At 48.0% G+C, this 54,225-nt stretch overlaps 2 protein-coding genes across 3 annotated transcripts; both read right to left on the bottom strand.

Moving 5' to 3' along the window:
• Positions 1–18,702: 18,702 nt before the first annotated feature.
• Positions 18,703–41,791, bottom strand: ACTR5 (actin related protein 5). Of its 2 annotated transcripts, XM_059893048.1 has the most exons (11): positions 41,048–41,791; positions 38,670–38,899; positions 35,487–35,656; positions 32,390–32,607; positions 31,517–31,699; positions 26,188–26,304; positions 25,329–25,468; positions 24,164–24,296; positions 20,114–21,777; positions 19,815–19,862; positions 18,703–18,983 (listed from the first exon to the last, which is right to left on the bottom strand). In XM_059893048.1, exons 1-9 carry the CDS (start codon positions 41,444–41,446, stop codon positions 21,520–21,522), a joined length of 1,848 nt encoding a protein of 615 aa, XP_059749031.1. In that variant the 5' UTR covers positions 41,447–41,791; the 3' UTR covers positions 18,703–18,983; positions 19,815–19,862; positions 20,114–21,519. The 2 variants fall into 2 exon arrangements, with proteins under 2 accessions (XP_059749031.1, XP_015329690.1); XM_015474204.3 differs by lacking the exon at positions 19,815–19,862.
• Positions 41,792–46,812: 5,021 nt separating this feature from the next.
• SLC32A1 (solute carrier family 32 member 1) lies at positions 46,813–53,672 on the bottom strand. The gene is made up of 2 exons (XM_015474293.3): positions 51,088–53,672; positions 46,813–48,740 (listed from the first exon to the last, which is right to left on the bottom strand). Exons 1-2 carry the CDS (start codon positions 51,478–51,480, stop codon positions 47,553–47,555), a joined length of 1,581 nt encoding a protein of 526 aa, XP_015329779.1. The 5' UTR covers positions 51,481–53,672; the 3' UTR covers positions 46,813–47,552.
• Between the last annotated feature and the right edge of the window lie 553 nt (positions 53,673–54,225).

The raw sequence follows: 54,225 nt of genomic DNA, 5'->3' as shown, positions 1-54,225 counted from the left end.
AGGGAGCTAAGATCCTATAGGCCTTGTGGCCAAAAAAATCAAAACTTAAAACAGAAACAATATTGTAACAAATTCAATAAAGATGTTAAAAATGGTCCACATCAAAAAAAAAAAAAAATCTTTAAAGCAGACATGATAAAAATACCTACTTCCTAGCGTCATTGTGTGGACGTGGTCGAGGGTAGGCTCCTGGCACAATGCCTGGTAGGTTGTAAACACTCAGCAAAAGCTAACTTGGATTATTATTAACCACACCCTCTCTCCAATCCTTCAACGAAGCTTTTCCCTCTTGTTTTTCCCCCCACCTTTTTTAAACATAGAAATCTCATGACTTCCTTTAATATGACTTGAAATTTCAAAATACAGGATTACAAGAAATCTGTCATCTGAAACCAAGGGAGCCAAATGTGCTTTAGAATTCAGAACTTTGGGGTTTTACAAATGTCATGTGGAGCTTCCCTGGTGGCTCAGTTGTAAAGAACTAGCCTGCCAATGCAGGAGATGTGGGTTCAATCCCTCGGTTGGGAAGATCCCCTGGAGAAGGAAATGGCAACCCACTCCAGTATTCTTGCCTGGGAAAACCCATGGACAGAAGAGCCTGGTAGGCTAGAGTCCGTGGGATCGAAAAAGAGGACACAACAACTAAGCAACAACAAAGTGTAATGCGATGCATAAACTTTATGTCAGTGATTCACATACTTGAACGTGAGTCAGAATCAACAGGAGGATTTGGGTAAAGCACAGAAGTCTGGGGCCCATCCCAGAGGTTTTGCTTCAATAGGTCCAGGGTGGGGCCTGAGAATTCCCATGTTTTACAGGCTCCCAAGGCTACAGGCTGCTGCTGCTGGCCTGGGGACCACACTTGGAGAACTAATGCAGTCTATTATATAGCATCCTTACGGCAGCACCCCATAAATTAATATTTCTGCTATGAAATGTTAATAAAAGACATAACTAACTTATGTCAGTTCAGATTAGGTTAAGCTCCCCAGTGAGCTTTATTAATCTGATGAGAAACCTTTCGGTTTTCAGAGAATTCTGGATTTTGGAAGAGAAATGTAAGAGATTGTGGAGTTTGAAATCTCACGATCAAAGGTGAAAGCATACAAAAACACAGTAAGGTTAGATTACACTTTTTTTTTTAAACTACATTTGACCTATCAGGGACTTGACCATCAGGGACTGTGAAATGTTTGTGGGATGTATAAATGAATGAATGAAAACGTCTCTCTTTAAAAGGGAAAACAGTGCGTTTTTTCTATTGTCCACCAGGTGGCAGCAATAGCTTCTATCAAAGTTAGGGGCCGGGGGTGCATGGGATGGAGAATGGTGCTCTTTGCTTTTAGATGAGAAAGCGGGTCTGGTGGTCGCTGTTCTGGAAGAGTCTTTGGGAACTGCTGTTGCTGTGTAATAAACTAACTCCAAATTTAGTGGAGTAACAACAATTTTATCATGCTCATGAATTCTGTGCCAAACTCCAAAGTAGGATAGGGCATGGCAGGGACAGCCCACCTTCCATGGGTCTGGGGAATCAGCTGAAAAGACTCAACAGCTGGGGGCTAGAATCATCTGGAGGAGTCTTCACTTATGTGTCTGATGATTGGTGCTGGCTGTCAGCTAGGACCTCACTCAGCTAGATGGTCAGCAGGAGTTACCACACAGGATCTCTTGATGTGGCCCCTCCGTGTGTGCCAGCTTGGGCTTCCTCACAGTATGGCAGCTGGGTTCCAGCGTGAATGTCTGCACCCAGCTTCAAGGGGAGAGGACAGAGCCCTCCAGCGGATGGGAGGAAAGTCAGGGTCCCTGTGTTAGTTTGCTAAGGCTGCTGTAACAAAACACCAGCAGACTGAGTTGCTTAAATGATACAATTGATTTCTCACAGTTCAGGAAGCTAGAAGTCCAGAAGGTGGCAGCAGGTTTGTTTTCCCCTGAGGCTTCTCTCCCCTTGACGTGCTGCCCTCTTGCCGGGTCCTCACGTGGTCTTTGCCGTGTGCCCATGCACCCTGTATCTCTGTGTGTCCAAATTTCCTCTTCTTGGGCCTTCCCTGGTGTTCCAGTGGCTGAGACTCCGTGCAGGGGGCCCAGGTTCGATCCCCAATTGGTAAACTGGATTCCACATGTCGCAACAAAGGTCAAGGATCCCACATGCCACAACTAAGACCCGCCGCCAAATAAATTTTTTTTTTTAATTTTTTTCTTCTTCTTATAAACACAGCCGTCAGGTGGGTTAGGGGCTCTAATCCTTAATGGCTTCATTTTAACTTAATCACCTCTTTAATGACCCAGTCTCCAATACAGTCATGTGCTGAGGTACTGGGGTTGGGACTTGGAACATGTGGATTTGGGAGACACGATTCAACCCTTAACAGCCACATTGTCGAAAGAGCATGTGGGGTGGGAGGTGTTCTTCCGCCCTCCCTGGCACCCCCTCCTCCGGTTGCCCCACATGCTTCAATGGCACCCGAGTTTATTTAGCACAGCCTACTCATCCTACTCCTATGCCTTCCAATACGCCATGTTCTCTGCCTCAGACGCCCTCACCTGCCCTTCTCTAGTGGGCTGCTCTTATTCATCCGTCCAGAGCATCCTTGCCGCTGTCTGCAGTTGACCACCATTACCTTTACCACCAGCCTTACCACATTAGCCACAACCAATGCCATGTATGGACTGCTCCTCTGTGCCAGCCTCAGCTCCACTGATTTTTTTTGGGGGGGGGCGGGGGGAGAAAATGTTTTTTTATGCAGACATTTTTAAAGTCTTTATTGAATTTGTTACAATATTTCTTCTGTTTTATGGTTTGTTTGTTTTTTTGGCCATGAGGCATGTGTGATCTTAGCTCCTCGGCCAGGGATCAAACCCTCACGCCCTGCATGCCCTGCGAAGGCGAAGTCTTAACCACTGACTCGCCAGGAAGTCCCTACTGATTTTATTTAATTCTTACAACTATCCATGAGGTTGGTTTTACAAATGAAGAAATTAACAGTCAGAGTGGAGAAGTTCATTAGCCCAGAGCCACAGAACGAGCAAGTGGCAGAGTCAAGACCTGAACCCAGGTCTTGCCTGCTCCAGAGCCCGTGTCTGTCATCTCTTATTGGGCATTTGACACCTCCTCTGTGCTGCTCCCATTCCTGGTTCATCCCTCTTATAAAAGCATCATTCCCCTGCAACAGTTCACACCACACCAGCTCTGGTCCCATCTGCTGGTCTCACCTGCATGGGCTGCTCATATGCCTAGGCTGCTCCAGAGAAGCTCCCACCTGAGCTTAAGAGCAGGCTGAAGGCATGTTACATTGTACATTACATGGTAACACCATGACATTGAAGGTCCCCGATGAAGCACACACTTCCTGATATCCATGCCTTTGTGCAGCCCTCCCACATTGACTCGGGGTTGTCTGTGTGACTCGCTGTGGTTAGCAGGACCTCGGCAAATGTGATGCAAACAGGCGCTTGAGCCTGGCTCTCTTGGAACACTGCCATCTTGTGGACAAAATCCAGATAGATTTGGGGATAAGCAGCAGACCAAGCCCTGGAGAAGGCAGTGGCACCCCACTCCAGTACTCTTGCCTGGAAAATCCCATGGACGGAGGAGCCTGGAGGGCTGCAGTCCATGGGGTCGCTAAGAGTCGGACACAACTGAGCGACTTCACTTTCACTTTTCTCTTTCATGCATTGGAGAAGGAAATGGCAACCCACTCCAGTGTTCTTGGCCTAGAGAATCCCAGAGACGGGGGAGCCTGGTGGGCTGCCATCTATGGGGTCGCATAGAATCGGACACGACTGAAACGACTTAGCAGCAGCAGCAGCAGCAGCAGACCAAGCCCAGCCAGTGGCCAGGCCACCTCTCCTCCTGGTCTAGGAATTCTAGCTGAGAAGGATATGTCCCTTGGTCTTAAGACAGAGGGGATGTTTTGTTTTGTCTTGTTTTTATTTTACTTTTTATTTTTGGTTGTCTTGGGTCTTCATTGCTGTGCACGTGGGCTTTCTCTAATTGCAGAGTGGGAGCTACTCTATTTGCAGTGTGCAGGCTTCTCATTGAGGTGGCTTCTCTTGCTGCTGAGCATGGGCTCTAGAGCGTGGGCTCAGCAGTCGTGGCGCACAGGCTTAGTTGCCCTGAGGCATGTGGGATCTTCCCGGACCAGGGATCGAACCCGTATCCCCTGCATTGGCAAGTGGTTTCTTAACCACTGGACCACCAGGAATGTCCTGTCTTGCTTTTACAAGCCTGTATTTTTAATCTCATATTTGATTTGGCTTCTTCACTGGCCTCTCAGTCTCACAGATCGCCTTACTTTGCTCAAATTCACACAGCTTGTGAGTGGAGGATCCAGAATTCCAGCCCAGATCTGTCTCTCTGGAAAGCTATAATAATAATAATAACAATAGGGATTTCCCTGGTGGTCCAATAGTTAAGATTTTGCCTTCCAATGTAAGGGGTGCTGGTTCAATCCCTGGTTGGGGAGCGAAGATCCCACATGCCACGAGGCCAAAACACCAAAATGTAAAACAGCAGCAATATTGGAACAAATTCAATCAAGACTTTAAAAAATGGTCTACATAAAAAAAATATTTAAAAAATAATATTATTAAATACTGTTATGTATTAATTATCAAATAATTATTTATTTTCTTGCCCTTATCCTGTACTATATATCTAAGACATTATAGATTTTAACTTTATTCTTATGCATTTTATAGTTTTATCATCATATTCTTTTTTATGTTTTTCATTATCACAAATTATTCTTTAATTTCCTGGTTTTCCTCTTATGTTAGAATGGCCACGATGTTGCCTCTCTGCGGTCCAGTTTTCTGCTCTATTATATCAGTAGAGTATTTTGTATGGTTTTTTTCTCTAGTTCTTTCGTGCTAGACCTAATCTTATGGTTGGCCTGTGTATATCTGTAGCAGGTATAAGCCAGGATCCTTGAGGCCCACCCTTAAAACACTGCTGTTGTCATGAAAACATGGTCCAGCCCACCCCACCCCCAACTGTTACAACTTGACTGTTTTTTCAAACACCATGAAGGGAAATACAACATTCCCAGAAACACTACTTATAAACCCTCTTTTCTTTCCAGTCCACTTACTTCACATGCCCAGAGCCTTTGTCCTGTGCCCAGCTCTTGTCTCTGTCTCCTCTGACCCTCTCACTTTCTCTTTTTCTTCCTCGGTCTTCCACTTTCTTCCAGCCTCTGCAGATCTCTTGCTCTCCCCATCTCCTGGATTCTGCATCACAAAACTTGCTTAATCACTTGTCGACCATATGACACTGCGCAGGTCTGTGATTTTATCATTGAAAAGTCCAACAGATCCTCCATTCAGGTCATTTAGAACCAATCGGAGAATTCCTCAAGGCTGTTCGATACAATACCAATAAACAAGCACCAACGATAAAAATCAACTATGTTCCTATACACCAGCAACAACCAATTAGAAAATGTCCTTCTTCAAAAGATGCCATTTACAATAGCAATAAAACTTCAAGGTGTCTAGGAATAAGCCTGCATGATATCTTTATGGGGAAAATTTGAACACTGCAATATGAGATATTAAAGAAGATACAAACGTTCCATGATTTAATGAAAGGAAAAACACACACCCAAAATAAAGAACATATACAAAATCCATGTGCAGAAGAGATACATCCCATGATCAAATTAGACAAAAGATGTGAATGGCGAATATTCAAAAGAAATATAAATGACCATAAATCAAAGGAATATTCACTAAAACCACAATATGATATAATTTATTGATTATTAGAAAAAAATTTTAAAGTTGTAAATATGCAGGATGGTCAAAGTGTGAAAACAAAGGGTGGATACCTTTAGGGAGAGTATAAACTGACTTTGTTTTCAGACTGATCTGACAACACTTGTCAACATTTAAAACCTCCTTTGGTGCAGCAATCTCACTTGCAGTATTGTATCCCTCCCGAATATACATATGCAAGGATGTTTATTGCAGCACTCTTTGTAATAGAATAACCTTGGAAACATACTTACTCAAATGCCATTCAAAATGGAATCATTAAATAAATTATGGTATGAAACATAATGCGCAAATGTTTAAATATTTAAAGGAATCAGTTGCTTCACAAAGCATGGAAATACATGAATACAACTTTCAAAGTCTATTAGGTGACATCAAGACATGAATAAAGGGAAAAGGCACATTCCCATTTTTGGTTAGAAGAATCAATAAAGAAAAGATAGCATCTTTCATCTTTCAATCTGTAATTTTAATGGGATGCAAATACATATTCTAACAGGATTGTTTTGGAACTTAACAAACTGACTCAAAGATTATGCAGGAAAATCAAGAAAAGCCCTGAAGAGAGAGAGAGAAATTGGAAGAGATAAACTCTGTTACATCTCAAAGTAGATTATAAAGTGACAGTAATAGTTCATTATGAATTCAAGAATAGACAGAAAGATGAATGGAGCAGATGAGTGAGTCTGGAAATAGACACAAAAAATAAGGTTATTTAACAAATAATAAAGGTGGCATTTAAATCAGTGGAGAAAAGATGGATTACTCAATATTATTAGTACACCAGGCTAGCCATCTGAAAAGAAATTCCACTGGAGCCCTACCACAAGCCTTCGCGAAGATGAATTCCAAAAGGATAGATAAATAAATCATGGTACATGCACACAACAAAATATTACACAGCAATGAGAATAAAAGGACTGTGGCTACAGGAAACATGGATGCATATTAGAGGCAATGTTTAGAGATGCATAATCAGGTGGTCAAAATATACAGGAGCATGGGAAGAAATACTATAGAAATTGGTATAGTGGTTTCCTACAAGGGGAAAGGAGGTTTTGACCAAGAAAGATCATACTGGAGGCTTCTGATTGGGAAGAAGGGTAGCAATGTTTCGTTTGTCAATCATTACGACTGCACAAGTGTTCATTTTACACGTTGTTAGGTTGTTCATTTATATTCTATGCCATTATGTAGGGTTTTTGTTTTTCCATAAAAAGCTTTGCAATAATTAAATACACGGGAAGAAAATGTCAGGCTTGGTTTTGTTGTTGTTGTTTTTAATTTTCTCAGCATGAGTAAGACTTTTCTAAAGATGACATGAAACCCAAAAGCAATTTTAAAAGATTGCTTGATTTAAGCCCATAACAAATTCTGCATGGAAAAACACCTCCACCCAGTCAAATGATAAACACCCATTACTGGAAAATGTTTGCAATTATATCACATTTCTTAGTATAAAAGAGCAAAGGATTGAAGGGTGGTTTTTCAGCATCTTATGAATGCATAATTCATTAAACATAATATAAAACTAAAGAAAGGAAAAAAAGAGTACAGCAGCTGTTTTTATATTGATGGGGGCTGATCTCCAAGGTATATTGTTATATTGTGCATAGTATACGCTACTATTTGTATAAAAAGCGTGTGTGCATATGATGTGGCTATCCTGATTGCATTCACTTGATGTTCTTTACCATGTTTGTGGCAGATATGCACACATATACCTCTTTTTTTTTTTTTTGCAAACACACTTTTAAAAGATGAAAAAGAAGCAACTCCACATATAGTAATATTAAATGATGTCTAAGACATACCACTACATGAGCAACAAAACAAGACTAGACAAGAGTAGCGCTACTTCTCTTTCTTTTAATGGAAAACTTCAAACAGGTACAAAAAGTAGAGAGAGAAGTACAGTGCACCCTTATGTACCTCTCCGGAGAAGGCAATGGCACCCCACTCCGGTACTCTTGCCTGGAAAATCCCATGGATGAAGGAGCCTGGTGGGCTGCAGTCCATGGGGTCGCTGAGAGTCAGACACGACTGAGACTTCACTTTCACTTTTCACTTTCATGCATTGGAGAAGGAAATGGCAACCCACTCCAGTGTTCTTGCCTGGAGAATCCCAGGGACAGGGGAGCCTGGTGGGCTGCCGTCTATGGGGTCGCACAGAGTCAGACACAAGTGCCGCGACTTAGCAGATGTACCTCTCTCCCAGATTCATGATAAAAACACATGGCAACTTTTGTTTCTTCTCTACCTCCCTCCCACTCCCCTCCACACCACGTGATTATTTTGGAGCAAATCCCAGACATACCATTTCGTCTGCAGATACCTTGGGATGTACCTCTCTATAAGCCCTTTCTCTTTGCCTCTATCTCTCTCTCTCCATACCACAATCATATCCAAAAATTAAAAGCTATTAATAATCATACAGTCAAACATCCAGACACTGTTCAACCTTCCCAGACTTTTTCAGGAGTTGATATTCTCTACCAGTTGATTTATTCGCATCAGGGTCCACGTGTCTACATTTTGTATGTGTGTTATGGTTCAAATATCTTAATTTACAGGTCACCTTCTTTTTATACCCTTTGCAATTTATGTAAGGGGGAAAAGGTTATTTAACTTATAGATTCTCCCACCAGTCCCTTTTTACCTCTCTTTGCAAGTTATTTGATGGAAGAACAAAAAAAAGGGGGGGCGGGGCGGGGGGCGTTGTTTGTCCTGAAGAGTTGTCGGGGTTCCAGATTTTGCTGATGGCAACCTTATAGTGTTATCCTGTTTGTGCTGGATTTCAGCCACTTGCCCCACTCAGGTCTTCCTTCCACTCTTCACCACCCTACTCTTTGCCCCAGGAGGCTGTATCAGCCAGGCTCTTTCGCCCTCTGGCTTCAGTTGGGCTTGGCTAATAGCGAGCTCTGGTGGGACGGGGAGGGGGCGAGAACAATGAGCTCAGGGTGTTTATTTCCCCAACTCCCTCTGCATGAAGACCATGTTGAGTTCGCTATGCTTCTTCTCTAAAGGTGACTGTTCCTCGAAAGAGAGCTACTCTACACAACTGCCCCCCTTCCAGTTTCTGGTAATTTCTCCCTCTTACTGGCAAAGGCCTCTTGGATCCTCATCCTAGGATCCTTCACATTCTACCGTCACCTCTATTTAAAAAAAAACCCTCTTCTCATTTTTCTAACCTGAGTGCCTCATCGCGTCCTGTTGGGACCCGGTTTCTCTGTACCCGCCCCCCCCTCCCCCCCCACCCCAGTTATTTCCAACAAACTGGCAGTTAAATCTGAAGCTTGATCAGATTCAAGCTAAACATTTTTCTAAGAATACTTCATGGATGTTGTTAAACACATTACATTGTATCATCTCAGAAGGCATGGTAATGTCCACCCATTACAAAGATCTCCATCAACTTTTCACCAAATGGTTTTCGGCTGCCATTGCATCACTGTCTCTTGCCATTATCAGGAGTAAGAAAATGATGCTATTCTATCGTCCTTTCTTCATGCACTAGCTGGAAATCCTCTACAAAGGAAAATCCCCTTACCATCTACTTGGTAACCGTGGGTCTAATTATACAAGAAAGGCAGGACCATGCCTGCTTATTTCCCTTCTTTGTTTTTATTGATTTTCAGATGATGAACTGGATCTTTCAAACATAATCAATGATGAATTCATAGATTTCAATATTTAATGTTTTAACTCTTCATCTTTGTTCTTTCCCCATTTTTCAGCCAGTGGGTGGGAGTCACTGAGTTCTTCTGATGTGACCCCAGGAGTCTTTGATCATTTCTTTGGTTTCTGATACAATAAGATATTCCAGGCTCATCTATTTCCTGCCCCTGAACTGGAATCATCCATTCCTCCAAAGAACCCTGGTTCCTTTTAATGAGAAATGGTATTTGAGACTGGGGCTTCCCTAGTGGCTCAGATGGTAAAGCATCTGCCTGTAATGTGGGAGACCTGGGTTTGATCCCTGGGTCGGGAAGATCCCCTGGAGAAGGAAATGGCAACCCACTCCACGGCTCTTCCCTGGAAAATTCCATGGATGGAGGAGTTGGTAGGCTACAGTCCACAGGATCGCAAAGAGTCAGACGCGACTGAACAACTTCACTGGTATTTGAGAAGCCACACAAGGGATGTTCCTTGGTACTCTGTTGTTTGTTATTTCTAGACCGTACTCCAGGTAAGAAATTAATACTTTTAGAAAATTCATCATGTTCTCTTACTGAAATTTATGGTTCAAATTTAAGATTACAGGACTTTCATTTTAATTTTATATTTTGTCTTGTATGCTGAAAATCTTAGTTCCTAATGACATTAACATAATCATTTACATATATATTGATACATAAACATTTATATCTTCATAATAACTATACCAATGCTATTACCAACAACATAATTACTGGAAACAGTAAGATTCCTTTGCTGTTCTTTTTTGTCCTTAGAATATATCCCACTAAAGATGTATATTCAACTATTGGACTTTTTCTCACCACTGTGAAAAAAAAGTCACTTTAAGTCACCTAATTAAAGATTTAAAATAGGACCTCTCTCTGTGAGTAAGCTAACAGCTTGATATAATTAGCTTCATTTATTTCACTTGCTTTTGATTTTTAAAGATTGTGCTTTTATTTCTATTGAAATTGGTTTGTTTCGTAACATACACAATTCCAGAGCCACACATACAAAGCATGTACTGTTAATTTAAAATGTAGGTGAAAGAAGAAGGAAATTGCAAGGCTCCTCTGGCCAGTATGGACAACTTAAAAACAGTTGTACCTTCATTTTTAAAAACAGAGCTGTTAAATAAAATGTTATTACTAGAGCAACATATAACTAAGCAATGATGCCAAATTTTTTTTAAGGTTTTAAGAATTTTATGGACATAGTTTGTAAAAGATTTTTTTAAAAACAGCACATGATTACATTTCTCTAAAAAAAAAAAAAAAAAAAACCCGAGTGACTTAAAATAATCCGTTGTTGTCCATTGTTACATTTGAAAAATTAAAAAAAAAAAAAAAATTCCCTCCGCATGTGGAATCTAACTCCTTGACCAGGGATCGAACTTCTGCCCCCTGCGTTGGAAGCGGAGAATATTAACCACTGGACTGCCAGGGAAATCCCTCCCTTGTTACATTTAACATTTACAACAAAAATCGGAACAGGATGAGAGTTCACATTTTATCAGAACAGGAACTTTGGACCAGTTTTCTACTGCTCTCAGGGGACTGTCTGTTTTTCCAAACAGGCAGAAGAAGAGGGACCATCTTTCTCACCTGAGATACTCTTCACTAGGAATTGTCAATGAGGAGGATCTCCAATCTCAAGGCCAAGCTCCGGAATACCATTACATAGCAGGAAGCAGAAAGAGCAAACTCCAACTCAGAATATGTGAAAGAAAAAGGCCATGAGAAGTTTTAAGTGTCTGCCTCCAAAATTCACAAAGAGCCAAAATCAAGTTATTTCATGTTCTCAGGATACACCTCTGCTCTTACCTTCTTCATCCAACCAGATTTCTCTGGAAGCTCTTTTAAATTTGGTCCTTCTCCAAAGTCAGCTCCAAATTCAGAAAATAACTTTTGGGAAATGTTGCATCTGTGTCATCTTTGAGGGCTTCCCAGGTGGCACTAGTGGTTAAAAAAAAAAAAAAAATCCGCCTGCCAATGAAGGAGACAAAAGGGAAGTGGGTTCAATCCCTGGGTCCGGAAGATTCCCTGGAGAAGGAAATGGCAACCCACTCCAGTATTCTTGCCTGGAGAATCCCATGGACAGAGGAGCACGGAGGGCTACAGTCCATAAGGTTACAAAGAGTGGGGCTGGACTGAAGCGACTTAGCACAGCACAGTACTGCATAGCACAGCACAGAACAGCATGCTGCTAAGTCGCTTCAGTCATGTCCGACTCTGTGCAACCCCATAGACGGCAGCCCACCAGGCTCCGCCATCCCTGGGATTCTCCAGGCAAGAATATTGGAGTGGGTTGCCATTTCCTTCTCCAATGCATGAAAGAGAAAAGTGAAAGTGAAGTCGCTCAGTCGTGTCCGACTCTTAGCGACCCCATGGACTGCAGCCTACCAGGCTCCTCCGTCCATGGGATTTGCCAGGCAAGAGTACTGGAGTGGGTCGCCATTGCCTTCTCCGACAGAACAGCATAGCACAGCACAGATCTTTGATGCTCCCCAGAAAGCCGCTAGGTGGCGCCAAAGAATCTTTTCCCATAACCAATGGCTTGACTCACACAGAGGTGATGCTAGGATAACCTGGGTGTAACTGCTAGGTCCCCAGATAGCTCAGTGTATCTTAATAATCTTGTGAGAGGTTTCTATTGTTAGATCCAGAATGTGGGGAAAAGCTGCCAAGAAAAGCGGAAGATCATCCTTCGCCCTGGCGGTGGCGGGGGTGGGGGGTGGGGGGCTCTGTAAATATCTCAATTTTATTCAGATTCTTATTTGTATACTTTAGCATCTGGGTGTACCTTCTCACAATGGCTAAAGGAATGTCTAGAACAAAGGCAGACTGGATCATTATCAACAAAGGGCTTAGTTCACACTCGTGGAATGCTCTTTACTATGAATAGTGACCAAGGCATGGATATAGCTGGATTATAAAGCCTTACAGATTTAAAACAACTATGATAAAATCCAATCCAAATTACTGCAGAACTGTCCCAAATTGAGGAATGATCCGGCAGGCAAAGGGGAACTTCACCCCCTTCCACCACTAAAACTAGAGTTTCCAGAAGTTCGTCCAGGCCAGGAAATACCCATCAACCCAATTCCCAGGAAATCCCTAGATGGTTGTCCAGATGGAAAGGTCTGGCAGGACAAGATAGAGCCCACCCTCAGTCAGATGTTGATCAAAACCTTAAGCAGGCTGGAGAGTGCCCAGCAGCTGAATTCACCTCTCAATTCTTGTCCAGGTTGAGGACTGGCTGTGAGGAGAATCCAACTGCATTTCCTCTGGGACAGCTAGGTACCAGCCAGAGGGGACCCCTCCACCCCCATCTCTTTCTGCATTCCTGAGAAGAATGTGCAGACTGAGCTCTGTGGCCAAGGGAATGTCCTCCTCCTGTCCCTACTTCCCTGTCCCAGAAAGTTGACTTGGAGGTAAATATAAAAGACCATCTTTTTAGATTTCTCCAAGACTGCTGACTAAATAAAACAGTGTTAACAATATCATGTGGGGTATAGAGCATAAGTATTAGTAAAACACATGATACCAATGGCAAATCCCAAAGTGGCAAAAGGAGTTATACACAGTGACATTCCTACATTGTTGATACACGGGGACATTCCTACATTGCATGTGAAGTGTTACAGATTAATTCATGACCAGCTGTAACAAATTGAGGATATACAATGTAATCCTGAGTGTGCTGTGTGTGCTCAGTCCTATCAGACTCTGCAATCCCATGGACTGCAGTCCACCAGGCTCCTCTGTCCATGGAATTTTCTAGGCAAGAATACTGGAGTGGGTTGCCATTTCCTACTCTAGGCGATCTTCCTGACCCAGGGATTGAACCTGGGTCTCCTGCATTGCAGGTGGATTCTTTACAGACTGAGCCACTAGGGAAGCCAGTAGTTCTTAGAGCAACTACCAGAAAAAATATATATAGAGAGAGAGGCACAGTTAGACGTGAAATGGAATACTGAAAAGTTACACATTGCTAAATGATGTACCTTAACCCATGGAAGTTGAGTAGGTGTGACGTGTGTTATTTCTGGGTGGAAGCATTTGGAAGCCAGGACTTGACTCTTAACGTTCTCTTTTCTTCTTCGTGTTGAGTTGGCACGATCCTAAGATGAAGTGCTGTGATTATGTGCAACAGTGATTCCCTCCAACCTGCACATACATGCTGATATCCACTGGACACACACATAAGCAAGAAACCTGGTGTTAAGCCTCTAGACTTTTGATATTTGATGGATACCCTTGCATTCCTGGAATAAAATCCCTTTGGTCACTATGGATTACTTTTTCAATGTGCTGATAGATTCTGTTTGTAACTAATTTACTTATGTTTTCTTCACTGGTATCTTTAAGTGAGATTGGGTTATGGTTTTCTTTGTGTGTGTGTGTGTGGACGTGTGGAGGGGGTAATCTATCAGATTTTTATATTATACTTAGTACATAAACAATGGCACCCCACTCCAGTCCTCTTGCCTGGTAAATCCCATGGACAGAGGAGCTTGGTGGGCTGCAGTCCATGGGGTCGCTAAGAGTCAGACACGACTGAGCGACTTCACTTTCACTTTTCACTTTCATGCATTGGAGAAGGCAATGGCAACCCACTCCAGTGTTCTTGGCTGGAGAATCCCAGGGACGGGGGAGCCTGGTGGGCTGCCGTCTATGGGGTCGCACAGAGTCGGACACGACTGAAGTGACTTAGCAGCAGCAGCAGCACATAAACATAATTTAGATGATTTCTTCCATTCCTGCATTCTGAAAAAGTTTAAGGAACATTGGAACTATCTAGTCTTTAAAGGTTAATAGAATTCTATGAACATACCTGGACCTGGAGTTTTCTTTGAAGGGGCAGCTCTTGGGGGTAACTTTCTTTAGTTCATCTATGGAAATAGGTTGGATGGACTCTACATATCTCTATGAGGACCAATTACAGTTTTCTAAAAAAAAAAAAAAAAAAAATGACTATTTCACCAAGATTTTCAAATGTATTTGCTGACAGTTGTGCAAAGTAGTTATACTTTTTTCTTATTTTGGTTATTTATTATTTTGTGTATTTGTGTTTTCTCTATTCTTTCTGGTAGTTTTAAAACCTTGTTGGTCTTTCCCTGGTAAGTTTTCTAGTTCTTCAGCTGTGTTTGTTTTTAATAACAGCTGGTTTTTTTCCCCTTTTTCTTTTTGGCCTGGCCACACCAGGCAGCTTGTGGGATCTTAGTTCTCCAGCCAGGGATTGAACCCAGGACTCTCAGGCAGTGAAAGTGCAGTGTCCCAGCCACTGGACCACCAGGGAATTCCCTGCTTTCTAATCATCCAGTTTCTTTTATCACCTTGTTTGTTCTATACAGTGCTGTTAGTTTGATTCCATCTCATTCTTCTTTATTGTGTAAGCAATCTTATCTATTTTTCCTAGAGGTCAGATGATTTTTTTTTAACTAGACCCTAGAGTTTGACATAATAGTTTTACTGGGCCTTTTTCTTAGAGTTTGGTCAGTTTTCCCAACTATGCATAAGTGTGTCTTTCTAGTATTTATATTCGGGGCCTTTTCCTTTCAGATGGAGGAAAGTTTTACTGAATTATCATTTTAAGTATCAATTTTGTTCCCTTGTTTTCCTTCAACTCCTCTTCAATATAAAATTCAATATAGTTTAATTTTCTTCAACTACATTCAATTTGATTCAATTTCTGTTGCCTCTTATCTATAATTTCTCCTATTTTCTTTCATTTGTTTTTTCCTTTATTTATTCTCAGTTGGATATCTTCACCCGTGTGCATCTTGAATTTAGGTTTCTGAGGTAATTTTTCCTTTTTATTCAATTTCTTCACTGAATCCTGTCAGTTCCCAGTTCACATCTACCTCTACTCAAAGTTTTTCAGTTGCTTTGTGGTATTCTACACCTATATCAGTTAAAAAAAAAAAATATATATATATATATATATATATATATATATTTGACTGTGCCTGGTCTTTATTGTAGCATGTGGGATCTAGTTCCCTGACCAGGGATTGAACCTGGGCCCCCTACACTGGGAGTGCAGTCTTAGCCACTGGATCACCAGACAAGTCCCTGGCTTGTCTATTTTTAATTCATGTTGGAATGTCGCATTCCAGTTTTCTTTTTGCCTGTAGTGACTTTGTGGGGGAGGGGGCAGTATATATTTTATCTGATCAAAAGTTTGAATCGTTTGGTTTTGGTCTTTTTGTTTTAACCATATCCCCATAAGGATGCTGCAGTTTTATTTATGTTCATATTTGAGGATTTTGAGTTCACCTAAACCATATTAGCAGGAGGGTATGGATAAGGGTGGGGCAAGGAGAGGGCTTTGGTGGATTACCACATTTCGAAAAGGCTCCCCCTCCCGGTGCTATAGGGAGAGACAGACTCTTCACTCCTGAGCACCTCTTGGCGACTGAACTTCCCAGGTGGTGCTCAGTGGTAAAGAACCCACCTGCCAGTGCAGGAGACATAAGAGACGCGGGTTTGATCCTTGGGTCGGGAAGATCACCTGAAGGAAGGCATGACAACTCCCTCCGGTATTCTTGCCTGGAGAATCTCGTGGACAGAGGAGCCTGGCGCTGCAGTCCACGAGGTAGCAGAGTCGGACACGACTGGAGTGACTGAGCACAGTGACTGAACAAGACCTCTTGGTGGTCAGGCTTCCTCTGATCCAGCCTTGCTTTAGTAAATATCAAGTTGTAGCCCCTTCTGTGCTTCCCTTCACACCACCTCTGGCTCCCAAGGTGCCTCTCTCACCCTCAGAAGGGGTGCCTTTCTAAGACTGTCAGCTCTGGTCAGGGAGGCACCAGGACATGTGAATCCCACGGGGCTCCCTGAGCCGGAGCAGATGAGTAAGGGGCAGAGAGAAGCATGCCTGGGCCTCAGTGGGTGCTCTGAAACAGAAGTTGGAGAAGAGAGGAGAGCACTTCATGCAAGAAAGGAAAACACAGCATCAATCTCTGCCACTTCCCAGGGCTCAGCTGTCTTAGTCCACGTGTGATGCCCATCCTGACCTTGGCTGTTTCCCAAGGTGAAGCTCCTGGCCACCAAGCAGAGGAGTAACAAGAGGACAGAGGTTTGCTGGGCAAGAGGAAATCCTGGGGCTACCCTGGCTGGAGGAGGCTGACTGAGGGGAAGCAGTAGAAAGAATGAAGTAGGGAGGGGATGGCTGAAGTCCCTGAAATCCCCAAGTTACCAGAATGCAGTTTTCGTACTGGGTTTTATTCAGTAGCCTCTGCATATGCCTGCTTCCACTATAGGAAGGACCCACAAGGGTTTTGAGGACCAGAGAGGCCAACAGAGAAGCTAGAGAAAGAAAATGAAGAAAGGATGTGGCTTCCAGCTCAGGATTCTCCCTTCCTCCTGAGCATACCCATTCTGGGGACCATCAGTCCCCTTCCCAGCATTTCAGGGAGCCCGGTCCTTGGGAGGTGTCCTAGGGAGCCCAGGTGTAACTGCCCAGCCTACAATTCTCCTTTGCTCTGCCAAGGGACTGGACTTAGCCCAGAACCTAGAAGTAGCAGACCCACCCTATTCCTGGATCTCATCATCACACCTCCCAAATACTGACTCTAAAGGACCAGGCACTATTTATCTGCCACTTTATGATTCTGTCAATCTGTGCTTTATACATTTTGAGGCTATTTTATGAGGGGCATACAGGTTAGATTCAGGCTCATTGTAACTTTTTCTGAATTGTTTATTACTAAGTTTTTTCCCTAATAATACTTTTTGCCTAGCAGCTAAGTGGTTTAGTGTTTGTTTGCTTCCTTCTGTCCTTTTAACATCTTTGTATCATGTTTTCAAAGCATCTTTTGCAAATAGCTTACAGCTATACGTTTTTTAAAACCAATCTTCTCTTGTTTTTCTACACTTCCTATCTACACTTCCATTAACACACTTGAATTCATTTATACCACTTTGTTTTGTACTTTTAAAAAAGGTGTTTATCTGGATGCACTGGGTCTTAGTTGCTGTGGATGGCATGGGCTTCTCTAGTACAGGCTTAAGCTGCCCCACAGGATTTGGGATCTTAGTTCCCCAACCAGGGATCGAACTTCAGTCCCCTGCACTGGATGGCAGTGGCCCAGCAGGGAAGTCCTAATTTTATTCTTTTTATTAACTAGGCTACCTCTTCTTCCCCACACCACCCACCTCCAAACGTTTCTTCTATTAGACTTGGCTTTCCCTAATGTCTCGATTTATATGCTCTGTTCATAAGCTCTCTGTTTCCCTTGCTGCATTAGTATTATCTATTAAGGGAGTTTATCCCAGGTTCCTTGCTCCTTGAGAACCCAGGCTACATCTCTACTTAGGCATTTTAAAGCATGTAGTCCCTACCCGTCCTGAGGGCTGATTTCTCTATCTGAACAACTAGGCTTGCCTCAGTGCCAACTCGGCTTACCAGTCTGGCTTTGATTTTCATGTTCGTTTCCGATTTCCAAGCTTTTCCATAATATCTATAATTCTAAGGTTAGCATGACAACTTTTTAAAAATTCTGCTTTATCCCACTTTTTGCATAACTTTGTCGGAGGTGCAAGGGGGTCTTTCTGGGTCAGCTTATACAGACAAGTTTCCTGAAATCCTTAGGTGATTTATTCATTAGCTCATTAATCCTACAGGATACAAAGGCTTCCCCGGTAGCTCAGCTGGTAAAGAATCCGCCTGCAATACAGGAGACCCTGGTTGGATTCCTGGGTCGGGAACATACCCTAGGGAAGGGATAGGCTACCCACTCTAGTATTCATGCCTGGAAAATCAATCTCCATGGACAGAGGAGCCTGGTGGGCTACAGTCCATGGGGTCACAATGAGTTAGACACGACTGAGTGACTAAGCACAGCACAGGATAAAAAGAATTACTCTCATTTCCTGGGCTTCCATGGTGGCTCAGCTGGTAAAGAATCCACCTGCAATGTGGTAGACTTGGGTGCAACTGCTGGGTTGGGAAGAACCCCTGGAGAAGGGCACGGCTACCCACTCCAGTATTCTGGCCTGGAGAATTCCATGGATTATACAGTCCATGGGGCCACAAAGAGTTGGACATGACTGAGTGATTTTCACTCATTTCCTAGATGAGGGGATAACTATCTGTCACACTGTTCTCCTTGTTTCATATTATTTCAAAAATTTTTCCTCCTTAAATCCCCGACGAACACGAAGGTAATGGTTTTTATTTTTAACCTACACTTTTAGTTAGAACAAGGCTAGCTTCTGTAACAGACAGAAAAGCTCTCAGTGGCTTAAACAGTAAGTTTATTTCTTACACACTGAAGGATTTGCAGGGTCTCTGCTCCAACCAGTTGTTTAAGGACTCAGCTTCTTCCACTTCTGGTTCCACGCTCCTCCTGGGCCTTGGACAGCTCCCTGTTCAGCCAGATGACGGGGAAAGAGAGCTTCTCGTGGGAGGTTTATGGAAGCAGCCCTGGATGTTGTACATCTCTTCCGTCCGTGTCCCACTGGCCAGAAATCAAATGGCTACAGGTAGAACTGTGAGGGAGGCTGGGAAACGTGGTGCAGCTGTGTGCCCAGGAGGAAAGGAAAACGAATTTAGTAAACCGCCAGTCTCCCTGCCTATATTTTTTAATTCTCTGTTCTACCATTTTCTAAATATCTGGAAATGATTTAATCACAAGGATCTGTAACGATAAATTTCATCTCATCCATTTAATTCCTTAGGTAGGCATAAAATAATCTTTGCGTATTGTATGAGTTCAGCATCTTCATTTCTTGGTCAGGTGTTCTCTGCTCATACTTAAAACATTTATTTTACTCTTAACTTCTATTTCCTTACCTTTTCACCTTCTTTGTTGCTTTGGTAAAACTGTTTATTGCCAAAGATGTCCATGGAAGGAAGAGGGGGCAAAAAGGGGGGACACCCCTATCAGGGAGAGAGGCCCTGATCACCCTGGGTGGCCACTCAACCTTTGGAGCTGCCCTGACTCAAACCCAGAGCCAGGCTGACCTTGGGCGGACTCTCCCGACCCCGGGCTCTCTTCCCGCGCCACAACGCAGACAGAAGCCCGAGGCTGGGCTACGGGAATCTATTTCTTCAAGGCTGCTCTCAGATCATTCAGCTGGAGTCATACCCACTTTATCTCCAGGAACAGTCCTGGTATGATCAGAGGAAAGACTTAAGATGTCTCAGTAGTGGGCTCCCTGGCTTAGGGGAAGAATAGACTCCTGATTTGTTCCTCCCAATGCAGCAGACAAGCTATCCTCAAAATGTCTTTGTTCACATATTTGGTCAGTCATCCAACCAGCTGGTCACTCATTAGAAACCCTGTGAGCCCTCGACACCCTCCAGGCCCAGCCCTGGGATGTGCATATTTCAAGCTGAATGAAACCCACCTCCTGCTCTTGCAAACACTTTCTGAGTTACAGTCTCTCAGAGGCCACCTGGGGGCAGAGAAAAAGCTCAAGGTATTGTGCTGAGCGCCCTGATGGTGGTCTGTGCGCCCTGATGGTGGTCTGTGCGAGGGGCTGAGAGGTGTGAGAAGAGGTCACGGCAAGCTCAGCATGAAGTTAAAGCAGGAGAGCGCAAGGCCCAGCCTCAGCACAGCCCCAACCCTCCTCAGTTCTGGGCTACAAGCACCCCGAACAGAGCTGGCTTCACACTTGTTCTTGGACTACGATATGTCCCAGCTTACCTGCCCAGTCAGGGTCCTTCCTCAGCAAGGCTGGATGTCCAGGGCAATCTTTGCACTTCACCATTGCTCTTCAGGCTGTTTAAAATGCTGACTGTGGAGAAAGACCCCAGCAGCTCACCCAACCCCTCTTCCTGGAAACGCCATTATGAAAACCTCTCCAGGGAGGCCAGTCCTGCCTCCTTCACATCTGTCCTTCCTTGTCAGCTCACGCTCACCCTCTCATCCACCCTCAGGCCCAGCTGTGGACGGCCAGTGGCTCCCTGCAAGGCCGTGGGGCATCCTGAGTTGGCCTGAGTCTCCTGCCTCCTCCTCCACCACCGCTGCCCCTTCCTGGTCTTCAGTGTCAAAACCCTGGAGAGCTGGAGCTGCAGGTGACCAAGCCTGGTGAACTGCACGGGCGGACTGGTTCTGAGGAGGCCTCCTCAGAAGGGTGGCCCAGACGCTCCACAGGATTTAAACATATGGATTCTGGGGCAAGGAAACTCAGGGGCCTCCTGGGCTTAAATACTGGTTGTGTCTGAGAGTTAAAATTCTCCCCAAGCATCTCTGGAGAAGAGAGGGGTTATCCATCCACTTAAGAAGAAGCTGCAAAGGCCCAGGAAAGATGAGGTTGTGACAAAACTGAAAAGGTAACACAACAAACCTCTTCCAGTCTGTTTCTTTCTTCAGGAAGGCCTGCAAAGTTAAGCAGCCAGCAAGTTCACAGGGACAGAAACTTCTAAAACTGTACGAAGGCCTCATACAGTAGAAAAGTTTCCAGCAAAGGAAGTATGAACGATGCTTGGCCACTAGCCCCACACCTGCCCATTCAGAAGCCGGCACTGGGCAGGTCCTCAGGAAGCTGACTTTGGACAATCTCGTGTCCCTCTTGGGCCCCTTTTCCTTATTTCTCAGCAGAAATAACAGGAGGAGGAAAATATTTCCAGTCCTGGAGAGTTCGTGAGTGATGGTTCCCTTAAGTGTCATCTTCTTAGGTGGAGAGGAAAGAGCGCCACCTGCTGGGCCTTCACACGGTTTTGGAATCAATTTAGAAAACTAGCTACGCGGACAATATAAAATTAAAAGGATTAAAAAAAAATAAAAACAAGAACGAAAAAGGCTTTAAAGTGTAGTAAGAAGGAAGCCTGTGTACACAGTCTATACAGCTCTGCCACCATCATGCTCATTCACTGCTGCAGAAGCGAAGCCTGTGGCTCACCCACGGCAGGTCCCCGAAAGTCCGCTCGTCCCTTCACTGCAGACGCCCCAAAGAGCACAGTTCCGAAGGGTAACTCCTAGTGGCCCTTAACTGTTCTCCCCTGGAGAAACCCATCTCGAAGCCAAATGTTCCCAGCAGACTCGGGCCGCACACAGCTGGCAGAGTCACTGTCCCGATGTGGCCCCAGGTCCCTGGAGGGGCCCCTCTGCTATGCCTGCTCGCTGGCCCCGCCTCCGCCGGCCCCCGAGCCCTTGCCGGATGCCTGGGCCTCTGCAGAGCGCGCAGCCTGCCTGGGCAGGTGGATGGGGACGTACACGTTGGAGGCACAGTGCTCCCTGAGGTAGCCTCCCCCCTTCTCCTCATAGTCCTTCCTGGTGATCCAGACGTCCTCGTTGTCCAGGTGGTCCAAAGCCCAGTCGCGAGCTCCGTACCAGGCGTCCAGCACGGGATTTGAGGCCAGCTGAACCTGGAAGACGAGCAGAGCAGTCACCGGAAGGGCATCCCCCATCGGTTTCTAAGGACTGAATGTTTAGCAAGGCTGGCTACAGAGATGCACACACAGGAGGGCCCCCTTTGATTCCAAAATGCGGCAGGACTATCTCTGCACCCCTCTAAGGGAGCTGAGCTGAAATGCCCCAGACATTCCAAGGAAGGACACGAACATGCAGAGTGCACCAGGACCAACCTCACCGAGTAAGAAGTCATCAGTTACTTTATCCACACCACCCTGGGCAGGGGGCAAGGGACCAGCTGCCCCACCTCCTGCCCCCGTCCTGTCGGCCACAGGTGTCAGGTGGAGACCTGGAAGACCTGGACCTGAGCCCCTCTGCCAGTGAGGGAAGCAGAGGCTGATGCGAGGCGGCTCTGGCCATGGTGGCAAATGAGCCTTGGAGGACGTGAGAGCACAGAGGCTGCCCTGGGCTCGGATTCCGCTGCTTATTCCAAGAGCAAGACTGCGGTCAGCAGTCCCGGGAGTGCCCCGGTGAGGTTTAAGCTGATCACAGAGCAGACCGCTGTCCAACTCAGATCGGGCTCCTTTTTCCTGGAGTCACCCAGCTAACCCTCCCTTCTTCCCTCCATCTCCCATAGAAGTCCCAGGCTGGAATGGAGGTTTGGGAACTTTCTGAAATAAAGGGCAGGAGGAATCAGCACAGATGGAGGAGGAGGAGGCAAGGGACCTGCAAGAAAGGACCATCAACAAAATCAGGGTCACGAGAGCCCCGGCCGCTCCGGTATAGAAGTGTCAGTGAAGGAACGAGGGAGGCGCTCGCTCCACTCCTCACACCGGGCAAGTGCCCACTGTGAGGAATATCAAGCAGGATCATATGTGGAATCTCAGTGGGTCCTTCTAGTGACTCATGGAATCTAGTGTGTTCTCAGGGGCCCTCAACACAACAGTTGATGTCTGTCCATCACATGCAGGCCCTGGGCTGAGCACCTGGCTCACCCTGAACACTGAAAGCTGGTAACGGGTGCCAAGATGACCCCCTTCTCACTGCTGAGAAAACTGGGGTGTGGCAAAACTCAGTGATGGTGGTGCTGGAGTCAGAACTCAGGCCCAGAGACCACCCCTTGAATGTATAACACATCACAGAGCACGGGGCAGGCCAAGCCAAGCCCCTCAGCAGGACACACAGGCTCCATACCCCATGCGCCCTGCCGGCCTCTCCAGCCCCGACCCTTCACAGCCACTCTCAGCTGCACACCCCTCAGCAAGATTTTGGCCCCCAAGCCTTTGCTCCTGCTCATCCTCTTGTCCTCAGTCTGGAACATTCTCTCCATCCCACCCCGCTCCACACACTCTACATGACAAACACCTCCTCGCCCTCAGAAGACTCACTTCCAAGAAGCTGTCTCTGAACTCCAAGACCCCTAGGTGCCCAGGACATCTCAGCATGCTGAGATGACTGGGCCACGAGGGGAACTCAAACCACTTCTCTTGGTGATCGGGAATCTGGTAAAGAAATTGTGGGGTACCCCCACCAGACAGTTGCTTTTAAAAGTATTTCTGATGAATAATGACATGGGAAAATGTTCCTGGCAGGTTAAGAAGTTCAAGTTACAAAAGCCATGTGTAGAAAATATGTGGAAGAAAGAAAAAACCTCCTCAGCCAGTCCCCTCTGCCTGTGGCCCAGGGCCTGGGTGAAGAGAAGGCCTTAATCTCAATGTACACTCTTTTTAAAGAAAATAATTTTGGGTAATAATGAATCCCACATGCCACAGAGCAAGTGGGGCTATGCGCCACAAGTACGGAAGCCTGTGAGTCTAAAGCCCGTGCTCTGCAACAAGAGAAGCCACTCTGAGGAGAAGTCCGTGCACCACAACTCGGAAGTAGCTCCCACTCGCCGTAACTAGAGAAAGCCTGTGTGCAGCAACGCAGACCCAGTGCTGCCAAAAGCAAATAAATAATTTTGGTGATAATTTTTAAAAAGTTAATTAATTTAGCTGCCCTGGATCTTAGTTCCAGCACGTGGGATCCTTGGTTGTGGCATGTGGGATCTAGCTCCCTGACCGGGGATCAAACTCGGGCCCCCTGAACTAGCAGCGTGGCGTCTTAGCCACCGGGCCAAGTCCCTCAAGGTACACTCTTGTGTACTCTCTGAATGTTTACTGCCTGCAGGTCTTCCTTTGTCAATGAAAACAAAACAAAGAAGTACATAAATTATGATTTCCATCTTGCTTTAAAAATCTGAAGAATAGAAGGAAAGCCATGAATGTGTTAACAGTGGCTGTTTCTGGATGATGGAATGACTATTTTTCTCACTTACACTGTACTACTTTTGCAACCTAGAAAACAAAAACAAACAATAAGGCTATTTTCGAAACAGCTGGTTCCATGGACAATCAGTACCTGAAAAGAAGACTGAAAGGGTCTCATCTCCAGCAGCTCCTTCTCGATTCTGACCTTCATCCCAGGATACATCATGTTCCCGCCAGTGAGAAAAACGTTCTGAACCAGCAGCTCTTGAACATCCTTTGGGTACCTGGGGATGAAACGATTCTGCTGCTATAGCCTCTCCTACTTGAATATTAGAAGAGAATGTGGATGTGGAAATGTGAGCTCTCAGTACAAATCAGAAAACATCCACACAAAAAGTTAAAAAACAAACAAAAAAAACACTTTCCATTTTTCATTTGCCTTTACAGAATGAATGTCAAACAGCTAGCTAAAACCTTATTGAATGGTCAATCCATTTCCTTAACATTATGCCTTTCTAATACATGTTTTTAAAAAATTGACTTTACTAAGGATTGCTTTAAATCCATTTAGATGAAGTCTGACAAATTTATAAACCCCAGCAACCAACACCAGAACCAAGATACAGAACATTTCCATCACCCCCCAAAGTCCTGCCTCTCCTTTAGAGGACCTCCCTCTCCACCTGTGCTTTTTATTACTAGTTTTATCTTACACGTTTGATCACTCTTCTACCCACTGAGAGACAAAACTCTAAGTTATTCAGACAAAGTAGCTGCAGTCACTTTTCTTCCTTGCTAGTTGTTAAGTTGCCGTTCTGTTTGAACCAACAGCAACTAGAGGACCACAAGACCGTGTTCCCTACTTGTTCCCCGTGAATCAGGAAAACTCACACTGCAGAATCATATCTGTATAAACGGCTGGGGAAAGGCATGCTGTTATAGAAATGCAAACTCTTAAAAAATAAAATGCAAGGTGGGAAAAACACTAAGTTCTGCTTGTTTTTAGGGTGATTTAGAACCAGCAGTCTGCAGTGATGTGAAGACTTTTAGAAAAGCCAGTGCACATATATTAACATATTGCCCAAATTTTTCAAAGACATTCTTAAAGCTCAAGTATATACACGTTGAGCATCTACCTACACACTGAGAAAAGAACAGACAGCCCTAACTCTGTGCCAGGCCTGGTGAGAGAAAAAGAACACCCTCTGAGCGCAGCAAGTCAATGAAAGAGATGCCCGGCCATCAGCTCCATTGTTCAACGCAAAATTCAAGGGAATGGTTCAAGAAAACAGAAGGGAAAGAAGGTCCAGGCTCACCTGTCCAGGATGTACTGCAGGGTCTCTGCTATGCCGGCCTGCTCCTCTCCGATGAGAGATGGCTGGAAGATAATTTCTGGAGCTCGAATTCTTTCTGTCCCAACAAACAGCTGATGGTACGCTGCCAAGTTAAACACGGGCTTTAAAAACCCAAGGTTTAGAAGATATTTTTAGGCCATAAGAACAAACATCCCAATTGCCAGCTTCCTCAAATTGCATTTCTCATTCCATCATAGCTTTGTTCGTGCCAGAATAACCTCTCCCCACACTCTCTTGATGTGATGATTCAATTTTTCTACCTTCTTTAACCTCTGGATTATAAACTGCTATGCATCTCCACTATGAAATGATCCTTGAGATGTAGCAAAGAGACTTGGTGAAGAGCAGTAGCAGCAAGGCTGGCACTGGAAGACCAAGTCTCCGCCAGCAACTGGCCCAGCACCCAGTCCCTGCACGGCCAAGAAAGCCTTCTCCCGGGTGTCTCAGCCTCACGTCCGTCTATCTGGTTGCCACGGTGATGGCAGAAACATGAACCCAGATGAGGATGACTCACTTCAATTTAAATAAAAGCATTAAAAGCTACTCTTTGGGTCTCAAAGTCCCTGGTTACTGGGACTCTCCCAATGAGCAGACCGTTTCTCACAGTTCCACAGTTAGTGCTGGAACCCCAATCAATCACCACAGGGGAAAAAGTCCCTGACTCTGCAAGTTTTGAGTGCTGGTACTCGCCCTTCTAGAAAAATACAACTGAGATTTGCAGCTGGAGGGGGAAATATTCCTAAAGAAGCAGACTAGACCTGACTGGTCATTCACGCCAAGCTTCAAAGCATAAGCAAGGTCAAGACTACAGGAGGCCAACCTGGACTGTGGCCACTGGCTTCTCCACTTCCGGCGTCTCCTCCGAAAACAGGGGCTCGAAATCGTTGATGTTTTCCACATCTTCCAGAGATGGCTCGAGCTGCTCCAGGTCAGGAGTCTGAGAAGAGAAGAAACATAAGACAGAACCTGTGACTCAGCGAGCCTTAGCTCTGTGAGCTCATGGTCACCAAAAAGAACTGGGATCTCACCCAGTGTCCTGAACGTATGTCCACACATAAAAACGATGAAAAGTTTCTAAACTATTAAAAAAAAAACCCAAACACACATGAACACAAGGTTAAAAGACTAAAAAGCCAGAGATGGGCTTTGTTCTTACCCCCTAACTTCCCCACTGAGACCAGTCTCATCAACTCCCACCTTCTTTGAAGCCTTTGGAGGGGGCAGCTCAAGTCTGCCACTCCAGAGAGGACTGTCCCAGAGAGACTCCAGAGATGAGGGGCTCAGAATCCAGCTGGTCACCTCCCTAAGCTCGGTCCACGCTGCCTCTCACCCCAGCCGCAGTGACTGGAGAGAATCTGGACTCTAACTGCTCGGATCTGACTCTCAGCCGCGCTGCTTCTAGCTGTTGACCTTGGGCAGATTTCTTCCCTCGCCTCACTCTCAGTCTCCTTATTCATAAAACGGGAATGAAGACAGTGCTTGCGGAATGGTGAAAACTAATCAGGACGATCCTTGTGCGGCAGGGGTCTGGCACAGGCCCCTGTTCTGTCATCAGTCCCGTCGCTCCTGAACGGCGCCAGTTCTCTGGCTCCGACCTTGGAGGTGTGTCCTCCTCCATCCCTGCAGCCTCTGACAAGCTTCAGGTCACACTGGCTCCTCCTGAATGAAGCCATCCCATTTTCATCCTGTCTTCCCACCTCCAGCCTCGCCTCTCCCTAAATCCATCATCCTAACTGCCACCAGTTATTTTCCTAAAATAAAATCTCGTCAGATTATGCCTTGCTCAGCACACTCTGAAGGCTCTGTCTGAAGGATACTATCCAGGCTGACAGATGAAGACTGTTTCAGGTGGCCTCAGCTTCCCTTCCGGCTTGGTCTCCCACATTCTCCATGCAGGATGGGCCCTGCTCCCTGCATGTATATTTCTTTCCATATAAAATGTCCTTCTCTCCTCATCGGATATCTACTGAAATCAAATAATCTTTCAGGGCCCAGCTCAAACATCCCAATCCTTTCTCATAACTCCATCTGAGGACTTCCCTGGTGGTCCAGTGGTTAAGCATCTGCCTTGCAACTCAGGGGATGCGGCTTCCATCCTTGGTCAGAGAACTAAGATCCCATTCGCTGCAGGGCAACAAAGCCCCTGCAACCACAACTAGAGATCCTGTATGCTAGCAACTAAAACCCAATACAGCCAAAGAAATAAATAAAATATTTTTAAAAACAAACAAAAAAACAAACCTCCATCTACATTCCCACAGACATCTATTAATAGCATCACATTTGATAAAGGTTATCACAGTCTGGGCTTCCCTGGTGGCTCAGACGGTAAAGAATCTGCCTACAATTTGGGAGACCTGGGTTTGATCCCTGGGTCGGGAAGATGCCCTAGAGGCAGGCATGGCACCCCACTCCAGTATTCCTGACGGGAGAACCCCCATGCACAGCATATTACAGTCCTGAGTATGTTTCCAGAACCCTAGGTTCTGAGGTATTTGATCCCTGGGTCGGGAAGATGCCCTAGAGGCAGGCATGGCACCCCACTCCAGTATTCCTGACGGGAGAACCCCCATGCACAGCATATTACAGTCCTGAGTATGTTTCCAGAGCCCTAGGTTCTGAGGTATTTGATCCCTGGGTCGGGAAGATGCCCTAGAGGCAGGCATGGCACCCCACTCCAGTATTCCTGACGGGAGAACCCCATGCACAGCATATTACAGTCCTGAGTATGTTCTAGAGCCCTAGGTTCTGAGTACTGAGGAGGGAAAGGGTTGTCTCTTAGTCACCTCTGTGCCCTGGTCCCTGGCAAGCATGCCTAGCACTGAGCGGTAAGTCCCGGGATACGCCCTTAGATTTCTCTAGAATAAAGAGGACTGTAAAATGTCTGGATTTTAAAGGCTTTTTCAGTATAACTACTCACTTTCATATCTAATTATATTCAAAAGCAGTCACCTTAAAAACAAGATTTCTTAGCTTCACCAAAATTGTAAAACACACACACACACACACACATTTTCCTTATCCTGATTCATGATTCATAGAGAAGAACAAAGCTGGTAATTTCAATGCAGCAACAGGCATCCCAGAGAGAACTGATTTCTCCACCAGTTGGCTGGCTTCTCTCCCTCTTAGGGTTTGCAGGGTCCCCAGGTGTACTGGGTGACAACTGGGAACATATACATGGACTGCTCTTTGGGAACCAAGCAGAACAACAGTTTTCCAAGGCCCGTCAGAGAAGATGCAGTGTGGTTCCCCATCAGAGAAGATGCAGTGTGGTTCCCCGTCAGAGAAGATGCAGAGTGGTTCCCCATCAGAGAAGATGCAGTGTGGTTCCCCATCAGAGAAGATGCAGTGTGGTTACCCAGAACAGCCTTGAGCAGCAGAAAAACAAACAGACCAGTTCAATCTTGATTCCTCAGGTAAGAGATCTTTCTATCTTTGGCCCACTGTGCTTTCCAACAAAGGAGGGTGCTAGTGAGCTGCACTCCCAACCATCTGCAGCGATGGAAAGTGAGCATCTTTTAAGTACTCCGTGAAGAATGCTAGCAGGACTTCCTTGGTGGTTCAGTGGTGAAGAATCCACCTCCCAATGCAGGGGACACAGTTTGACCCCTGGTCCCAAAAGACTCTACATGCCACGGGGCTGTGTGCCACAACCAGAGAGTCTGCGTGATGCAGTGAAGACCCTAAGTGCTGCAACTAAGACCCAGGGCCGCCAAATAAATAAATAAATAAACATTAAAAACAAGAATGCTAACAAAACCTACTCCTTTACAACATCCTCACTGAATACCTGCAGTGAGGGATGCAATGGATTGGTCTGTAAGAAAAAATGGATTTTTAGAATACACTGGAAGTTTAAAAATTCAGCTGTATGAATCCAATGCAACTTTCACCATTTAGATGGCATTTCAATATGAACTGTGGTCCACATATATTTGCTCTCTCCCTTCTAAAGGAACTGTACAGTTGGAAAATACAATAAATCTTTTTTGAAAGGTAGAACTGGTTGGCCAGTGTTGTGGCCAAACTTAGCCCATGAATGTTACTGTATTTGATCTAATTTTTAACAATCTCTCTGACTGACCGTTAAGGCTTTGGGACAGACTGATTCATCAGATCTGTTGTACTATGTAGGGAAACCTTTTAAAGTCCAACAATTCAAAATCTCCCCAAGCCCAGAGAGATTTGAATATGTACCCTCAGGTTACAGGACCAAGTAGGGACTTAGTAAGTACCTGCTGAATGAATGAACAGTGTGACTGAATCAGGGCATATAACAGACACAGGAAAATGAACAAAGAAAAGGAAAAGCCAGCTCCCCAACTGCTTGGGAATCACATCTTCACAGTTATTTGATCTCTTTCCTTTTTAAATCTGAAATCCTCCATGTGCATGTAGCTTAGTGGTTCACCTCTGATATAAAGATGCTGACACCCTGTGGACACGTTGATAAGCATGATAAAACTAAGTTCAGATAAACAAACAACAAAGGCAATGTGAACAGATTCGATGGTTGGATGGCACCATCAACTCAACGGACACGAGTGTGAGCAAACGCCGGGAGAGAGTAAAGGACAGGGAGTGCTGCCGTCCATGGGGCTGCAAAGGGTGGGTCACAACTGAGCAACTGAACAACAACAGTGTGGATCCAGATCCCAGTAACCAACTCAAATCTGAAACACACATCTGGAGAGTGGGAGGAGCAAGCCAGAAAAGGCACGCTGGTCCTCCTAGAGCCAATCCAGGATGCTGAGCAAGACAAAGATGGAGGTCAAGGCCCCTTCAACCCCGGATCTCAGGGGTCCAGTATGCTGTGTCTAGGAAGTCTGACTCAGGACCTGCTCTGTCAAGCATGCATGCTCACGGCCAGTCACCGTCCTCATGTGATCTACAGCCTGTCAGAGAGGTGGGTGGAGAGGCTGAGAGCGGAAACCGTGAGAGCCGGCCTCCAGCGGAGACAGTCCCTGCAAAAGCAGGCTGCCTGCTGAGCCAAGGACAGCTCTGAGGCCCCCGATGAGCAGCGCACTACACACACCCAGCGGCAAACCGCAATTTTCCACCGGACTGTTTCTTTCGAAAAGTAAAGGCTTTAGAATTTAAAGTAGACTTAAAAACAAAGGTCAATAGCTGAACTGGCTAACCCTGCTCTGGTAGTGTCACAGGCAGTGAACAAGTACCTTTATTTTAGAACTCTAGAGATGACAGATCCAGCAACAATGCATCCACCTACTATCACTTTTTTCCAGATCTAGAGAAGGAGAGCCAACCAGAGACCTGGGACCGAGGTGTGACCTGCAGGCAGCCCCTTCCACACGAGGCCCAGTGCTAGGGTTTGATTTACCCAGGGCCCTGTCTCAGCTCCACCCACCCGCCCACCCTTTCAGCCACATGAATACTTATTCACAGTCCACAGGCAGGGAAACAAAAAGGAGAGACTGAGAAGATTAAAGAATTAGTTTTAGTAACTAACAAAAGGCTGGTTTTAAATCAACCAGCAAATATCTTTTCAAGGTTTTTAAAATAACATTTCTTAAAAGTTAACATGTGCATGATAGGAAACCGAAAAACACAAGAAGCAAAAAACAGTGTCATTCACAATCACAAGCCATTTACCCTCTGATGTGTCCTTCTGGGTCTCATTTGTATATTTCCTACTGAGCATGTCTATTAGCACCTATAAAAAAACTCCCAGACTATGTGTGAAGTGTGATCCCTGTCCTTAGGGAACACGAGATGGAAAGGTGGCGAATCAAAGAGTAGTCACAATATATTTAATACGAGATCAGAAGAAAGTTGAGGCATTTATGATGATCCAAGAACCATCAGTGGGGCAGGCTCACGCTCAAGATGGGCCACTCAATTAGCCTGTGTTATGTTCTTCCTTTTCTACTTGCACACTTTCCCCTCCCAGGGGGCCAGGGCGCTACCAGGTAAAACCCCTCGGGTCAGCACTCCAGTTGGTATAAGGTCAGTCCCATCCCTGCCCCCATCCGTGCCCCCAGAGACATCAAACACCACTCTGTTCTGCTTGCTGCTCAAGTCTGGTCACAACCCCTTTGTCATCAGCCTTTCCTGGACACTCCTCTGTCCTCAGAAAGGGCAATCCTACACAACCCCTCGAGACCTCCCTTCTGAGGCCCCAGTACCTCTGGCTTGCTGTCCACCACGTCCACCTCGAGACTGACTTCTGCTTGAAGGATCTTCTGCTTCGCCTGCTCCACTGCAGCACTGAGCTTCTGGATGTAGGACTGCAGCTCCTCCGGGGAGTCCATGTTCAGCTCTATCAGGGCCTTGTGAAACTGATCCATCTGGCCGTCCTCCAGGAGCTCCTGCAAGCAGAGCAGTCATAATCTGCCCTCAGAAATGCAAATCTGGGTGACCACGCCCAGGATGGAGAGAAGGAGCTCAGAAGCTGGATGGACAGGAAGAACGGCGGGAGAGGGCTCCCTGCGCCTGCCCCTCCACACAGCCTGCCCCCTGAAGCTTCACACCACAGCCCTCCTCTCTAACTATCTCTGGGCTCCCACACATCACCATCTCAGTACCACCTGAGCAGGCAACACTCATCTATGTGGACAGATGTAAGACTGTGAGCTTCTGGGCGGGCCAAAGGCAGGACAGGGGCTAACAGGAGACGGAGGGAGCCTCCTGGGCTGCTGGGTGCTCTATTTCTTGATCTGGATGTGGCTACGCGGTGCATTTCAGTGGTGAAAGCTCACTGAGCTGGACCCTTAAGATTTGTGTGCTCTGCATCACGTGTGCCACACTTAAGCCAAGAAGTTAAAAATCAAACAAAGGGGACTATAAGGATAAAATACATCAACAAAGCCAAGTCCGAAGCTCTTGCAGCAATTCCTGCTGCTACAATGTCCTCCACACACGTCATCTCTACATGGATGATCCCGCTAGACTCCTCCTGGACTTCAGGGTGGGGGGGACTGAGATGGCTGATGCGTTGCACAGCTGGGGCAGAAGCTACAGGAAGAACACTCGGGGACCCACCCAGGGGTCCGCATCACCTGCACATAGAGCAGTCGGTCCAGCCGCTCCTGATCCAACTGCAGCTTCTCCTCCCGCCGCCGGGCGTTGAGCTCCTGCAGGCGCCGCAGCTGCTGCTGCCGCCGCTCCTGCTTCTCCTCGGAGGTCAGGGTGCTGCCCAGAAGCTTGCTGGAAAACGGGAGCTGCATCTTGTGGACGTTGTTCTCATAGTAATCAGGGCACCGCCATTTCTGCAGCTCTTCAAAGGAAGCGTTTCGGAGTTAGGAGATGGGAACACCATTAGCCCTGAGATTAGAAAGGTGGGACCAGGGTCCCAGGTGCAGGGGAAGAGGGAGGAAGCATGGTCCCCCCGTTTCTGAACCCACCAGAAGGACAAAATGCAGCAGGAAGACTGGACACGATGCCAACACACCTGCTCTGAGAAAATTGGTAAATAAAGCTTTTCAGACGGAAAGGATCTCACCTGGAGCACCAGAAATTAAGGAAACACAACTGAAACGGTGAATGGACTCTATTAACCTCCTCCGGAATCCTTTACAATATGTTTGACAACTGAAAGTAAAAACTGTGACAATGTCTGATGGGCTTCCCACGTATGTAGACGTGACACAGAAAACAAGTCCGACACAAAGGAGGGAGGACACAGGGGCCTCTGGAGCGCTAACATCTCCAGGGTCCACTTGAAGTGGCAAAAAGGAGACCCTAAGACTGTGAGAAGCCAGTTAACTGTCATCTCTTGAGCAACCACTAAAACAAAAAACCTACACAAGAGAGATACGGTGAAAAACACAACAGACAAATTAAAATGGAACGCCAAAAAAACCGGGGGGCCTAAACCCAGACACAAGAGGGACTGAATTCACTGTAAGTGGTTTTATCAGCTAAAAGACAGAGACTGAAAGAAGGGATTTTTAAGGAAAGGACCTGTTAGAAAACTTGCTTTGAATATAATGTTTTACGTAGATTAAAAGGCCAGGAAAAAACCCACCACACAAGCACCAATCAAAAGAAAGCTCAAGTGCCTATACTCACGTCCAAGTAGACTTCAAAGCAAAGAAAATGGAAAGGGATAAAAAGGAACATTACATAATGGTACAAGATCAATTTGCCAAGAAGATGTAAAAAAGGATGACTACATAAAAGACCGATTTGCCAAGAAGATGTAAGAATCCTAAATGTGCACCTCACAAGAGCGCTTCAGATACTTGAAAGCAAAAACGGACAGAACTGAAAGGAGAAACAGGAAAACTCACAATTCTCCCTGGAGATTTCAACACTCTTAATAATCAGTACAGCTTGATGGACGATGAAGCTGGGTTGACAAGAACTGAACAAAACCAACAACCAGCGGAACCCCCATGACATCACAGACCACTTCATCCAACAACAGGAGGACTACCTTCTTTGCAATTGTACACGGAACATTCGCCAAAACCAACCAGGCCTGGGTCCTAAACCAAACCTTCACAAATCTAACTGATACCAGGGAAAAGAAGTTCTTTGACTATGACAGAATTAAAGTAGATATAAAGCACAGAAAAATAACTAGAAAGTCTCCAACACTTGGCTATGTTCTAAATAATCAATGGTTGCAAATAAAAAAGGCTTAAGGGAAACTTAAAAATATCTGAACTCAATAAAAATTAAAATACACCATATCAAAATCTATGGAATGTAGATAAAGGACTGCTGAGAGGGAAATTCAAGCTTTAAATGCCTATATTAGAAAGAAGTTATGATAAAAATCTAAGCTTCTACCTCAAGAAACTAGGGAAAAAGGGCAAAGTAAACCTAAAGCAACTAGAAAGGAAGAAATAATAAAAAGAAGACATCAATAAAATTGATGAAACTTACACCTACACCTATTAAAGAAAATGAATTCCTTCAGAAAAATAAATCCCCCAGGCTCAAACAGTTCTGCTGTAGAATTCTAACAAACATTAAAAAAAAAAAAAAAAATCAACTATTTACTCAATCTTTTCCAGAAAGCAAAAGAAAACACTTTTCAGCTCATTTAATAAGACCAGCATTGCCATGATCCCAAAACAAGACAAGGACAGTAGAAGAAAACTGCAGATCAATATCCCTTATGAATACTGACACAAATACTTCATAAAATTTACCAAATTAAATCCAGCAATATATAAAAAATAACACAAAGAAACAAGTAGGGTTCAAGGCTAGTTCAATATCTGAAAAGCAATCCTTATACTCTCTTAAATGAATAGTCCAAAGCACAAACACCACAGGATCATATGAGATGCAGAAAAAGCATTTCACAAAATTCAAAAATCCAATCATGATAAAAATGATCAGCAAAACGTGGAACAGACAGGAAATTCTTCGATTTGATAAAGAGTAAAAACTCACTGTATTTCATAAAAATTCACTGCATTTCTATACAATAGCAATGAGCAACTGGAAACTGAAATTTAAAATAAGGAAAGAAATAATTTAGGCATAAATCTAATAAAACATGTACAGGATCTATATGCTGAGAACTATAAAATGCTGATGAAGGAAATGAACAAAGACCTAAATAAATGGAAAGACACATTATGTTCATGGATTAGAAGCCTCAACATAGTAAAAAATGTCACTTCTCCCCCGTCTGGATCTAGCATTACATTTGGATTTATATTTAGAAGGTTGCTGTTTTTTATACAAACTGATCTACACATTTAACGTTCTTTCAATCACATCCCAACAGAACTTTTGGTAGATACGGACAAACTGACCCTATCATTTAAATGGACAGGCAAGGGAACTAGAATAACCACAAGAATTGTGAAAAAGAACGAACATATGAGACTTATCACCCAACTGAAAAGTTTTTGAAGAAAATAAATACCAAAAAATGGAAGAGGACACTACGAAGTATTAAGTGTAAAAAAGTGGGCAAAGAGGGAACTCCCTGGAAGTCCTGTGGTTAGGACTCTGCGCTGTCACTGCAGGGGGCATGGGTTCCATCCCTGGCTGGGGGAAGATCCTGCACGCCACACCTCGTGGCCAAAAAAAAGCCTGTCAAGAGTGAGCAAGACACTCATCCTGGGAACAATTTAAGAAACACCCCCAAAGACAACACTCAGAAGCTGCAGGCAGACGTCCTCTTCGTACCTTCCACGTAATCCTCAGCAATGTAGCTGTGCTCGTGTAGGATCTCCTCCATGCGGCTGAGAGTGATGGCAGCCAGGTGCCCAGGATACTTCAGCTGCAGGAGACGCTGGAGGTAGCCAGCTGCCTGGCTTCCTCCCAGGTTGATGCGCTTGCAGTTTCTAGCATCTAACCTACAACCGAGAAGTGGAAATAGCACTGAAACTTTGGCAATGTGGAGGAAAAAATACGGAGCAGGTGGACAAGGGGGGATGATAATTTAATAATGAGGAAGAAACTGACTGGTAGGGGAAAACGAAACAGTTGGAAGGGACTTTAAGTTGCCTTGGTGCAACCTCTGACCCAATGCAGGCATTCCTAGACCACATCCTGACAGACACATGGACATTTAACTTCTGGTGTGGTGTTGGACAAGACTCTTGAGAGTCCCTTGGACTGCAAGGAGATCCAACCAGTCCATTCTAAAGATCAGTCCTGGGTGTTCTTTGGAAGGACTGATGCTAAAGCTGAAACTCCAGTATTCTGGTCACCTCATGCAAAGAGTTGACTCACTGGAAAAGACTCTGATGCTGGGAGGGATTGGGGGCAGGAGGAGAAGGGGATGACTGACTCGATGGACGTGAGTTTGAGTGAACTCCGGGAGTTGGTAATGGACAGGGAGGCCTGGGGTGCTGCGATTCATGGGGTCGCAAAGAGTCAGACACGACTGAGCGACTGAACTGAACAGTCTCAGAAGGAAACCAGGTTCAAAGCAAAGAACATGCTCTCTAAAGTCAGACCCTCATGTTACTTGTCATGTATTTCTCAAACTGTGGTTCCAAGGCCACACATCCTGGAATTAACTGGGGACAACGTTTAAGGTGACAATCCCCAGGACCTGTCTGCTCCGGGGAGGGCCTAGGGATATGCAATTTTTCTTTTTTGGCAGTGCCACATGGCATGTGGGATCTTAGTTCCTCAACCAGGGATCAAACCTAAACCCTCTGCAGTGGAAGCTTAGAGTCTTAACCACTGACAGCCAGTGAAGTTCTGGGGATATGCATTTTAACAAGCTCCAGTGTACCCCTCCCCTAGACACGCCACTTCTACTTATGCAAACACATTAAGTAACCACATACACACTGGCTTACTGGAATCTCCTTAGAGTACCAGGTTCCTCTCACATGAAGTGAAGGGGAGGAGAACCAGAATAACTTTCTAAATTCTCAGTGTGAGAAAAGGAGAGGAGCTGGGCTCTAGGAACTTGCTGTGCACTGAAATGATGCTGCTATATCACACCTCACCAGCAGGTGCCAGCACAGAACAGGACATGCTCCAATCTGATCCTAGCTTCCAGGTCAAATCATTTTCTCTCAATATAAAATAACAATATTATTTTTAATTTCTGCATATTCTGGTTACCTAAGATAGAAAATTCTGTAAAGCAGAAGTGTTTTGGAATGCATAACTATTAGTTTTTTCTTCATAAATATTTGTACAAACTTCAAGAGAAATTCCCACAACAGGGCTCAATAAATTCATCACCCTTTATTTTCACTTAAATATTCAGATTGTTTTACAAAGTGCCATCTCCTACATTATCTCATTTCATTCTCAGGGTAACCCTGAGAAATCAGTTTTTCCCAAGTCTATTGTTAGGAAACCAAGTGAAGAAGTTAAGTACCTCATCCTTAGCAGGGCTGCAAACCCAGGCTTTCAACTTCTCTCCTTATTTACACACTCACTCTATACAAAGAGAAACCTTCTCAGGAGAGCATGATGCTGGCCTAGTCTCTCTAATTTTTAATTGAAGCACAACTGATTTACAATATTTCAGGTATACAGCAAAGTGATTCAGTTATATATAACATATGTATACTTTTTCAGATTTTTTTCCATTGTGCTTCCACTGGGCTTCCCTGGTGGCTCAGATGCAAAGAATCTGCCTGAAATGTGGGAGACCTGGGTTCGATCCCTGGGCTGGGATGATCCCTTGGACGAGGGCATGGCAACCCACTCCAGTATTCTTGGCTAGAGAATCCCCCATGGACAGAGGAGCCTGGTGGGCTACAGTCCATGGGGACACAGTCAGACATGACTGAGTGACTAAGCACAGCACGTATATATACTTTTTCAGATTCTTTTCCATTGTAGGCTATTATAAGATACTGAATATAATTTCGTGTCCTACACAATAGGTCCCTGTAGTTTATCTGTTTTATGTATATTGGTGTGTCTCTGATAATCCCCAATTCCATATTTATCCTTCCCTTCCTGGCCTAGTCTCTTTGAAGTGAAAGTGAAAGTTGCTCAGTTTGGTCCAACTCTTTGCAACCCCATGGCGTATACCCAGGCCAGAATACTGGAGTAGGTAGCCTTTCCCTTCCCCAGGAGATCTTCCCAACCCAGGGATTGAACCCAGGTCTCCCACATGCCAGGCGGATTCTTACCAGCTGAGCCACAAGGGAAGCCCAAGAATGCTGGAGTGGGTAGCCTATCCCTTCTCCAGGAGATCTTCCCAACCCAGCAAAGGAACCAGGGTCTCCTGCATTGCAGAAGAATTCTTTACCAACTGAACTATCAGGGAAACCCCCTGGCCCAGTCTCTTTATCAGACAATAAAAGCCCAACTATAAAATAAGAACACATTTTAAACATGACAGAAACTACCCTCAACTTTTATACAACTTGGAAAAACAATCTACTACATACCTATTATGTACCATACTTGAAAAGAAAGGTCTAAATAACTGTCATTAAAGAGCTTTAAATAAAAAAGCAAAATAGCACTTAATAAAAAAAAGTGACTCCAGAACACAACAGTATAAATTAAATTTATTTAAATAATTTACTCAGAACATTTTTATTGAGTGCCTACTCCCTACAGATACTTGTGTTAAGCTATCTATTTCACTCTAAGAATAGTGAGTTTCACTATTAGTGAGTTTCACTTTCAGAATCATACAATTACAGAATTACAGATTTGGACCTCAGAGACCATCAACCCCAACTCAAGCCAGGAGGTCACAAGGACAGATGATGAAATGACATATCTATACTCACACAGTGAGGGAGGTCAGAGTTAAGCCCAGAGGTCAGTTCATGGTCCTGTACTTGCTCTTTCCACTCCACCTTTACAGTAGGTGCCCAATAAAAGTTTCCTGAATGCTTCTCAAAACAGCACTCAAATGCCATAAGTACAACTCACCTCCCTTCTAAGATGGGTAAAATATGTGTACACTGATATCCAGATGAAATGATGAGCCCGCTGGAAATCATGTTCTTTGGGTTATTGTGGTAGAAGCTGAAGAGGCTGTCTATCCCGTAGGCAACCTTAGGAATCCCGTAGCACTCAAATAGAAGCTCAGACATCATCTGTCGTGAATACAGTGGGGTGCACACGGCTTCTGTCAAAACTATGGGATGATCAACACAGCCCTACTTTGAAAGAAAAGAGCAAATTGTTAGGTGCTAAGAGGATACACTTTTCAAAGCATAAAAAGAAACAAAAATCCTTATTGCAAGGGCTGAATTGGCTTTTGGTCTCCAATCAAAACACCTGATCAGAAGCAATTGAGAAACACCCCTCTTCCCTGGAAGTTTCTTTGGAAAATATGAAGTAGGGTCAGTCGTGTCGGACTCTTGGCAACACCACGGACTGAAGCCCAATAGGCTCCTCTGTCCATGGGATTTTCCAGGCAAGAATACTGGAGTGGGTTGCCATTTCCTTCTCCAGGGAATCTTCCCAGGGAGCGAACCCGGGTCTCCTGCATTGCAGGCAGATTCTTTACCATCTGAGCCACCAATGCTCATAGTAACTTAAGTCAGTTCAGTTCAGTCCAGTTACTTAGTCGTGTCCAACTCTTTGCAACCACATGGACTGCAGCATGCCAGGCTTTCCTGTCCATCACCAACTCCCAGAGCTTGCTCAAACTCATGTCCATTGAGTCAGTGATGCTGTCCAATCATCTCCTCATCTGTTGTCCCCTTCTCCTCCTGCCTTCAATTTTTTCCAGCATCAGGGTCTTTTCCATGAGTGAGTTCTTCGCATCAGGTGGCCAAAGTATTGGAGTTTCAGCTTCAACATCAGTCCTTCCAATGAATATTCAGGACTGATTTCCTTTAAGATTGACTGGTTTGATCTCCTTGCAGTCCAAAGGACTCTCGAGAGTCTTCCCCAACACCACAGTTCAAAAGTATCAATTCTTCAGTGCTTTCTTTATAGTCCAACTCTCACATCCAAACATGACTGATGGAAAACCATAGCTTTGACTAGACAGACCTTTGTCGGCAAAGCAATGTCTCTGCTTTTTCATATGCTGTCTAGGTTGGTCATAGCTTTTCTTCCAAGGAGCAAGCATCTTTTAATTTCATGGCTGCATTGTCAACTGAAGTCAAGCCCCATCCAAATTGTGAGCCAATCATCTGGCTCTACAAAACAGCTCCAGAATCCAACTGCTTCTTATCACATCCGCCATTCCTTCCTCAACTAAGTTACCATCATCCCTCACCTCAGAACTGCAACAGCCTCCTAACTGATTTCCCTATTTCTACCCTATGACTCAGGCCAGTTCATTTTCCATATAGCAGCTACAGTGATCCTTCTGAAACAAAAGTCACATCCCTCTCTCGTTCAACACCCTGCAATGACTCACTATTCCACTCATAATAAAAGCCTACAAAGTGTGTGACCTCTCTGGCTTCTACTTATTGAAGTGAAGTTGCTCAGTCGTGTCCAACTCTTTGCAACCCCATGGACCGTAGCACACCAGGCTCCTCCATCCATGGAATTTTCCAGGCAAGAGTACTGGAGTGGGTTGCCACTGCCTTCTCCAGGGGATCTTCCTGACCTAGGGATCGAACCCAGGTCTCCCTCATTGCAGGCAGATGCTTTACTGTCTGAGCCACCAGGGAAGACCTTATAAGTAAGACCTTCCACTTACTACCCTCCCCTCACTCTGACTGTCCTCAATTAGGATTAGGGCAAACTCTTGCCTCAGGGCCTTTTCACTGGCTGTTCTGTCTCTCCGGATTATTATTCATTCCGATATTCACAAGGCTTGCTCCCTCAATCGTCTGCTTTAGTCCTTGCTCAATACACCACCGTAACCCTGAGTCCTCTCCCTACCCATCTTACTGAAAAGCTGTAACCCTCTCCTCTCCTCCGTCTATCATGCCGTAGAATCTACTACTTAATTCTACTGTTTATTATCTTCCTTTGCATACTAGAACGTCTTTCCATACTAGCTCCATAAGCACAGGAGATTTCGTGTTATGTTCCCGGACATATTTCAAACACCCAGAAAAGTCCCCATTGAGAGTGGGTGCTCAACACATATCTGTTAATAAATAAATGCACTAACAAACAAACCCAAACAGATGCTCCAAGAGAAAAGGGCGTTATTTTGTTCACTGCCATATCCCAACCGCCTAGCACAGGACTTGCCTACGTTAGGCGTTTAATATTTGATAGACTGACCGAAAGACTAAATGACAACTGGAGCGACTATCATCTCTCGGAGAGCGGAGTGACACGGGACACGACCACACCCCTCTCCTCAATCCTAACCCCACCTCGCCTGTCACCTGTGAGGAGACACCCAGATGCTGGAAGCTGTAGTCAAGCAGCAACTCTTGAAGCTCCAGGTTCACCGGCACGTTGCGGTCGAAGGGCGATCGCAGCATCCAGCGCAGCGGCTCCAGGCTGCCCAGCGCGTTTCCCACCTGCGGGCCCGCCCCGCCCCGAGCCCCACCCCGCCCGCGGGCGCACACAGCGCGGAACTGCAGCCGGGGCTCGGGGCCCGGGTCCGGTCCGGGGCACGCCCAGCCTGCGCGGGCCTGGAACGACCCATTGTCCAGCACCAGTGGCACCGGGAGTGACCCGTGTGCCACCGGGCCGGCCTCCAGCACCGGATCTGGCGCGGCGCGAGCATCGCGGAACAGAAACACGTTCGTACCCAGGCCTGCAGCAGTGGCCGCCGCCATGTTGGAGCGCTGCTGGCTCCGCCCCTCGCCGCGGCGTCAACCACGGCGCGAGACTCCGCCCCCGACGCAGCGTGCGCTCCGCCTTCGCAAAGAACCGCGGCTGCCTCGAAGTCTCCGGTGTTCTTGCCCTTTAATCCCAACCGAGTTCTCACCAAACTCGCCGTCAGTAGCCCAGGCCTCCTTCGGGGATCGCTAGGCCACGCCCACCCTTTAACCTTGCTCCCAGCTTTCGACCTGTTACTACCCTTCGCGCTAGCCGGGACTCGGGCCAGCAAACCCCGCCCCGAATGCGTAAAGCCATCGGTCCCAGTCCGTTCCTTGCCTCCCGAACTAAGCTGAGCTCCGCGGGGCTCCGCCTTTCCGCCTAGCCACGCCCCATTTGCCTTCTGTCACCTTCTTTCACCGTTGACTCCTCCCCACGTCCACGTGATAACTTTGCCTTCGGTCAAGGAAAGAAACTCGGGGTTAGCTGACTGCTCGACTTCTTGACCAAGGAGTTCGCTACTCAGGCGTGTTCATTTTGTTCATTCATCAGGTCGTTCACTTATGATTTGTGCACTTCTCTGCAGGTATGTTAGAAGGAAACATGGTGACTCAGACGGTAGAGAATCTGCCTGCAATGCAGGAGACCAAGGTTTGATCCCTGGGTCGGGAAGATCCCCTGGGGAAGGAATTGGCAACCCACTCCAGTATTCTTGTCTGGAGAATCTCACGGACAGAGCAGCCTGGCGGGCCACAGTCCACGAGAGCCATACACAAATGAGCGACTCTTTCTCTCTCTCTTTTTTTTTTTTTTTTGCACATGTATTTTATAATACAATATAAAGTTTCCCAGGTGGCGCTAGTGGTAAAGAACCCACCTGCCAGTGCAGGAGACCTAAGAGGGTTTGGATCCCTGGTTTGGGAAGATCTCGGTGAAGGAGGACATGGCAACCCACTCCAGTATTTTTGCCTGAAAAATCCCATGGACAGAGGAGCCTGGCGGGATACAGTCCATTGGGTCGCAAAGAGTCTGACACCACTGAAGTGATTTAGCACATAAAGTTTTAAAATAGATTTATTAACTCCCACAAGTCTATGGGACTTTTACCTTCTCACAGATCTCAAACACTGCAAAAAAAGACTGCTAAATGTTAATGTTAATGTATATATTCTCTTTTTCTCTTTTGTGGTATAATTCCCCTACATGGTCCTCTAGCTTGTTGTGATCTTGTGACTCAGTTTTGGCCTTTTGGCCAATAGGGGGGAAGGGCAGGGAGGAATGGAGATGATGTCATCTGCCCCCTCCTCAGTTTTAGCTGTAAAAGGACTTGGGCTCCCTCTCCCCTGCCCCATTTCTCCCTTTCCACCAGGCAAGATAACAAGAATTAGAGCGCCTGCTTTGACTGTACCCTCCCAGCTCTGGAGCACTTAATTTTGAGAGATAAAAGCAAGTAAATTATAAAAGGTTCAGTTCAGTCGCTCAGTTGTGTCCGACTCTTTGCGGCCCCATGGGCTGCAGCACACCAGGCTTCCCTGTCCATCACCAACTCCTGGAGCTTACTCAAACTCATGTCCATCGCGTCAGTGATGCTATCCAACCATCTCATCCTCTGTCCCCCCGCTTCTCCTCCACCTTCAATCTTTCCCAGCATCAGGGTCTTTTCCAATGAGTCGATTCTTCGCATCATATGGCCAAAGTATTGGAGTTTCAGCTTCAGCATCAGTCCTTCCAATGAACACTCAGGACTGATCTGCTTTAGGATTGACTGGTTGGATCTCCTTGCAGTCCAAAAAGTGGTTCTGTAATAAACATCCTTATGGAGAGATGAGACCCCCAAACATTCTCAGGAACGTCTAGGAACACTTCTAGGCCAAACAGGGAGCCAGTATAGCAGCAAAATCAGATGAAAGGTGTTGCGTTCCAACATAAGTCATGATCTCACATCTGAAGGAATCCACCATTAAACAGAGAAAGCAGAGCAGAGCAGAACACAGAAGATTCAAGTGAATGTAAATTCAAGGACTACATCTTGAATTATACACCTGTGTATACTAATGTGGGAAAATCTCCAAGATACATTTTTAAAAGAAATGAGTGCAATTTATAGAAACTCCCTTTAAGAAAGGTAGGAGGGGGGTGGAGTGTAGAAAATATATAGTATTTTGCTTGTATTTTCATGTGTGAATAGATAGACAAGAAACTAAGAGTTTGCCTGTAAAGAAAAAGGACAAGGTAAGTGGGTCAGGCGTGGGAGATCTTTTTCACTGCATACTTTTTCACTTAGTTTTGATTTTTTAATCTTGTAAAAGTATTACCGTTCCAGGAAAAAAAAAAAAAAAAAAAGAGCACTATGTATAAAGGAGGTAGACTGGATTATTGCTCCCAGTTCTTCACTTCTCTGTAATGCCATGTGACTCTGTTGGGCCTCTCTCACTGTAGACATTGATATTGAACTTGGCCATGGGATTCACTTTTAGCCAGTGGACTATTAGCCAAATGTGATCTGAGCAGAGGCTTTACCTGTGCCTGTGTGGCTTAGACTGCCCTCTCATCATGAGTCATGAGAAGAACATGCTCTGAGTCTAAAGAGGATGAGAGAGACACATGGAGCAGATCCAACACAAACTGCAGCCTGGAACTAATTCAGCCAACCTCCCTCCTAAAGTTGAGTTGTGACCCTCTTCACTTCCTGACTGGTGTCCTTGGAGCCCAGTTGACTCCTTTCTTCCCTCCAAAGCCCCTAGAGTGGAAAACGTATGAGTCCCTGGGGTAGGGCTTGTCATTTAATAAAATACGTCCCTGATTAGCATCCTTCTATTGTTTGGGAGGAAGGGAGGCCCTGAAAGTATAGCACTAGAGAAAAGCAATCATTATGCACTGGGAAGGGAGGTGAGAGAGTATGGAGTGGCCGGGAGGCAAGAAGCATTGAGAATGCTGAAGGTGGAGAACCTTGTGAGCGCCGGCAGCTTTGCACTCTCAGCGCTAGGGGGCGCGGCAGAGCGGGCTCGGGACACGGTGGCGGCCTCCTCGCGAGGATAAGGATCTTGGTGGTTCCCAAGCCACCCACCTGGATGGCGGTCCGAAGCGCCCGGAGCCAGGATTCGTCGTAAGAACAGACAAGAACTGATGGGGGGAGAGGATGGAGGGGACGGGTCCTGGGGGGGATTCCCTCGCTCCTCAGTTCGACTCCCGAATGAACCTTGCCGGCCCTTTCTGCCTCCTTCGAATTCGGATTGCGAGCTCACAGCGGACCCCTGCAAAAAACTCAGCTCTCTTCAGCTTCCACACATGCACTTTACTGTTGTGGGTTGGGGGAGGCAGAGATGGGTCTCATCTTTCATTTCTCCCGTAGGCCTGAATGCAGGCCTGGGGATGAGTGTTTTGCCCACGACGGGGCAGGGTTTCCCTTGGGGCGCCTAGGAGCTTGGCTCTCGGCCTCGGTCCTTCAGGGCCCAGGCGGGTGGAGGGGGGTGGGGCGGCGGGGGACGATTTAGGGGGGTGACCCGGGCTCCGGGGAGCTGAGCACAAAGCCCGGAGCTAGGATGCAGTGCAGCGGATCCAGGCGGGTCCGCGGAGGTGGCACCCGCTGTCCAGGGCGTGCTTAGTGTCTCATTTGTCCTTTCAAAGACGGGAAGGACGGAGCTGGTGCAGCGTGACGCTCCCACCTTCCCTTCCACTGCAGAAATCCGGGCTTTTTCTGAAGGCTATGGACCGAGCTCCGATTCAGAGAGCACCCAAGGGTGCGTGGACCCGCCGAGGAGCAGCGAAGGCGGGGCAAGCTTCCCCGGCCTGGGAGACGTCAGAAGGTGTAGGAGGACGGAAACTGAGAATCCTCTGGCCAGCTCCGGGTTCCAGCTCGCGACAAGAGTGACAAAGGGGCATCGGGCGGATGATAGCAGGCATTTCAAATGGCCCGTTTAAATCCTCAGAGCCTCGGGCGGCCAAGGGAACCTAATTTTATCCCCCTTGCGCTCCCACTCCCTTTGGGTGGCTGCGGAACCAGGGCAGTGCGCAGTTACCTCTGTCGCAGGCACGCGCTCATGGATGGTCTGCACACCGAGGTAAACACACACATTCATCAAGGCTCTTCACCACCACCGCCCCCCACCCCCGCCCCCCGCTCCCCGGGATATCCCTTAGGCTGCTCTCGCTTGCTCAGCGGCACACATTCACCCACGCCTGTCATAGCGGGCAGGGAGAAATGGTCACCGTGCATTTTCCCCGTGCGCCCTTTGCTTTGCTCCTGGAGAAATCGTTCTAAACGAGGCCTCTGCCTTGATGGGAAAGACCTAAAACCTCCAGCATGGCTTCTCTCTCAGTGAGTACGGCCCAGCAGTCCTCAGCACGCAGAACTCATCTGTAGAGTCTAACCAGGACCCATTCCCATCTTTCCCAAGACTGACGCCATGGACGCAAGGGCTGCGCCTGGAGTAGGATCTAACAGGATCCTCTGGGTATTTTAAGTAAACATTCTCAGGCTGCTCATAAAAAGGGGAGGCTGGAACATAAAGCGCTGTGCTTGGTGAATCTAAACAGGCGCACCTCTTCACTGTGGCTATGTAAACACACAGAGGGGACTGAGGGGGGATTCTGCAGGGTGAGAGATGCGTGAGAGGCCAGGTTGGTTCCCACCCTGGGAAATACACAAGAGCCCTGCTGATTTCCTTTACAACCTGTAAGTCCTACTGTGGATTTCAGAGTCCTTGTCTATTGCCCTTCTCTCCTCTTCTAGACTAAGCTCCAGGAGGGCAGAGCTGGGTTTGTTTCTCCAGGACGCCAGCACAGTCCTCATCTGTGGTGAGCTGTCTATACACATTTGTTGAAAACCCTGTAGGGCTTCTGTTGTTGTTTAACTGCTAGGTGGTGCCTGACTCTTTGTGACCCCATGGACTGTAGCCCGCCAGGCTCCTCTGTCCATGGGATTTCCCAGGCTAGAATACTGGAGTGGGTTGCCATTTCCTTCTCCAGGGGATCTTCCCCACCCAGGCATCCAGCCTGCCTCTCCTACATTGGCAGGTGAATTCTCTACCAATGGGCCACCAGGGAAGTCCTTTTGTACACAGAAAAAAACTTTTAAAAAAAGGATCGGAAGTTGAGAACATCCACCAAATTCTCAGATGGACCCAACTCCCGGGAAGAGATTTGGGTTAAAAAAAAAAAAAAAAGCCTAGTCCTGGCGGCTGGGGACCAAGGTCACACGGAAACCGCGGGCGCACCGCCTGCTCCTCGGCCTGAGTCCCCCAAGCACCTGGAGTGCCGCCCCCTCCTCTCCCGGGACTCTTTCCCTACAGCTGGCTCTTTGCCCCCAGTTGCTTCACCTGGGAGGGCCAGAGCCCGGATTCCCGCGCGTTCGAAAATGCAGAACTGAGCCAGGGCCACGAGCGCCTTTGTTTCTTCTTTATTTGCGGATATAATTATGCACCGCACTCTAAATTAGAGATAGATTTTTTTTCTGATATACATTTCACCTTATTCATCACGAGCACACCACACGCACAGTAGAACAGTTCCACAACCTGATAAATTGCGCAGGATGAGTTTGGATTCCTGAAAACCGCAGGCAAGCCAGCCCCGCCGCGGCTCCTCGCCTCGCCGCTTGGCTGAAGGAAATTCGCCCACCCGAAACGGATTTCCCGGCCAGCCTTTCCCGCTGCGGGGTTGAAATGTCTCCGGAATGGGAAGCGCTCTTGCTGGAAATGGCCGGACGCTGCAGATTCCGAGCACTGATGGCTGTGAAATGTCCCCCCCAAGGTCAAGTTTCCGCGTCAGCGAGCTGCGCCCCCCTCTACCTCCCTTCCCACCCCTTCCCTCGGTGACAGGGACCAAAGTGTCGGGGCCCCTACTGGAAGGACAGAAAACCTTGCCCGCAGATGCGCCCCCCGCCTCCTCCGAAACCAGGGTGTTTTGTGGAAAAGAAAGGACAACAGAAACGCAGACGCGATGGATGGTGGATCCCTAGCCCCTCCCACCCCCAACCCGCAGAATCAGAAACTAGGAACCAGAGATGTTGACGGCTTGGCTTCCCAAGCGCGGCGGCAGCGGGGCTCACAGGGTTGGTGGGGGTAGGGTGGGTGGGGAGCGAGGAGAGAGCGGGAGCGCGGCCGCGGCTCGCCCCCGCGCGCCCTAGTCCTCGGCGTTGGTTCGGTAGGCCTCAATGAGGCCCTCCAGAGAGTGCACGAAGCCGGACACGCTGCAGATGCCGCCGATGACGAAGATGGCGACGTCGAAGAAGACCTGGTGCCACAGCAGCTTGCGCCAGAGCAGGCGCAGGTGGAAGAGGCTGGGCAGCAGGAAGCAGAGGCCGGCGCCCGTGAGGCTGCCGGTGAGGCCCATGAGCAGCGCGAAGTGTGGAACGTAGATGGCCATGAGCAGCGTGAAGACCACCAGCGCGCAGCGCAGCGTCAGCCCCCACGACTTGAGGCGCCCATCGCCGCCGTAGCAGGCGGGGAAGAAGGCGCGGCTGCCTTCCTGGAAAAGCGACTTCTCCAGCACCTCGACAGCAGCGAAGAAGGGCAAGGGGTAGGACAGCAGCGCCTTGGCCACCAGGAAGATGTTGACCACGGCGCGGATGGACCCGGGCAGGTTATCCGTGATGACCTCCTTGGTCTCATCGGCCCAGGTGAGGTAGGCGACGAGCGCGAAGAGGCCTTTGAGCACGCAGGCGGCGATGTGCGTCCAGTTCATCATGCAGTGGAACTCGCTTGGCTGCTGCATGTTGCCCTCCAGCGAAGGCAGGAAAATCTGCGACGTGTAGCTGAACACGATGATGCCGATGGAGATGGGAAACTTCTTGACGTCGATATAAAACTTGACCTTCTCCCAGGCCCAATCGCGCGCCCGCGACAGGCAGTAGGCAATGACCAGAATGTTGATGACGAAGTGGGCCAGTGTGCACAGCAGGCTGAACTTGGACACGGCCTTGAGGTTCTTAAGGAAGGCGCAAGGCAGCAGTACCGCCGTGGCGATGATGGACCAGGACTTCTGCGACACGGGCAGCCCCGGGAAGCTGTTGTACATGAGGTTGCCGCTCACCACCACGTACAGGATGCAAGTCATCACCAGCTCGATGATCTGCGCCACGTTCACCACGCGGCCGCCCAGCGTGGGGAAGCGCGGGGCGCAGCAGGCGTTGGCAATGGCCACGTACGAGTCCCGCACGCGCACCACCTCGCCATCCTCGTTCTCCTCGTACAGGCAGGCGATGAGGATCTTGCCGGTGTAGCAGCACACCACGGCGGCGAAGATGATAAGGAACAATCCCAGGTAGCCGCCGTGCAGGATGGCGTAGGGCAGGCCCAGCACGAACATACCCTGCGGAGCGAAGAAGCAACCAAACCCGGGCGCTAAGAGGAGGCAGGTCTCGGCGGAGGAGGGTCTAGGGGAGTGGGTTAAGGGTGTCGCCGGAAGGGAGCGCTAAGGAAGTGAGAACGGGGCCTAAGCCTCTGAGAGAAGAGGTTAAGGGTAGGCTGGAATGAGGGTGTAGAGCAGCCGGAAGGGGGAACGTGGACGTTGAGTCAGAGATGGCGAGGGTCGGAACCGAGAAGAGGTATGCTTAGTGGCTGGGAACTGGAGAGCGGGCTGAGTTGGGGCGGGGGGTGTCAAGCTATAAAGACGGAAGGGTAGGAGGAGATACCTGCGGGTAGTTCGCTAGAAGGCGAGTAGGGGCTGGAGGGGGTGTGGCCGGAAAAGGGCAAGGAGAAAGGTAGAGAGCGGGGCCTGGGCCACTCGGAAAAGGGGGCAGGAATCTAAGGTGGGGCTGGAATGGGGTGCACAGAAGCTAAGGAGGGAAATGCAGGGGCCGAAGGGCCAAACCAAAGAAGAAAAATGTAAAAGCAGCAGCGGGAGGGAAAGGAGTCGGGGGAGGGAGGGAGAGGGGCTGAGCGTGAGGCCAGCTTCAGCGGGGCGGGAAGGGAGGGAAAGAGAGGTTGCCTGCGAAGGGTTTCGGGTGGGGTGAGGCCAGGGGGCGCGGGGGCAGGGAGGCAGGGTAGTGTAGTCTTAGGGCCAGGCCGGAATTGGGGCGCAGAGACGGATCCCTAAGGAAGGGGACTGAGGGGTGGAGGCGGGCAGAATGAGGGGACTGCGGGGATAGCGCGAGCACTGGGTCGAAGGCGGAATCAAGCGGGAGTCGAGAACCAGAAGCTGCGGGATGGGGCGGGCAGAGCTGTGGAAGGAAGGTTTAGAATCCACATGGGGAAGCAAAGCTAACGAAATCCAGGGCTCCCGAGGCTTGCAGGCCTCCAGCTTCCCACCCTGGCCTCCCACCAGGCCAACCGAACGAGCCCTTTAAAGATGCCCCAGGTGGAGGCGCGAGCAGCGGCTGAAGCTGGTGCGGTCCCCGGTCCCTGATTGCGCTTGGCCGTCCTGCCCGGCCCTGGAGTGGGAGGCGTCTTGGGTTGGGTCGCTTATTGAGCGGGGCCCCTAAGAGTCCCGCGGAGCCCGGGTCCCTAAGTAACCCCATCTGGACCTCCAACTCCTGGGAAACCCACGTTCTGCGCCCCAGCAACCGTGAGCTCCGGGGACGCCGAGGATAGGGCTTGGGCTGCAAAGCCGCAGGGCCCGGGGACGCCTGGGGCCGAGGCCTCCTGTGCCCCGCGAGCTGCGGCCTGCCCGCCTTCGTCGGCGCCCGGGATCGTTGTGCAGATTGCAAACCCGCTCCGGGTGGAGACCGGCGCCGCCTGGTGGGGACTGAGGGTTGACCGTAGGGGTGGCAGGGTAACTACCAGAGGAGGTTCAGAGCGTCTGGAGGCGGCTCTGCCAGGGTCACACGCGGAGGAGCTGGTCGCCTTTTTGTGGTCGCCAGGAAACAGGGATTTCGGCAGAGAGGGGTGAGTCTGTGGGCAGGTAGCGCTGGGGCACCAAAGACCATGCTGTGCTTGTGTGGTCACACGTATGTGTGTGTGTGTGTGTGCATGTTTGTGAATACCTGTTTGTCCCCGACAGGACTGCACCTGAGACAGCGGGTGGATCCTGTATGCATGAATCTGCGTGTGTGTGTTATGTTTAAATAGGTTTGTGTGTGTGCCCCTGGTATGTAGAGGTATGTGTTTCGGTGTGCGGGAGGTGTAGGGGTGTATGAAGGTGCATTTGAGGATAATCTTGTGGTCTATATATAGATGGATGTCGTGTGAACCTGTGACCTGCGTTTCTTCGTTGGGGAGGGGGGCTGTGGGTATGTGTGTCTATCTATGTACATGCGCGCTGTCTGTGCGCGTGTCGCGGGAGGAGACTCCCCGCTCAGCGATTCCCCCTCTTCCTTTCTACCGAAAATGCAGCTGTGAATCCATTCCGGAGTCCCAGGCGACACTGTTCCTTCCTATCCTGATTTTCTTTCCCCCTCACCCCTCCCCACTCCCCCTCCTCCTGTTTCCCTCGCTTTTGCAGGGTCTCCCGGCAAGCATCTCTGACCGAACCTCAGCTTAGCCATCCCGCGTCCTCGGCCGCGGGAGACGGGCCGGACCAGGGGGAGGACACACCGCCTGGGGGCGTAGATCCCCGCGCAGGGCTGAGAGGGATGGGAAAAGGCGAGATTCCGGGTACAGGATGGGGTCTTGAGGCTGAGATCTCCAAGGGACTCTGCTTCCGGCAGAGCCTGGTGCGCAGAACTGGGGGTGGGGGAGTCGGGGGAAGGGACAGGCAGAGCTGGGAATCCCGCGCTCACCTGGATAGCGTTGGTCACGTTCCAGCCTGCCTCCCATGCCGTGATCTTAGGTTTGTCGTGGCCTCCGAACTCGCCACCAGCTCCTAGGGACTGGTCCTTGGAGCCCGAGGGCGGCAGGGGCGCGCCACCGCCGCGCTGGTAATGGATGTCTCCCTCGACGGGTGGTTCGGCGCCCTCGTCCCCGCAGGGCTCGCCCTCGCTTTTCAGGATGTCCATCTGCAAGCCCTGACGGTGCTCAAAGTCGAGGTCGTCGCAGTGCGCGAAGCCCACCGCTTCCTCGTCGGTGGCCGCCTGAAAACCCATCCTGGCGAACATGCCGCTCACCTTGGCCTGGGACTTGTTGGACACGGATGTGGCCACATTGGACAGCTTGCTGCGGAGCAGGGTGGCCATGGCGGCGGTGGGGCCCGAGGAGAGGACACCAGGGACCGGGGACCCGGGGGACGCGCGGCCAGGCGGCGAGGGCCAGGGGGGTGCGAGGGCGCTATCTTCGCTCGCTCTCCCCGCGGCGCCCCGGGGCGCTCTGGCTCATGACCTCCTCCGCTGGCGTCTGAGGCTCGCTCGAGGCCGACCCGGCGGGCGGGCAGCGGGGCTGGCGGAGCGGCGGCGGCGAATGCACTGCGGAGCTGCCGCGGGGCGCGGGCTGGGCTGCGGAGGGCGGCGGCGGCGACGGCGGCGTCAGAGCCGCTACGCGAAGCTGGCGCGGCGCCCCCACTCGCGCGCAGCCCAAAGCGCTCCCGCCCCTCGGAGTCAGGCGGGGATGCGGGTAGGGGGGCTGGGGAGGGAGAAACCCCGGGAGGCAGGAGGCGTGAGGAGAGGGCAAGGAGAAGAGAAAGGGGGCACCAAGGGACTCCGGAGGACAGAGATGGGGACCGGAGAAGGGCGCCCACGGAAGGGAGCGGGAGGGAGCGCGCGAAGGAGGGGTGCGGGGGCGGGGTGGGGGCCCGAGTGCTGCATTTCTGGGGGAGGTGCTAAACTCCGATCCTGGCCCTTCCCATCTCGCAGCCGCAGGGAGGGAGGGGGCCCGAGCGGGCAGATTCTCTCGGTCCCCTGTCCCTGGCTACCCCCTCCAGAGTCCGGGAGCCTTTCAGCCCCAGATCCTCTCGCCAAGGACTGGTCCAGATGCCCGGGAAGGCAGCAGGACAGTTACCTGTCTCCGGCAGCGCGGGCCGTCAGGGCATTGCTCTGTCTCCCTGGCACCCATCACTGGCATTTGGACCTGGTTGCAAGCTCCCCCTTGAAGGCAGAAGGGTGCGGCAGAAGTGGGGGGACCACTCTCAAGCAGGCTCAGCCCCGGCCTCGGTCCCTGGGGCTGTCTCCTCCCGTCCAATGATGCCGAGATGGAACTGATTCTGCGGGTTGTTCGCCACCAGCCGTTCTCCAAACGTGCAGAATGAAGGCGAAAGGTTGACTGTTTGCTATTCTTTTCGTTTGGGAGTCTGGAAGGAGGCAGAACGGAAGGCACCTGTCGACAGCCTCGAGGCGGGTCTGCAAGTGCTGGCGCCGCGGAAAGGCGCAGCCAGTGCCTGGCACAGAAAAAAGAAGGACTCGCAGAGGGCCCAGGGGCAGAGGCGCGCGGTGCGATCCGACCTTGCTGGCCCCGTGGCCGCAGCGGGCGGTGCAAACCTAGACTGTTTCTGTTGAGTGGGTGGCATGTGTGTGCGCTCGAGAGTAGGAGACCCAGAGACAAAGACCACACGGTATCAGCTATTGCTCCGGGCCGGATCTGAGTGGACTCCGAGGGTGAGATTTGGTAACCGTGTTTATTCTGTGAATGTGTAGTCCTGCGCCTCATCTAAGCCCCTGTGTGCACAGAGCTTGTGTGCTGGATTGTATGTGTAGATGCATTCCCGAATGAGTTGCTTGCGTTTTTGCCTGTAGGAGTCCTTTTGTAGTCGTGTCTCCGTGCGGGTCCGCGGCTCCATGTGTTCCTAGCTGGGCTCCTGCCCCAGGACTCAAGCGGTAAACAGCAGCGTCAGCGACCTGGCCCTGGCAGCCGAGGTGGAGGAGAGCTAGTGGCTGTGACTGGGGGTAGGATGGGGAGAATTCGAAGGAAACGAAAAGAAAGGGGCTCCTAGTGAACCCCTTCCCAAAACCCAGGCTCTCTGAGAACCCCCGTCTCCGTCTCTCCTGCTGTATTTCTAGATTAGCTCACGTCAGCGCACAAGTAGGGCGGCCTGAGGGCTTTGACCAGTTGGAGCTGCCAGGGCAAGACAGGCTTCCCTCTACCCCCCTCCCTCTCCTCGCCCCCACCCTCAGCGCCTCACAGCCTCTGAGACTCTCCTCTCCAGATAGGGAACCTCCACCACATTGGGCAGAGATGTTGTAATCCCTTCTAGGGACCCTCTTAAATACCCTCTTCCCCAAGATCCTGCCTGGCAGAAACCAAGACAGAAATTGTCAGTCTGTCCTAACCTGAAGCATCCTTCCAGCCACTGTGACAAGAAAACCTTTCCACAGAGCCCTCTCCCAAACCCAGATCCTCCAAACAATGATGGGACTCAGAACAAAGACAGGACAGAGGTCCTTCCCGCTAAACAGAGATTCACTCCTCCAAGGAGGCTTTAAAGAAAAAAAAAAAAAAAAAATTCTGATCTCCTATCCCAGGAATTCACCCTATACAGAGACCCTCCCCACTTCCAACCCCAGATGCTGGAGAGAGAGAGAGAGAATCTTTTACCTACAGATTATTAGAGACAAAAATCTATATCACCTAATCCTCATCACTCCCTTTTCTGTTCTTGGTGAAATTCTTTAGTTGCACAGATGATCCAGGGAGGGACTTGAGTCCCCTAGTACAGTCTTCCACTCCATACATGCTCAGACCTGAAGATGGTCATTAATGCCTTCTTTGACAAGTGAATCAATAACATCTATGCATCAGTTCAGTTCTGTTCAGTTGCTCAGTAGTGTCCAGCTCCTTGCAACCCCATGGATTGAAGTATACCAGATTTCTCTGTCCATCACTGACTCCCAGAGCTTGCTCAAACTCATGTCCATTGAGTCAGTGATGCCATCCAACCATCTCATCCTCTGTTGCATGTCTCATGCATTAGTTGGGCATTGCCAATTCGTGTGTGGATTTTATGAGGGTCCAGAGTGCTTATTCTCTCTTTCCTTTTATCTGGTGATGTTCAC

Source organism: Bos taurus, chromosome 13, assembly GCF_002263795.3.
Source record: "Bos taurus isolate L1 Dominette 01449 registration number 42190680 breed Hereford chromosome 13, ARS-UCD2.0, whole genome shotgun sequence".
Lineage (NCBI taxonomy): Eukaryota > Metazoa > Chordata > Mammalia > Artiodactyla > Bovidae > Bos > Bos taurus.
The sequence above is the reverse complement of the archived record's forward strand: the minus strand, read 5'-3'. Positions and strand labels throughout refer to the sequence as shown.

Coding starts and splice junctions, on each gene's coding strand:
- ACTR5 (XM_059893048.1), bottom strand. CDS start 41,446: ATGGCGGCGGCCACTGCTGCAGGCCTGGGTACGAACGTGTTTCTGTTC. Junction 25,469..26,187: donor AGCCAGTGGCCACAGTCCAG/GTTGGCCTCCTG, acceptor GGGTTTTTAAAG/CCCGTGTTTAACTTGGCAGC. Junction 24,297..25,328: donor CTGCAGTACATCCTGGACAG/GTGAGCCTGGAC, acceptor TTTCATCCCCAG/GTACCCAAAGGATGTTCAAG.
- SLC32A1 (XM_015474293.3), bottom strand. CDS start 51,480: ATGGCCACCCTGCTCCGCAGCAAGCTGTCCAATGTGGCCACATCCGTG. Junction 48,741..51,087: donor ACGTGACCAACGCTATCCAG/GTGAGCGCGGGA, acceptor TTCGCTCCGCAG/GGTATGTTCGTGCTGGGCCT.